Source organism: Bos indicus, chromosome X, assembly GCF_029378745.1.
Source record: "Bos indicus isolate NIAB-ARS_2022 breed Sahiwal x Tharparkar chromosome X, NIAB-ARS_B.indTharparkar_mat_pri_1.0, whole genome shotgun sequence".
Taxonomy (NCBI): Eukaryota; Metazoa; Chordata; class Mammalia; order Artiodactyla; family Bovidae; genus Bos; species Bos indicus.
In genome coordinates, this window is record NC_091789.1 from 15188628 (window position 1) to 15260716 (window position 72089).

Below are 72089 nucleotides of genomic sequence, written 5' to 3' on the forward strand. Positions count from 1 at the left end.
CACCAGATGGTCAACACCAAAATCAGACTGATTATATTCTTTGCAGCCAAAGATGGAGAAGCTCTATACAGTCAGCAAAAACAAGACCGGGAGCTGACTGTGGCTCAGATCATGAACTCCTTATTGCCAAATTCAGACTTAAATTGAAGGAAGTAGGGAAAACCACTAGACCATTCAGATACGACCTAAATCAAATCCCTTATGATTATACAGTGGAAGTGAGAAATAGATTTAAGGGACTTAAATAGATTTAATAGATCTGATAGATAGAGTGCCTGATGAACTATGGATGGAGGTTCGTGACATTGTACAGGAGACAGGAATCAAGACCATCCCCATGGAAAAGAAATGCAAAAAAAGCAAAATTGCTGTCTGGGGAGGCCTTACAAATAGCTGTGAAAAGAAGAGAAGCGAAAAGCAAAGGAGCAAAGGAAAGATATAAGCATCTCCAATAGCAAGGAGAGATAAGAAAGCCTTCCTCAGTGATCAGTGCAAAGAAACAGAGGAAAACAACAGAATGGGAAAGACTAGAGATCTCTTCAAGAAAATTAGAGATACCAAGGAAACATTTCATGCAAAGATGGGCTCGAAAAAGGACAGAAATGGTATGGACCTAACAGAAGCAGAAGATATTAAGAAGAGGTAGCAAGAATACACAGAACTGTACAAAAAGGATCTTCACAACCCAGATAATCACGATGGTGTGATCACTCACCTAGAGCCAGACATCCTGGAATGTGAAGTCAAGTGGGCCTTAGAAAGCATCACTACGAACAAAGCTAGTGGAGGTGATGGAATTCCAGTTGAGCTATTTCAAATCCTGGAAGATGATGCTGTGAAAGTGCTGCACTCAATATGCCATCAAATTTGGAAAACTCAGCAGTGGCCACAGGACTGGAAAAGGTCAGTTTTCATTCCAATCCCAAAGAAAGGCAATGCCAAAGAATGCTCAAACTACCGCACAATTGCACTCATCTCACATGCTAGCAAAGTAATGCTCAAAATTCTCCAAGCCAGGCTTCAACAATACACGAACTGTGAACTTCCAGATGTTCAAGTTTTAGAAAAGGCAGAAGAATCAGAGATCAAATCACCAACATTCAACATCAACATTGCCAACATCAAAAAAACAAGAGAGTTCCAGAAAAACATCTATTTCTGTTTTATTCCCTATGCTGAAGCCTTTGACTGCATGCATCACAATAAACTGTGGAAATTTCTGAAAGAGATGGGCATACCAGACCACCTGACCTGCCTCTTGAGAAATCTGTATGCAGGTCAGGAAGCAACAGTTAGAACTGGACATGGAACAACAGACTGGTTCCAAAGAGGAAAAGGAGTACGTCAAGGCTGTATATTGTCACCCTGATTATTTAACTTATATGCAGAGTACATCATGAGAAATGCTGGACTAGATGAAACACAAGCTGGAATTAAGATTGCTGGGAGAAATATCAATAACCTCAGATATGCAGGATGACACCACCCTTATGGCAGAAAGTGAAGAGGAACTAAAAAGCCTCTTGATGAAAGTGAAAGAGGAGAGTGAAAAAGTTGGCTTAAAGCTCAACATTCAGAAAACGAAGATCATGGAATCTGGTCCCATCACTTCATGGGAAATAGATGGAGGAACAGTGGAAACAGTGTCAGACTTTATTTTTTTGGGCTCCAAAATCACTGCAGATGGTGATTGCAGCCATGAAATTAAAAGACGCTTACTCCTTGGAAGGAAAGTTATGACCAACCTAGATAACATATTCAAAAGCAGAGACATTACTTTGCCAACAAAGGTCCATCTAGTCAAGGCTATGATTTTTCCAGTGGTCATGTATGTATGTGAGAGTTGGACTGTGAAGAAAGCTGAGCACTGAAGAATTGATGCTTTTGAACTGTGGTGTTGGAGAAGACTCTTGAGAGTCCCTTGGACTGCAAGGAGATCCAACCAGTCCATTCTAAAGGAGATCAGTCCTGGGTGTTCATTGGAAGGACTGATGCTGAAGCTGAAACTCCAATACTTTGGCCACCTCATGTGAAGAGTTGACTCATGGGAAAAGACCCTGATGCTGGGAGGGATTGGGGGCAGAAGGAGAAGGGGATGACAGAGGATGAGATGGCTAGATGGCATCACCGACTCGATGGACGTGAGTCTGAGTGAACTCCAGGAGTTGGTGATGGACAGGGAGGCCTGGCATGCTGCAATTCATGGGTTCGCAAAGAGTTGGACACGACTGGGACACTGAACTGAACTGAACTTCTTTGGAGAGAGTCCACAGTTCTCTATTTTGTAATTTCGCAAGTCTGTGACCTTGATCAATTCACTTATCAACACAAAATCTGTTTCTTCATCTCTAAAACTGTAATAATAATATGTATCTCAGAAGACTGTTTATGAGAATTAATTGAGATTTTTCTGGGTAAAACACCCAACACAGTGCCTAACACATAATAAAAGCTAAGTGTTACTGACTAGCATCTATTTCACATAGAAGCACTTCAGTTACACAGAAGATACTGAGTAGAAACTTGAACTAAATTTTTATGACTTCCTCTAATGTATAAGTTCATGGATCTTTCCACTTACCCTAGAAAGGAACTTTGAGTTTCTTTTCAACTTACTTTCTGAGTATCTACAATGTATAAGGCACTTGAACTTGGTACTAGAGATACCAAGATGAATAAGACATTATTCCTGTCATTGAGTTTTCATTGTTTCATGGGGGATAATGGTGGCTAAGTGGGCAGTTACAGTACAAGAAGATAATGTTGTTATCAGTTGATGCAAAACTTTGGGAAAGCACAAATGAGAGACAATTAGTTTAAAGTGGGGATAAAGGGAAAAATTCTCCAAGCCAAGCTTCAATAGTACATAAACTGAGAATTTCCAGATGTTCAAGCTGAATTTAGAAAAGGCAGAGGAACCAGAGATCAAATTGCCAACATCCACTGGATCATTGAAAAAGCAAGTGAAGTGAAGTGAAGTTGCTCAGTCATGTCCGACTGTTTGCGACCCCATGGACTGTAGCCTACCAAGCTTCTCCATCCATGTGATTTTTCAGGCAAGAGTACTGGGGTGAACTGCCATTTCCTTCTCCAGGGGATCTTCCCAACCCAGGGATCGAACCCAAGTCTCCCACATTTCAGGCAGAGGCTTTACTGTCTAAGCCACCAGGAAAAAGCAAGAGAGTTCCAGTAAAACATCTATTTTTGCTTTATTGACTATTGCAAAGCCTTGGACTGTGGGACCACAACAAACTCTGGAAAATTCTAAAAGAGATGGGAATACCAGACCACCTGACCTGCCTCTTGTGAAATCTGTATGCAGGTCAGGAAGCAACAGTTAGAACTGGACATGGAACAACAGACTGGTTCCAAAGAGGAAAAGGAGTATGTCAAGGCTGTATATTGTCACCCTGATTATTTAACTTATATGCAGAGTACATCATGAGAAATGCTGGACTAGATGAAACACAAGCTGGAATTAAGATTGCTGGGAGAAATATCAATAACCTCAGATATGCAGATGACACCACCCTTATGGCAGAAAGCAAAGAAGAACTAAAGAGCCTCTTGATGAAAGTGAAAGAGGAGAGTGAAAAAGTTGGTAAAACTCAACATTCAGAAAGCTAAGATTATGGCATATGGTCCTATCTCTTCATGGCAAATAGAAAAATGGGAAACAGTGGAAACAGTAACAGACTTTATGTTTTTGGGCTCCAAAATCACTGTAGATGCTGACTGCAGCCATGAAATTAAAAGACGCTTACTCCTTGGAAGAAAAGCTATGACCAACCTAGATAGCATATTAAAAAGCAGAGACATTACTTTGCCAACAAAGGTCCACCTAGTCAAAGCTATGGTTTTTCCAGTAGTCATGTATGGATGTGAGATTTGGACTATAAAGAAAGCTGAGCGCAGAAGAATTGATGCTTTTGAATTGTGGTGTTGGAGAAGACTCTTGAGAGTCCCTTGAACTGCAAGGAGAGCCAACCAGTCCATCCTAAAGGAAATCAGTCCTGAATATTCATTGGAAGGACTGATGCTGAAGGTGAAATGCCAATACTTTGGCCTCCTGATGTGAAGAACTGACATTTGAAAAGACCTTGATGCTGGGAAAGATTGAAGGCAGGAAGAGAAGGAGAGACAGAGGATGAGATGGTTGGATGTCATCACCAACTCAATGGACATGATTTTGAACAAACTCTGGGAGTTGGCAACAGACAGGGAGGCCTGGTGTGCTGCAGTCCATGGGGCTGCAAAGAGTCAGAGATGACTGAGTGACTGAACTGAACTGACTGAAAGGGAAAAATTCCTGCATGAGATGTCACCTCAGGTGAGTCTTGTCAGATAAGTGAGAGGGATCTTATTAAGGGGAGAGGTATAAGTTTATAGCTGGGGAGGTTGTGACTAGGAAATCAGTCTAGGCCAAGGTGCTGGAGCAAGTAAAATCCTAGTGTGGAGAGTATCTAAGAACTGAAGCATGAGGAATGAGGCAGGGCATGAAACTAGAGAGTTTGGTTGAGGACAGGTCATGAGAATTCTTAGATACCAGGTTATGCAACTTTTTCTGGAGAGTATAATGGGGAAAAATAATTGGTTGTAAATAGGAAAATGACATAAATATTATATTTGGATATGATATTTAAAAAGACTCAGGTGGGTAAACCAGAGAAGATATTATTGTAGTAGTATAGGTTAGAGATGATGTTGTCCTTCACTAAGAAAGTAGTGGAAGAAACAGTAAGTGTATATCTGATAGAGTATATTTTTAGAAGATAGAATGGACAGGACAGGACTTACTGATGGATTGGATATAAGGGGTGAGGAAAAGAGAGAAATCCAGGGTTACAATAAGGATTTTGGCTTAAGCAATTGGGTAAATGTCGTGGCATTCAGTGAGACTGGGAACATAGAATTTTCCCCCATCCTCTCATTTTGCACATGATAAAACAGAGTCCCTCAGAGGGGAAGTCGTGTGCCTTAGGTTGCACAAAAATTCAGGGACAAATGGGGGAACCCGGACTCATATTTTATTTAGTTTTTGCTCAGTATTTTTTTTTTCTGAACCAAAAAGTTCTTCTGCTCAGCAGTCTTTGTACATTTGTAAGAGATAAATGAATCAAATTAACATCAAAAGCCCAATATCAAAGCAGAGAAGGTAGATGGTTGGGTCATAAATCTACAGTTTTGTTAACACGACCCACATTAAGGAGAATTTATTCACTAGGCATTGATTTTCTTTTCTTTTAGCATTGGACTTGAATGATTTCATATAAAGCAAAACACACTACCCTTGGTGTTTAACAAGAGAAGAATCACAGCCTAGTCGAAAGAGATGTGGCTCCTGACCATTAAAAAAAGAAAGGCCTGGCTGATAAGGGAGAGATAGTTTTTATTCTCTGAGAGGTTTCAGTCATTAGACCTCCAAATCTAGTAAAGGAAATATTCATTCATTCAATATATATCTATTGGGAACTTATATTCTAGGCACTATTCCAGGCACAGTGGAATATGTATGTGTGCTAAGTTGCTTTAGTCATGCCTGACTCTGTGTGACCCCATGGACTGTAGCCCACCAGGCTCCTCTGTCCATGGGATTCTGCAAGCAAGAATACTGGAGTGGGTTGCCATGCCCTCCTCCAGGAGATCTTCCCAAGCCAGGGATTGAACCTGCATCTCCTGCATTGCAGGCAGATTCTTTTACCCATTGAGCCTCCTGGGAAGTCCACAGTGGGATATAGGTCCCCAATAAATATATATTGGATGAATGATTATTTAGTGGGGGAAAAGACAACAAAGAATATATTTAATATGTAAGAAAAATATAGTATGTTTTACTACATATTAACAAATGCTGAGAAAAAAATACAAAGCAGGAGTTACGAATAGAGTTGTGTCACCCCCAAGTTCATATCTTGAAGTCCCAGACCCCAGTGCCTCAGAATGTGACTGTATTTGTATATAGGAGCTTCAATGAGTTAATTAAATTAAACTGTGGTCTTTAAAGTGGGCCCTCATCCAATATGACTCATGTGCTTATAAGAAGAGGGAATTTGGACATCGGCATGTACAGAGGAAAGACTATGTAAAAACAGAAGGAGAAAGCAGCCATCTGTAAGCCATGGAGACAGGCCTGAGAAGAAATAAACCCTGCTTTCTCCCAGATTTGTAGCCTCCATCCATAAGTATGAGAAAATAAATTTCTGTTCTTTAACCCACCCAGTCTATGACACTTTGTTATGGTAGCTCTAGCAGACTGCAGGGAGACTTGCAGACAGCAGGGGAAGTGGATAAGGAATACTGGGGTAGGACTAGGTTTGCGATTTCACCTAGATAAGTAAGGCGAAATTTGAACAAAAAATCTAGAGGAAGTGAAGGAGTATCACACAGAGATATCTGGGGAAGTGTTCCAGGCAGAGGGGACAGCAAGTATGAAGACTTTGAGGTAGGGGTGTGCCTGGTGAGTTTGAGGAACAACAAGAAAAGTCAGGATGGCTAAAGCAGAGAGACTAAGGTCAGAGAGTTAGTAGATCATGGACAAGACCAGACAGGGCCTTTTAGGTTATTGTATGGAATTTTATTCTGAGTGAAAATTACATCTTATCACAGTGGAAAACACTTTGTTGATTTCTTAAGAAGTTAAAGATAGAATTTCCATGTGACCCAGCAATTTTTCTTTCAGGTATATACCCCAATGAATTGAAGACAGAGATGTAAACAGATGCTTGTATATGAATATTCATAGAAGCCTTATTGATAATAACCAAAAATGGAAACAACTCAATGTCCAACAACAGATGACTGGATACACAAAACATGGTATATCCATACAATGGAATATTCAGCTCAGTTCAGTTCAGTTCAGTCACTCAGTCGTGTCCGACTCTTTGAGACCCCATGAATCACAGCACGTCAGGCCTCCCTGTTCATCACCAACTCCTGGAGTTCACCCAAACTCGTGTCCATCGAGTCAGTGATGCCACCCAGCCATCTCATCCTCTGCTGTCCCCTTCTCCTCCGGCCCCCAATCCCTCCCAGCATCAGAGTCTTTTCCAATGAGTCAACTCTTCGCATGAGGTGGCCAAAGTACTGGAGTTTCAGCTTTAGCATCATTCCTTCCAAAGAACACCCAGGGCTGATCTCCTTCAGAATGGACTGGTTGTATCTCCTTGCAGTCCAAGGGACTCTCAAGAGTCTTCTCCAACACCGCAGTTCAAAAGCATCAATTCTTCAGTGCTCAGTTTTCTTCACAGTCCAACTCTCACATCCATACATGACCACAGGAAAAACCATAGCCTTGACTAGACGGACCTTTGTTGGCAAAGTAATGTCTCTGCTTTTCAATATGCTATCTAGGTTGGTCATAACTTTTCTTCCAAGGAGTAAGCATCTTTTAATTTCATGGCTGCAGTCACCATCTGCAGTGATTTTGGAGCCCCAAAAAAGAAAGTCTGACAATGGAATATTATTCAGCTGTAAATAGGAATGTGGTATGGATATGTGCTACAACATGGATGAACACTGACAACATCATGATAGGTGAAAGAAGCCATACACAAAAGGCCACATATTGTATGGTTCCATTTATATGAAATGTTTAAAATAAGCAAATCCATGAAGACACAAAGCAGATTTGTGGTTGCCAAGGGCTGGTTAGAGGGCAGAATGGGGATTGACTGCTTAATGGTTGTACGATTTCCTTTAGGGGTGATCAAATTCTACAACTAAATATTAGTAATGGGAGTTTTACTTCTTTTCCAATTTGGATTCCTTTGATTTCTTTTTCTGCTCTGATTGCTGTGGCCAAAACTTCCAAAACTATGTTGAATAGTAATGGTGAAAGTGCGCACCTTTGTCTTGTTCCTGACTTTAGAGGAAATGCTTTCAATTTTTCACCATTGAGGATAATGTTTGCTGTGGGTTTGTCATATATAGCTTTATTATGTTGAGGTATGTTCCTTCTATTCCTGCTTTCTGGAGAGTTTTTATCATAAATGGATGTTGAATTTTGTCAAAGGCTTTCTCTGCATCTATTGAGATAATCATATGGTTTTTATTTTTCAATTTGTTAATGTGGTGTATTACATTGATTTGCGGATATTGAAGAATCCTTGCATCCCTGGGATAAAGCCCACTTGGTCATGGTGTATGATCTTTTTAATGTGTTGTTGGATTCTGATTGCTAGAATTTTGTTAAGGATTTTTGCATCTATGTTCATCAGTGATATTGGCCTATAGTTTTCTTTTTTTGTGGGATCTTTGTCAGGTTTTGGTATTAGGGTGATGGTGGCTTCATAGAATGAGTTTGGAAGTTTACCTTCCTCTGAAATTTTCTGGAAGAGTTTGAGCAGGATAGGTGTTAGCTCTTCTCTAAATTTTTGGTAGAATTCAGCTGTGAAGCCATCTGGACCGGGGCTTTTGTTTGCTGGAAGATTTTTGATTACAGTTTCAATTTCCGTGCTTGTGATGGGTCTGTTAAGATTTTCTATTTCTTCCTGGTCGAGTTTTGGAAAGTTGTACTTTTCTAAGAATTTGTCCATTTCTTCCACGGTGTCCATTTTATTGGCATATAATTGTTGATAGTAGTCTCTTACGATCCTTTGTATTTCTGTGTTGTCTGTTGTGATCTCTCCATTTTCGTTTCTAATTTTATTGATTTGATTTTTCTCCCTTTGTTTCTTGATGAGTCTGGCTAATGGTTTGTCAATTTTATTTATCCTTTCAAAGAACTAGCTTTTGGTTTTGTTGATTTTTGCTATGGTCTCTTTTTTGTTTCTTTTGCATTTATTTCTGCTCTAATTTTTAAGATTTCTTTCCTTCTACTAACCCTGGGGTTCTTCATTTCTTCCTTTTCTAGTTGCTTTAGGTGTACAGTTAGGTTATTTATTTGACTTTTTTCTTGTTTCTTGATGTGTGCCTGTATTGCTATGAACTTTCCCCTTAACTCTCACTATTTGCAGATGACATGATCCTCTACATAGAAAACCCTAAAGACTCCACCAGAAAATTACTAGAACTAATCAATGACTATAGTAAAGTTTCAGGATATAAAATCAACACACAGAAATCCCTTGCATTCCTATACACTAATAATGAGAAAACAGAAAGAGAAATTAAGGAAACAATTCCATTCACCATTGCAACAGAAAGAATAAAATACTTAAGAATATATCTACCTAAAGAAACTAAAGACCTATATATAGAAAGCTATAAAACACTGGTGAAAGAAATCAAAGAGGACACTAATAGATGGAGAAATATACCATGTTCATGGATTGGAAGAATCAATATAGTGAAAATGAGTATACTACCCAAAGCAATTTATAGATTCAATGCAATCCCTATCAAGCTACCAACAGTATTCTTCACAGAGCTAGAACAAATAATTTCACAATTTGTATGGAAATACAAAAAACCTCGAATAGCCAAAGCGATCTTGAGAAAAAAGAATGGAACTGGAGGAATCAATCTACCTGACTTCAGGCTCTACTACAAAGCCACAGTCATCAAGACAGTATGGTACTGGCACAAAGACAGAAATATTGATCAATGGAACAAAATAGAAAGCCCAGAGATAAATCCACACACATATGGACACCTTATCTTTGATAAAGGAGGCAAGAATATACAATGGTTTAAAGACAATCTCTTTAACAAGTGGTGCTGGGAAATCTCGTCAACCACTTGTAAAAGAATGAAACTAGAACACTTTCTAACACCATACACAAAAAGAAACTCAAAATGGATTAAAGATCTAAATGTAAGACCAGAAACTATAAAACTCCTAGAGGAGAACATAGGCAAAACACTCTCTGACATACATCACAGCAGGATCTTCTATGACCCACCTCCCAGAATATTGGAAATAAAATCAAAAATAAACAAATGGGACCTAATTAACCTTAAAAGCTTCTGCACATCAAAGGAAACTATAAGCAAGGTGAAAAGACAGCCTTCAGAATGGGAGAAAATAATAGCAAATGAAGCAACTGACAAACAACTAATCTCAAAAACATACAAGCAACTTCTACAGCTCAACTCCAGAAAAATAAATGACCCAATCAAAAAATGGGCCAAAGAACTAAATAGACATTTCTCCAAAGAAGACATACAGATGGCTAACAAACATATGAAAAGATGCTCAACATCCCTCATTATCAGAGAAATGCAAATCAAAACCACTATGAGGTACCATTTCACACCAGTCAGAATGGCTGCAATCCAAAAGTCTACAAATAATAAATGCTGGAGAGGGTGTGGAGAAAAAGGAACCCTCTTACACTGTTGGTGGGAATGCAAACTAGTACAGCCACTATGGAGAACAGTGTGGAGATTCCTTAAAAAACTGGAAATAGAACTGCCTTATGATCCAGCAATCCCACTGCTGGGCATACACACTGAGGAAACCAGAAGGGAAAGAGACACGTGTACCCCAATGTTCATCACAGCACTGTTTATAATAGCCAGGTCATGGAAGCAACCTAGATGTCCATCAGCAGATGAATGGATAAGAAAGCTGTGGTACATATACACAATGGAGTATTACTCAGCCATTAAAAAGAATACATTTGAATCAGTCCTAATGAGGTGGATGAAACTGGAGCCTATTATACAGAGTGAAGTAAGCCAGAAAGAAAAACCAATACAGTATACTAACGCATATATATGGAATTTAGAAAGATGGTAACAATAACCCTGTGTACGAGACAGCAAAAGAGACACTGATGTATAGAATATTCTTATGGACTCTGTGGGAGAGGGAGAGGGTGGGAAGATTTGGGAGAATGGCATTGAAACATGTAAAATATCATGTATGAAACGAGATGCCAGTCCAGGTTCGATGCACGATACTGGATGCTTGGGGCTAGTGCACTGGGACGACCCAGAGGGATGGTATGGGGAGAGAGGAGGGAGGAGGGTTCAGGATGGGGAACACATGTATACCTGTGGCAGATTCATTTTGATATTTAGCAAAACTAATACAATTATGTAAAGTTTAAAAATAAAATAAAATTAAAAAAAATTAGTAATGATTGCACAACATTGTGAATGCACTAAAAGTCATTAACAGTAAATTTTATATTATGTGTATTTTACCATGATAAAAAAATACTTAGATCCAAAGAAGTAGTTTGAATAAAGAAGTGGCATAATCTGACTCATATTTTAAAAAGATCACTCTCGCTGCTGTGTTGAGAAGGAATGGTTATGTGGGTGGCAAGAATAGAAGCAGGGATATCAACTAGAAGCTCCTTTAGTAATCAAATAGAGAGACTAGACAGGCGAATAGGAGTCTAGGGCTTAGGGGATGGCCTTAGGAAGGAGATACTAATGTGGACGTCTTCAGCATATAGATGATATTTAAAAAAAGGAGACTGGTTGGGATCACCAAGAGATGGTTCTACCATTTTATATAGACTCTTTGGTCCCTGACATGGTAAAACTTCAATTCCAATAAAGGATATGTAGTTTCTTTACTGTAAGACCACTTCAATTTTTAACCAGAGAAGGACGATCTTCATCCTGAGAGGCTTGTCTGTTGCGATAAACTTGTTACTCTGATGCATCCCCAGTGCACTGGAGAAGCAACGGTCTCTTTACTTGAAAGAGCTCCCTATCTGACTAGGGAGACATTGTCCACTCACTCTAAGTAACCCCCAGCTGAAGAAAAAGGAATTGAACCACACCAGGGCGATTCCCTCCTCAAAGCCTAATGGGAAAGGCATGGCCCCCACTCTGGGTTCCCTAGTGCTTATGCCTGTAGCTTTGAGGAAGGAGTACAGAAAGGCTAGCACTGCTCAAGCAGTGGCATCAACTCACAGAGCTAAAGCTAACAATGAAGAGATCCATACATGGTACAGCCCAAAGCTGAATACCAGTTAATGTCCACGTCTGAGAAGAGCAATTAGAGTTCATTAATTGAGTTGCTGGTAACATTGCGATTCTCAAGGCTAATCATCTTTAATTGGAGTTGTCTACTTTGATAATAAGCATTCAGCCTCCTTCCATTCAATTTAACAATGTTTCAGGCTCTATCCTAAACACTTTGGGGAATAACACACTTTAAGGAGCTCAGTGTTTTGTCATGGGACCATCCTAGTACGTAATAACTAACTCCAGCTTAAGACGGAAACTGATGAGTGCTGTAGAGAGTTATATGCTAGGGTTAGATCAGTACAAAAGTACTTAATGGGAAGATTATTTCTGCCTGAGGAGGGGAGCATTGGATGGAGCTTTATAGAAGAAGCAACATTTGAGCTGAAACTTAGAAGAATGAGTAAAATTTCCACAGGTATTCCAAGAAGATAGGACAGGATAAGCAAGTGACTGGGCACTAAAAATGCAGAGTATATATAGTTACTAATATAACTATTAGTTTATGTCATTTATTCATTAATTTAGCAAATATTTATTGAGTACTTGTTAGGTTCCAGGAACTCTTCTCAGTACTTTGCATACAGTAGTGAGCAAAATAAATTCCCTGTCCTCTTGGAGATTTCATTCTAGAGGGCTGGGATAGATCATAAACAAATGAGCCACTAAGTATGTAATGTATTAGGTAATAATAAGTGTTTTGAAGAAAAAAGCACAATAAAGGGGTAAATAGTGATGGGGACAGGTTGTGCTATTTTATGTAGGTTGGTCAGGGAAGCCATACCTGCTAAGGTGTCATTTGAGTAAGATATAGGTAACGTGAAGGAATGAATTACACATATATTTAGTGAAAGAACATTTCAGATACAGAAAATAGCAAGACTCTGTGTTGAGAGTTTGCTTGCTATATTCTGGGATCAGCATGCCCTGAGCAACAGGAAGAACAAAATCATCATTTACCTAGAAGAAGAAGCCTAAGATAATGAAAAATCTTGGATTATGGAAGATCTGGAGTTTGGTTTAGGGCATTTTAAGTTTAAGATGTTTATTAGCCATCCAAGTGTAGATGTCCAATGGGTAGTTGAATATTAATCTGTATGAACGTTAATCTGTACTTTTGGGGAGATTTTCTTTTGAAGCTAAGAACTAGGGAGTTGGCACATAGATGATACTAAACATGATGTGACTGGCTGATATCGCAAGGGAGGAAATGTAGATGGACACATGGTCTATGGACTGAACTCTGAATTGCTCCAATGTTAGGCAATTGGACTGACGAGGAAGAACCAGTACAAGAGACTTGAAAGAAATGGTGAGTGGTGGGTTTTGTAAAAGTGAACGTAAGAAGTAGTACAGCTTTGAATTACAGTTCTGGCAGTGGGGATGTGGAAATAGGGTCAGAGTTAAGCAAGTCATCATGGGAGTAAAATCATCTGCATTGAGCATGGGGGTGAGGGTGGACAGAGAGAGAGAAGGCCACAGGAAGCCTCCTGGCATAGTTCTGGCTCAGGCAACTTGATAGATGGTGATATCATTAACTGATACAGGGGACATTATCAGGGGAGGAGAGAACTGGTTTGAGCAGAGGGAAATAGAAGAGTCAGGGAAATGTTAAGTTCAATTTGAAACATTTGTGTTTGAGATTCTTGCAAGGAATTCAAGAGGAAATGTCAGGTTGATAATTGTATTAATAAATGCCAAGACCTAAAACTGTATAAATGGTGACATTGTTTCTTCAGTCACTCATCACTATGTATGTATTACTCTCATACTGTGGTGTCCACTGATGGGTGATGGTTGAAAGGAAGAGCTATTTAGTAAAGAGGAGATTCAAATTTCTGATTCTACTCTGTCAGTCGCTCTGGGACGCTGGGCTGGTTATATCATCTCTCTAAGCCTAAGTTTCCTCATTCATAAATGGTGTGTGTTCATATGTGCTCAGTCGCTCAGTCATGTCTGATTTTTTGTGACACTATGGATTTTGGCCTTCCAGGCCCCTCTGTCCATGAGATTTTCCAGGTAAGAATATTGGATGGGTTGCCATTTCCTCCTTCAGAGGATCTTCCAGACTCAGGGCTTGAACCTGGGTCTCCTGCACTGGCAGGTGGATTCTTTACCACTGAGCCACAACCTAATATTCATAAATGGAGACAGTGTTAATTCATCATGGGTTTTCTTTCTGAGGATTAAATGAGTAATTTCATAGAAAAAAAAATCTTGAGAGAAGTAAGTGCTTACAAAATTTTGGTTGAGCAAGGTTATGAATGGATTAGTTTGAGCATTTCCCAGGAACATCAGGGAACTCCAGATGGGGAGCTACAAGTCAGGCAGGCATGCCTGGGGAGTGAGTGAGGAGTATGAGTAAAACAGAACTTTCTGAACTTCCTGGCAGCTCCCTAGAGATCTTAGAAATTTAGGTTGTAACCTTCAGGAAGGGCTCCATGGAGGTCCCATCTCACCTACATGCCTAGTCTGTCTTGCACATAGAGAATATCAGGTGGGACTCCTTTCCTGCAGTATAGGGAATAACTCCCTTTCCAACAGGCCTACTGTTGGGATGTTTGTGCCAATTTCCCCAGGAATGCAGCTGTCTCTAAGGACTAGATAGGGACTGGATGGGGAATAAGGGAACAGGGACTCAGGGTTTGTGGGCAGAGCAACACTAAAGTGGGTTAGTAATGATTGGGAAGGGGCAGATGGAGATAAAGAGGGAAAAGATAAAAGGGTTTATAAAGTTTCAGCAATAATATAAGATATCAAGAGAAAGAGAAAGATTGACAGCCAGCCAGACTGATTGATGGAGACTGGAAATAGAATGAGAAGGTCATTTCCACTCCAGTAGTGCCTGTCAAATCTTAGCAGAAGATCTGAGAGTTGAATGAATGAATGCATGAATGGGACAGAGGGCAAGCTGGGATGAGAGAGAGAGAGAGACAGAGACAGAGAACTGTGTGTGTGGTGGAAGAGTGGATCTGTAACTGAGATCAATTCAACAAACATTTATTGATCTCCTATTGCCTGCCAAGTACTGAGAAAATTAGAGCCTGGAGGCATTGCGCTGAGTCACGAATAACTCTGAGCTCTAGCAGGCTGGCAGCTGTGTTAGAGAGCAGCATTAGAAATTGATGTTATCAGCTGTAGACATTCTGGATATTTCCCAGGAAGTCCTTACTCTGCCTACTTCTGGTATGTTTAGTGTCCCTGTCCCACTCTAGGTCAAATTTTAGGAAACCCAGCAAGCTTGTTTTAGTATGTTATTAATATCACCATATAAAACTGGGAAGAAACCTGAGTTGGAATGTCAGGCACTGTTACCTAGTTTATCTCTTTTGATTATTATTAAAAGAAACATTATTATTTGATTATTTGAACATTATTTGATTATTATTAAAAGACCCTGAAACAAAGGTATCATCATTCCCATTTCAGAGATGAAAAAGGTGAGGCTCATAAATTGAATGTCTTGCTCAAGATCACATGGTAGCAAAGTCAGGGTTCAAACATAGTTCTCCTGTTTGCTGTTCAGTGCTCTATCCCCTCATTCCTGGCTGTCTTCATAAGTTCTGTACACACATAACCCCCATACCACCTTCCAAAGACTGTATAAATGAAAATGAGACATCTAAAGGCAGCACATGTTGAACACAGGTGCATGCTTTACAGAAGAGTCTTGACTTTACATCAGGGACTGTGACATGAGGGAGACCTTACAAATAGCTGTGAAAAGAAGAGAAGCGAAAAGCAAAGAAGAAAAGGAAAGATATTCCCATTTGAATGCAGAGTTCCAAAGAATAGCAAGGAGAGATAAGAAGGCCTTCCTCAGCAATCAATGCAAAGAAATAGAGGAAAACAACAGAATGGGAAAGACTAGAGATCTCTTCAAGAAAATTTAGAGATACCAAGGGAACATTTCATGCAAAGATGGGCTCGATAAAGGACAGAAATGGTATGGACCTAATGAAAGCAGAAAATATTAAGAAGAAGTGGCAAGAATACACAGAAGAACTGTACAAAAAAGATCTTCACGACCCAGATAATCACAATGGTGTGATCACTCACCTAGAGCCAGACATCCTGGAATGTGAAGTCAAGTGGGCCTTAGAAAGCATCACTACGAACAAAGCTAGCGGAGGTGATTGAATTCCAGTGGAGCTATTTCAAATCCTGGAAGATGATGCTGTGAAAGTGCTGCACTCAATATGCCAGCAAATTTGGAAAACTCAGCAGTGGCCACAGGACTGGAAAAGGTCAGTTTTCATTCCAATCCCAAAGGAAGGCAATGCCAAAGAATGTTCCAACTACCGCACAATTGCACTCATCTCACACGCTAGTAAAGTAATGCTCAAAATTCTCCCAGCCAGGCTTCAGCAATATGTGAACCGTGAACTTCCTGATGTTCAAGCTGGTTTTAGAAAAGGCAGAGGAACCAGAGATCAAATTGCCAACATCCCCTGGATCATGGAAAAAGCAAGAGAGTTCCAGAAAAACATCTATTTCTGCTTTATTGACTATGCCAAAGCCTTTGACTGTATGGATCACAATAAACTGTGGACAATTCTAAAAGAGATGGGAATACCAGACCACCTGACCTACCTCTTGAGAAACCTGTATACAGGTCAGGAAGCAACAGTTAGAACTGGACATGGAACAACAGACTGGTTCCAAATAGGAAAAGGAGTACGTCAAGGCTGTATGTATATTGTCACCCTGCTTATTTAACTTCTATTCAGAATACATCATGAGAAACGCTGGGCTGGAAGAAGCACAAGCTGGAATCAAGATTGCTGGGAAAAATATCAATAACCTCAGATATGCAGATGACACCACCCTTATGGCAGAAAGTGAAGAGGAACTAAAAAGCCTCTTAATGAAGGTGAAAGAGGAGAGCGAAAAAGTTGGCTTAAAACTCAACATTCAGAAAAGGAAGATCATGGCATCTTGTCCCATCACTTCATGGCAAATAGATGGGGAAACAATGTCAGACTTTATTTTTGGGTGCTCCAAAATCACTGCAGATGGTGACTGCAGCCATGAAATTAAAAGGTGCTTATTCCTTGGAAGAAAAGTTATGACCAACCTAGATAGCATATTGAAAAGTAGAGACATTGCCAACAAAGGTCCATCTAGTCAAGGCTATGGTTTTTCCAGTGGTCATGTATGGATGTGAGAGTTGGACTGTGGAGAAAGCTGAGCGCAGAAGAATTGATGCTTTTGAACTGTGGTGTTGGAGAAGACTCTTGAGAGTCCCTTGGGCTGCAAGGAGATCCAACCAGTCCATTCTGAAGGAGATCAGCCCTGGGTGTTCTTTGGAAGGAATGATGCTAAAGCTGAAACTCCAGTACTCTGGCCACCTCACGTGAAGAGTTGACTCATTGGAAAAGACCTGATGCTGGGAGGGATTGGGGGCAGGAGGAGAAGGGGACGGCAGAAGATGAGATGGCTGGATGGCATCACTGACTCGATGGACGAGAGTCTGAGTGAACTTTGGGAGTTGGTAATGGGCAGGGAGGCCTGGCATGCTGCGATTCATGGGGTTGCAAAGAGTCGGACACGACTGAGCGACTGAACTGAACTAACTGAACTGAACGTAAGAAGACTTTCAGTGCAATTCAGTTATTATCTCATTATTCACCGCCTCACTCATATATTCAATTGTGCTTCAAATATGGGTTGATCTCCTACTATGTGCCCCCAAAAGAGTTGTGAGTGTAAATAGAAGCAAGACAGAAATGATGAGTATCTGGAGCATATTTCACTTTATTGGGTGATGGGGAAACCAAGGATAACAATGATAATCACTAACTTTTAATAAGTACTGACATTGTTCCAACTGCTTGCCATGGTTTAACTTCTTTTATCCCCAAATAATCCTGTGAGGTGTAGGTACCTTTATTTCCTTGCTTTTATGGTTAATGAATGTTCACAGAGAGAACACACAACTTGCTTAAGGTCACACAGCTGTGTGATAGAAAAAGGATTTGAATCCAGAAAATCTGACTCCAGAGTCTCCAAGGACAACTCCTGGCTGGTGGAGGTGTTAAATTCTCTGTCCTCTTCTCTCACTCATTCTCACATTCCTTTGCTTCCAGTTAAAGAGAATCCCTTTCCCCTTCCTTTATCATTCTCTTTACCATCCCCATGATTTTATTTCTTCTGTTACCTTTGCCTGGGATGCTCTCCACATTGTTTTATCTTTCCCCATAAAAACTCTCCTTATACTGAAAATGGCAGTTCAGTTGTTGCCAACTCCATCATGAACTTTGACATGAACCCACCTAAGCAATGTGAAGTGAGCTCTTGCTCATTCTCTTCAGATTGGATCTTTTGTAGCACTTACTACATCCTCCTTATATTTTTGTTCTTATATTATTGTTACTGTAACTTATCTTTACTCCTCCACTGCCCTGAAATAGATTGCCATTTCCTTAAGAATTAGGACCATGTGTGGAGACCTCAAAATCTCTGGCATAGTGCTTAGGGGACGTAGCTGTCTGTTTGTATGCAACTAAGTTAGCCAATGCTTGTTTCCCCAGACATACATGAGCTTTATGAGCCTTGTGAGGCAGTAAGTCCCAGTTTATGAATATAAGTTACTTCTACCTACCTACTTTCTAAAGGCATTCTTCACATCCTTGCTGTAGGCTAGAGATAATGGTGTGGAGCATGCATAGGTGTGATGATGCAATATAAGATGGCAACAAACTTGTTTTCATCTTGGAATGGCTGTGAATGAGATTTTAGGTACATAGAGGTGACTGTGCCATAGACGATGGCCACCAGAACCAAATGAGAACCAAGGCTGGAAAAGACTTTGAGATGACAAAGTGCGTAGGGGAGGCAAGACAGGAGGGTCCATAGGAGATGAGGATGAACCCAAAGGGTAAAAGCAGGCTCGTGGTACTGCTGGCCAGCAGCAGCAGCAGCAGTTCACTGAGGTTAGCAGCCTAAGAGAATTTCAGATTTAGCACAGTCTGTCTTTTACAAGTGAAACGGTTGAAGACATTGGAGGCACGGTAGAGTGATGACACAGTGAATGTGAGGATTCCACTGAAAGATTATAGAATTGTTTAGAGGCTGTCTGGACCAGTGATCCCTTAGACCCTAGCCATTAGTTAGTACCCTGAAGACAGACTAAGTCCCTAACAGAGGAAGTTTATTCTTATCCAGCAGCTGGCCACCAGGTCTATGTAGACCCTTTCCAAATAAATGGGTAACACAGAATGTTACAGATAGCTATAGCTCAAATTTAGGCCATGGCAGCCAAGCAGAAGAAGGGAGGAGATAGTCTATCTTCTGAGGAAAGTAGTGGGCCAGGAAGAGAGTCAGGGTAGACGTCACATCATTGACCAGTACGTGTGGACTGCTGCCATTGCAGTAGCAGATATCCAGGAAAGAGAGTTTGTTGGGGAAAAGATATGAAATATTGTGCAGTTGGCTAAAACAGATAAGGAGGACATTGCCAATCAGAGAGATAAAAGAGACTAACAGTAAGACACTGAAGAAGCATACTTAGTACTTGTGGATAATTGGACAGGCCCAGGAATAGACATGACTGTAGAATTTTCTTTTCATTTCCTTCCCCACAGTTGACTTTCAGGGAGAAATGATTATAAAATTGTTTAGGAGCTGTCTAGACGAATGATCCCTTAGACATTAGCCATTATACTGAATCCATGAAAATGGTTACAGTATCCTGAACACAGACTAAGTCCCTAACCAAAAGAGTTGTATCCAATCAGAATTGGAAATACTTTTGCTCACATATTGCCAAGTTTTCTTCTCTAACCTTGTCTTCCCCTATACAGATCTGGATATTATTGTAGGAACTCACAGAGGGTGTGTTTCCTCTTATAACTTCTTTCTCCCAGGCCATCAAACTGTCCAAGAAGGGAGCAGTTTCTTGGCAAAATGAATGCATGAAGGAATTAGTGCTGAAACCTCTGAATTTTTTTAGGCCTTGTCTGGGATCAGATAAATTTTGAGTCTAGCCCATTATTATGCAAACTTTATTCCCCTTCTAAAGCCCACCAATTCTCATGTTGTTATTATTTTTGTTTGATTGGTAATTTCCACCTTCTTTTAGGAAAATTAAGATTTCTAAGGAAGCCACTGTGAAAGTGGGGGAAATGGAATGAGGAGGATGAAAAGGTCAACAAACCAAACTGACCAACTCAATCAATTTCATTCAAATAGTTTCATCAAGTAATTGGCAGTTATTTTTGATTATTTAGGATTCTATGGTCATTTTGGGCTTTCCTGGTTAGTCAGGTTTTAAAGAATCTGCCTGCAATGCAGGAGACCTGGGTTCGATCCCTGGATCAGGAAGATCCCCTGGAGAAGGACATGACACCCTACTCCAGTATTCTTGCCTGGAGAATCCCATGGACAGAGGAGCCTGGCTGGCTACAGTCCACGGGGTCACAAAAAGTCGGACACAACTGGGCAACTCACACACACACACACATGGTCACTTTGTTTTCAGCCATTCATTGTTGATATGTAACCCGATAGTCAAGAAATCAAAAGCAAAGTTTTGAAACTAAGTCATACTTAAGGCTAGGTTTGTAGTCACCTAAGTAACTATTTGATTCAATGATAAAAGTGCCATTGAACCCATTGTAGTGGTGGAGTATGGACAGAACTGAAGACTGTGGCTTTCAACTTGTCCTTGAGTGGTGTGGCTGGCATAATTACAATTGACTTGTTCTTTGCTTAAAGTCAGCAGGATAGGTGAAAAATCAGATTTATAAAACAAATGCCTACCAAGTCTTTCCAGTTAGAATTATTGTTCTCCTTTTATTTTATTTTTGAATTTGTTTTTGTTTGTTGAAGTATAGTTGATTCACAATATTATATTTGTTTCAGGTTTACAACATAGTGATTTGATATTTTTATAGATTACACACCATACAAAGTTATTATAAAATATTGATCATATTCCCTATGCTTCACATTACATCCTTGAGACTTATTTATTTTATAACTGGCAGTTTCTACCTTTTAATCCTCTTCATCTGTTTCAGCCCTCCCCCCAGTCCTCTTCCCTCTGGTAATGGTATGTTTGTTCTCTGTATCTGTAAGTTTGTTTCTGTTTTGTTATATTTGTTACTTTGTTCTGGGTTTTTTTTTGGATTTTACATATAAGTGAAAACAGAGTGTTTGTCTTTCTCTATCTGGCATAAGAATGCTATTTCACATAAACACAAGATTTCATTGTTTTTATGACTGAGTAGATTTCCATTCTGTATATGGACCACATTTTCTTTACTCATTCATCTGTCAGTGGATCTTTAGATTGCTTCCGTGTCTTGGCTATTGTGACTGGTTTTGCTATGAACATGGGGGTATATGTATCATTTTGAATTATAATTTGTGTCTGGATATATGCCCAGGAATGGGATTGCTGGACCACCTGGCAACTCTACTTTTAACTCTTTTTTTTTCCTGCCATAATGCATGGCTTGTGGGATCTTAGTTTCCCAACCAGGGATTGAACCTGGGTCTCCTGCAGAGAGTCCTAACCACTGGAACACCAAGGAACTCCCTATTTTTAGCTTTTTTGGGGATAAATTTCCATATTTTTTCCATAGTGACTGTATTAATTTACATTCCACCAACAATTTGCTAAAGTTTCCTTTTCTCCACATCCATGCCACTACTTTTTATTTCCTGTCTTTTTAACTAGAGCCATTTTGTCAAGTATGAGATAGTATCTCATTGTGGCTTTGATTTGCATTTGCCTAATGATAAGTGAGAAGACTCTTGAGAGTCCCTTGGACTGCAAGGAGATCCAACCAGTCCATCCTAAAGGAGATCATTCCTGGGTGTTCATTGGAAGGACTGATGCTGAAGCTGAAACTCCAATACTTTGGCCACCTCATTCGAAGAGTTGACTCATTGGAAAAGACCCTGATGCTGGGAGGGATTAGGGGCAGGAGGAGAAGGGGACGACAGAGGATGAGATGGCTGGATGGCATCACTGACTCGATGGACATGAGTTTGGGTAAACTCAGGGAGTTGGTGATGGACAGGGAGGCCTGGCGTGCTGTGATTCATGGGGTCTCAAAGAGTCGGACACAACTGAGCGACTGAACTGAACTGAACTGAACTGAATGATAAGTGATGTTGAGCATCTTTTCTTGTGTCTGTTAGCCATTTGTATGCTTGCTTTGCAAAGTGCCTATTTAGATTTCCTGCCCATTTTTAATAGGATTTTTTTATATTGAGTTGTATGAGTTCTTTGTATATTTTGGGTATTAACTCCTTATTAAACATATAACTTACAAATATCTTCTCACATTCAGTACATTGCTTTTTTGTTTTGTTGATGATTTCCTTCACTGTGCAAAAGTTTTGAAGTTTAGGCCCCATTTATTGAGTTTTGCTTTTGTTGCCCTTGCCTGAGAAGACAGATTCAAAAAAATTGCTAAGACTGATGTCAAGGAAAGTATTGCCTATGTTTTCTTCCAGAAGTTTTATGGTTTCAGGTCTTACATTTGTCTTTAATCAATTTTGAGTATGTTTTTGTATATGATGTGGGAAGATGTTCTAGTTTCATTGTTTTACATGTAGCTGTCCAGTTTTCCTAATATCACTTATTGAGGAGACTGTCTTTCCCCCATTGTGTATTTTTGCTTCCTTTGTCATAGATTAACTGGCCATATGTGCATGGGTTTATTTCTGGGCTACTCAGTACCATTCATCAATGTGTCTGTTTTTGTGCCAGAACCATACTGTCTTATTTACTATAGCTTTTTAATATAGTTTGAGATCAGGGAGCATGATACCTCCAGCTTTGTTCTTCTTTCTCAAGATCGCTTTCACTACCTGGGGTCTTTTGCGGTTCCATACAAATTTTAGGATTATTTGTTCCAGTTCTGTGAAAAGTGCCATGGGTAATTTTTTAGCAATTGCTTTGAATCTCTAGTTTGCTTTGTGTAGTATTGACATTTGAATAATACTAATTCTTCTGGCCCATAAACATGGAATATCTTTCCATATATCTATGTTACTTTCAATTTCTTTCATCAGTATCTTAGTTTTCTGAGTATAGGTCTTTGGTTAATTTTATTTATCCTTGGTTAATTTTAAGGTATTTTAATCTTTTGGATTCACTAATAAATGGGATTGTTTTCTTGATTTCTCTTTCTGATAGTTATAATTATTAGTATATAGAAACATAATAGATTTCTAAAAAAAAAAAAGAAACATAATAGATTTCTGCAAATTACTTTTATAACCTGCAACTTTACAGAATTAATTCATTTATGTGTAATAATAGCTTTTTTGGTAGAGTCTTTCAGAGTTTCTATATATACTATTATGTCATCTACAAATAGTGACAATTTTACTTCTCCTTTTCCAAGTCATTTGCTTTTTATTTTTTTCTTGTCTGATTGCTGTAGCTAGAACTTCCAATACTGTGTTAAATAGAAGTGGCCTGAGTGGTCATCCTTCTCTTGTTCCTGATGTTAGCTGTGGGTTTGTCATAAATGTCCTTTATTATGTTTATACCAACTTTGTTGAGAGTTTTTAAATCATAAATGGATGTTGAATTTTGTCAAAAGGTTTCTCTGCATCTATCAAGATGATCACTTATGTGATTTTTATCCTTCCTTTTGCTAATATGGTGTATCATATTGATTGATTTGTGAATATTGAACCATCCTTTCACCTATGGAATACTTTCCCCTTGATCATGAAGTATGATCCTTTTAATGTATAGTTATATACGGTTTGATAATATTTTGTTGACCCATTGATTTTCTAGTTGTGTATTGTTTAGTCTCCATGTGTTTGTGTTTTTTCCAGTTTTATTCCTGTAATTGATTTCTAGTTTCATATTGTTGTGGTCAGAAAAGATGCTTGATATTATTTTAATATTCTTTTTTTTTCCTAATTTTATTTTATTTTTAAACTTTACATAATTGTATTAGTTTTGCCAAATATCAGAATGAATCTGCCACAGGTATACATGTGTTCCCCATCCTGAACCCTCCTCCCTCCTCCCTCCCCATACCATCCCTCTGGGTCGTCCCAGTGCACTAGCCCCAAGCATCCAGTATCGTGCATCTTATATTTGTTGAAAATTGTTTAGTGGCTTAAATTGTGATTTATCCTGGATATTATTTCCATATGCACTTCAAAATAATGTGTATTTTGCTGTTTTGGTATGGATTGTTCTTTAGATACCCATTAAGCCATTGGTCTGATGTATCATTTAAGGCCTGTTTTCTTATTCATCCTGATTTTCTGTCTGGATGGATCATCCAGACAAAAAAATCTCAGTGAGGTATTAAAGTCCCTTACTCTTATTATTTTACCATCGATTTATCCCATTCAAATATTCAGATGTTCCTATGTTAGGTGCATATATGCTTATGAATGCTATATCTTCTTCTTGGATTGATGCCTTTATCATTATATAATTCTCTTTATCTTTTGATATAGACTTTGTTTTAAAGTCTATTTCGTCTGATATAACAAATCAGCTTTCCTTTCACTTCAAGTCCATTGCCTTAACCACTCAGCCATGACTACCAACTTTCCTTTTCATTTTCAAAGGATTTGGTTTTTAAAAATAAACAATCTGTGTACTACTTTCCAGGGTTGGGGGTGGGGGAGGAATGTCTGTTGCATGAAGTAGGGGGTACTATCACCTAGGGAATATTGTCCATAACCCACATTCCCTTATTATTCCAGTTCTCAATAGTCAAAACTAAATACCCCAAAACTAAAATACAACTTTGGGTCAGCACCAACCTTACTTAATAGATTGTGAAAGAATCTGGGGAAGGAAAGCAGATATCTGAAATCAGTTACCTCAGCTGAAATCTTATGGTTTCAGCATTTTTGGAAGAGTACATAATATGGAGCTGGCCAAAAGGTTTGTTCATTTTTTTTTCCCACATGGTGTCTCTAGTAGAGCTCAGTTGTCTTTAACTTCATTCAAAGAAATTTTGCTAGGTTGTATTGTGACAGCTGTCATATAAGTGTACATTAAAAAACTTACCCAAATTGGTTAATTTTTTTGTAGACATTTTAATGTTGAAAATGAAAAACTCAATATTTTGGGTATATTATGTTTTATTATTTCAAGAAAGGTAAAAACACAACTGAAATGCGAAAAAAAAAACAAAACAAAACTGTGCAGTGTATGGAGAAGGTGCTGTGACTGATCAAACATGTCAAAAGTGGTTTGTGAAGTTCCATGCTATATATTTCTTGCTGTAATATACTCCACAGCTCAGTAGGTCGGTTGATGTTGATAGTGATCAAATCAAGACATTAATTGAGGGCAGTCAAAATTATACCACGTGGGAGATAGCCAACACATTCAAAATGTCCAAATCAAGCATTAAAGATCATTTGTACCAGCTTAGTTATGTTAATCACTTTGATGTTTGAGTACATGAATTAAGCAGAAAAAACCTTCTTGACCATAGTTCCTCGTGTGATTCTCTACTTATGTGTAACGGAAATGCTCCATTTCTAAAACAAATTGTGATGTGCAATGAAAAGTGGATACTCTACAATAATGTGGAATGAAAGAGATCACGGAGTAAGCGAAATGACCCACCACCAACCACTGAAGGCCAGTCGTCATCCAAAGAAGATGATGTTGTGTATATAGTGGAATTGGAAGGGAGTCCTCTATTATGAGCCCCTTCTGTAAAACCAAACAATCCCAACAAGTACAGCTCCCAAATGAAAGCAGTGCTCAACAAAAACTGTCCAGAATTAGTCAACAGAAAGTGCATAATCTTCAATCAGGACAATGCAAGATGGCATGTTTCTTTGATAATCAGGAAAAAACTGCTACAGCTTGGCTGGGAAGTTCTGATCATCCATCATGTTCATCAGATATTGCACTTTGGGGTGTCCATTTATTTTGGTTTTTATAAAATTCTCTTAATGGAAAAAGTTTCAAATCCCTGGAAGACTGTAAAACGCACCTGTAATAGTTCTTTGCTCAAAGAGATAAAAAGTTTTGGGAAGATATAATTATGAAATTGCCTGAAAAATGGCAGAAGGTAGTGGAACAAAGTAGTAAATATGTTATTCAATAAAATTCTTGCTCAAAATGAAAAATGTATCTTTTATTTTTACTTAAAAAAACCAAAGGAACTTTTTGGTCACCCTAATACTTTCAGAGAGAGATGGAATGTTTATGCTGGGAGAGATCTAATGCCTTTATTGTTTCATAACTGTCTGGATATTAAATTTATAATGTCACCTGACATTCTCCACAGGGTTGCGATGAGGCAAGGCACATATCCTGGTCTCCAGAAATATCTGATAGGTAGAAGACAGGGCATCCTCACTTCCGAACACTGATGGAATAACCTATTGCAGATCATTTTAAAAATGCAAGCATAGGAGGTGAGAAACTTTCCTCCCAAGCTTTCAGGAAAAGAGAAAAATAACTTCTTTAGAAAACTGGGTACTACTTGAAAAAAGGAAGTACTTCCCCATGTCTGCCCCTGAAAAACTTCCACTAGCCAAAGTTAGACTTGAGAAATCACAGTTCCAGCTGCATGAAAAATACAGGATGTAGAGATAATGTTGTCCTGCATTGAACCATTGTAAAATCACACCTTGGTTATGCTGCTGCTGCTGCTGCTAAGTTGCTTCAGTCGTGTCCGACTCTGTGTGACCCCACATACGGCAGCCCACCAGGCTCCCCTGTCCCTGGGATTCTCCAGGCAAGAACACTGGAGTGGGTTGCCATTTCCTTCTCCAATGCATGAAAGTGAAAAGTGAAAGTGAAGTTGCTCAGTCGTGTCCGACTCTTCGCGACCCCATGGACTGCAGCCCACCAGGCTCCTCTGTCCATGGGATTTTCCAGGCAAGGGTACTGGAGTGGGGTGCCATCGCCTTCTCCAGTTGGTTATGCTACAGGACTCTAAATCAAATCATGCATGCTACAGGCTCTACCCATTGAAGCAGATTAAATCAACTGCTTAGAGCCCACCTTGAGCTGTTATCTGCCAGATTCCTGAATTTTTGATGGGGGAGGGAATACTGCTGCCTGAGTTTGTCTTAAGCTCTTAAGAGCAAAGATTGTTGAATAGAGACTAATGTCTTCAAATTTTCTGGACTATCTGAGTCTGGGTTATCTGTGAGTCTGGCTTCCAAAGGAAAAATTGGAGTAGAATGGGAATAGCAGAAGAAAATACGTGGATGCATATTTTCACTAGGAGCAGCCAAAATAAAGTTTAAAAATTCTTCTCTTTTCCTCTTCCTCTGCCATTCAACCCCCTTGCAGCCTTGTGAATATTCAGTTTACTTATTTTTCATAATGGTGAGCTCACTGACATATAGACATATTACATTTCAGAAAAGCTCTAGTTATTTCTAGTTATCCTCTGGAACTATAGGGAAAAAGTTTAAACTTGGTTAAAAAAGGCAAATTTTCAAATATTTCAAGGTAACTGTTGTTGTCCCTCATTATTTAATATCTGTTCAGTTCAGCTCAGTCACTCAGTCATGTCCAACTCTTTGTGACCCCATGGACGGCAGCATGCCAGGCTTCTCTGTCCATCACAAGCTCCTGGAGCTTGCTCAAACTCATGGCCATCAAGTCAGTGATGCCATACAACCTCTGTCGTCCCCTTATCCTCCCACCTTCAATCTTTCCCAGAATCAGGGTCCTTTCAATGAGTCAGTTCTTCGCATCAGGTGGCCAAAGTATTGCAGCTTCAGCTTTAACATCAGTCCTTCCAATGAATATTCAGGACTGGTTTCCTTTACGATTGACTGGTTTGCTCTCCTTGCAGTCCAAGGGACTCTCAAGAGTCTTCTCCAACATCACAGTTCAAAAGCATCAATTTTTCAGTATTCAGCTTTCTTTATGGTCCGACTCTCACATCCATATATGACTACTGGAAAAACCATAGCTTTAACTATACGGACCTTTGTTGGCAAAGTAATGTCTCTGCTTTTTAGTATGCTGTCTAGGTTGGTCATAGCTTTTCTTCCAAGGAGCAAGCGTCTTTTAATTTCATCGCTACAGTCACCATCTGCAGTGATTTTGGAGCCCAAGAAAATAAAGTCTGTCACTGTTTCCATTCTTTCCCCATCTATTTGCCATGAAGTGATCTTAGTTTTTTGAATGTTGAGTTTTAAGCCAGTGTTTTCACTCTCCTCTTATACCTGAATTATCCAATATTCCAAAACTGGTCTATCAAATCTCCACTCTTTCTAATTGATCCTGAAAAAATCTAATTTCTAAAATAGAATTAGATTTAAAAATCCTTTTTGTTCATCACTTTCCTGCTTAAGGACCTAAAATTCATTCCCACTGTTTACTTTTTGTTGCCCATTTAAAAAAGATATGTCTGTTGATGTATTATACAGTAAAGTTTACCTTTCTAAGTATATAGTTCTGAATTTCGACAAATATAGTCTTTTAGCCATCACCACATCAATATATAGAATATTTTCATTACCCTCCAAAGTCTACTTGTTCTGTTGCAGTCAACGTCTTTCACTCACCCCTGTGACCACTGATCTGATTTCTCTCCTTTATAGGTTTGCCTCTTCTGGAAAATTATATAACTGGAATCATAGAGTATACAGCCTTTTGTGTCTGTCTTCTTTCCCAAAGCAAAATGCTTTTGAGATTTATTCACGTTGTGGCATGAGGATCAGTAGTTCTTTCCTTTTACTGCTAAATTGTGTTCCATTAGATAAATGCACCATGGTTTGATCATTCATTAGTTGATGAGAATTTGAGTTTATCCTGTTTTGTTATTGCTTTTCAGAAAAACTGCTATGAGAATTTTTTGTAGGTCTCTGTGGATATGTGTTTCCATTTCTTTTGATTAAATACACAGGAATGAAGTGGTTGGGTCATAAGTTATATATTTAAAATTACAAGAACCTGCCAAACTGTTTTCCAAAGAGGCTATACTGTTTTGCTTTTCCAACAGCAATGTATATAAGCTCCAGTTGCTCTGCAACTTCACCAGGTATAGTTGGGTTATCTGTTTTTGCCATTTAGAAGGTATGTATTGTTACTTTATTGTGATTTATTTAATTTGGATTTCCCTAAAGAAAAATTAGGCTTCCCAGGTGGCACTAGTGGTAAAGAACCTGCCTGCCAATGCAGGAGACATAGAGACAGGAGTTCGATCCCTTGGAGGAGGGCATGACAACCCACTCCAGTATTCAAGCCTGGAGAATCCCATGGACAGAGGAGCCTGGTGGGCTACTGTCCAAGGGGTTGCAAAGAGTTGGACACAATTGAAGTGATTTAGGACCTGCATGCACGCAAAGAAAAATTATTTTGGGTAACTTCCTTAGAGTGACTGTTCAAAACTGCTCAAATTTTCATTGGATTGTTTTACCATGATTGAGTTGTGAGAGCTTTTTTATATGTTATGGATATAAGTCTTTATCAAGCATGTGTTCTGAGATATTATCTCCTTGCTTGTGGCTTGCCTTCGTCCTTAACAGCATCATTTGAATAGCAGAGGTTTTAAATTATGATAAAGTCAAATTATCAAACTTTCTTTTGTTGTCTATGCTTTATGCGTCCTGTGTAAGAAATCTTAGCCTAACCCAAGTCACATTGACTTTCTCTAGAAGTGTTTTGGTTTTACATTTAGAACAGTGATGCATTTAGAGCTGATTTTACAATACGGATTAAAGGTCATTTTTATTCTTGCAGTGATCTATTTTTTGCAGCATTATTTGTTGAAAATACTATTTTTTTCTCCATTGAATACCTTGTCACCTTTGTTGAAAATCAATTGATCGTAAGTATTTTGTGTCTTTCTATGCTCTCTTCTGTTTTATTCTATTCATCTATATGTTATCCTTTCGCAAATACTACACTTTCTTGATTACTCTGGCTTCATAGTAAGTCTTAAAAGCAAGTAGTGTATATGGTTATGCTTAAAAAAGGAGCCCTTGTCTTTTCTGAAATATGAAATATAACTCTGATCTGTATCAGGATAACTGGTAGGGGAGATTTGGGTAAAGATGCAGAGGAAACAAAACAGCTGAGTTGAACGTTATTGAAGCTAGGTGATGAGTAGACAGAGGCACAGTCTCTCCACTTTGGTATGTGATTTTTCCATTAAAAAAAGAAAGCAAGTAATGTAAGTCTTCCAATGTTGCTCTTGTGAAAATTGTATTGGCTATTCTAGTCAGTTTGGCCCAACATAAAACAAGACCCTTAAGGACTGAAACTCATTATACAAGACCTATTTAATAATTTTCACTGCTTTTCCAAATTTGGCATGTTAGCAGCCAAATTAAGCCTGTTCTTAATTTCAAAAGAGTGAGTGGCACCTCTTGATGGATTGTTGTTGTTTTATTGTTCAGTCGCTAAATTGTGTCTGACTCTTTTGTGATCCCATGGACTGTAGCCTGCCAGACTTCTTTGTCCATGGGATTTCCCAGGAAAGAATACTGGAGTGGATAACATTTCCTTCTCCAGGAGATCTTCCTGACCCAGGGATTGAATCTGTGTCTCCTGCATTGGCAGATGGATTCTTTACTACTGAGCGAGCAGGCAAACTCCTTGATTGATTGCCTCAACCTGAATGGATGATCCCACCCATTAAGGCCCCTGTACTACTTTCATATTGCTGCTGTGACAAATCACCACAAATTTAGTGGCTTAACACAACTTTGGAAACATAATGGGCAACAGGCACATGAAAAATGCTCAGCATCACTAATCATCAGAAAAAAAGAAATCAAAACCACAATGAGATATCACCTTACATCAGAATGGCTTTCATCAAAAAGCGTACAAGGAACAAATGTTGGCAAGGATGTAGGTAAAAGGGAACCCCCATACACTTTGATGGGAATGTTAATTGGTGCAACCACTATGGATAGTAGTATGGAGGTTCCTCAAAAAACCAGAAGTAGAACTACCATATAGTCTAGCAATTCCACTCCTGGTTGTATACCAGAAGAAAATTAAAACACTAATTAAAAAAAGATACGTGTACCTCAATGTTCATAGCAGCATTATTTACAAAAGCTAAGAGATGAAAGCAACCTAAGTGTACATCAACAGATAAATTGATAAAGATGTAACACACACATGCACGCACGCCCCGTAATATTGCTTAGCCATAGGAAAGAATGAAATTCTGACATTTGCAACAACATAGGTGGCCCTAGAGGGCATTATGTTAAGTGAAATAAGTCAGAGAAAGATAAATATTGTGCAATCTCACTTAGAAGTGAAATCTAAAAAAATAAAATAAACTAGTTAATATAACAGAAAAAACAGACTCACAGATACAAAGAACAAACTAGTGGTTACCAGTGCGGAGAGGGAAGGGGGGAGGGACAAGATAGGGGGAGGGGACTAAGGTACAAAGTACTATGTATTAAATAAATAAATTACAAAGATACATTGTACCATACAGGAAATATATAGCCACTATTTTACAACTATAAATGGAGTATAACTTCTACAAATTGTGAATCACTATGTTGTACACCTGAAACTTATATTGTACATCAACTGTAGTTCAATTTAAAACATTTTAATAAAACATTTAAAAAATGGACAAGGAACCTATATAGACATTTTTCAAAGAAGACAAACAGCCAACAGGTACATGAAAAGTTGCTCAACTTTGCTAATTAATCATCAGAGAAATGCAAATCAAAACCACCATGAAATATCATCTCACACCTTTCAGGATGGCAATTAAAAAAAATAGGAGATAACAAGTGCTGGTAAGGGTGGGGAGGAAAGGGGGCCCTCTTACTCTGTTGATGTGAACATGAATTGGGACAATCATGACAGAAAAAAAGTGTTGAGGATTCTCAAAAAATTAAAAATGGAGCAATCATATGATCCAGCAATCCCACTTCTGGGTATACATCTAAAGGAAATAGAATCAGCATTTTGAAGAGATATCTGCCCTCACATGTTTGTGGCATTATTCACAATAGCCAAGATATGGAAGCTAAGTATCCATTGACGGATAAATGGGTAAAGAAAATGTCTCACACTCATACACACACACACAATTAAATACCATTTACCCATAAAAAGAAAGAAATCATGTCATTTTGACAACATGGATGAACATGAAAAAAGTTATGCTAAGTGAAATAAGCCAGACTCAAACACAAATATGGTCTGATTGATGAAAATGAAAGAGGAGAGTGAAAAAGCTGGCTTAAAACTCAACATTCAAAAAATGAAGATCATGGCATCTGGTCCCATCACTTCATGGCAAACAGATGGGAAACAATGGAAACAGTGACAGACTATTTCCTTGGGCTCCAAAATCACTGCAGATAGTGACTGTAGCCATGAAATTAAAAGACGCTTGCTCCTTGGAAGAAAAGCTAGACAGCATATTAAAAAGCAGAGACATACATATATATGGAATTTAGAAAAATGGTAACGATAACCCTGTATGCAAGACAGCAAAAGAGGCACAGATGTACTGAACAGTCTTTTGGACTCTGTGGGAGAGGGTGAGGGCAGGACGATATGGGAGAAGGACATTGAAACATGTAAATTATCATATGTGAAACAAATCGCCAGTCCAGGTGCGATGCATGATACAGGGTGCTTGGGGCTGGTGCACTGGGATGACCCAGAAGGATGGGATGGAGAGGGAGGTGGGAGGGGGTTTCAGGATGGGGAACACATGTACACCCATGGTGGATTCAAGTCAATTTATGGCAAAAGCAATACAATATTTAAAGTAAAATAAATAAACAGAAAAATAAATAAATAAAAAGCAGAGACATCACTTTGCCGACAAAGGTCCATCTAGTCAAAGCTATGGTTTTTCCAGTAGTCATATATGGATATGAGAGTTGGACCATAAAGAAAGCTGAATGCCAAAGAATTGATGTTTTTGAACTGTGATGGAGAAGACTTTTGAGAGTCCCTTGGACTGCAAGGAGAGCAAACCAGTCAATAGTAAAGGAAATCAGTCCTGAATATTCATTGGAAGGACCGATGGTGAAGCTGAAACTCCAATACTTTGGCCACCTGATGTGAAGAATTGACTCATTGGAAAAGACCCTGATGCTGGGAAAGATTCAAGGTGGGAGGATAAGGGGACGACAGAGGATGGATGAGATGGTTGGATGGCATCACCAGCTCGATGGACATGAGTTTGAGCAAGCTCCAGGAGTTGGTGATGGACAAGGAAGCCTGGCATGCTGCAGTCCATGGGGTCACAGAGTTGGACACAACTGAGCAACTGAACTGAACTCACTTACATGTAGAACATAAAAAGTTTAACTTACAGAACCAGGGTAGGATGGTATCTGTCAGGCACTGGGAGGTAAGGGAAATGGGGAGATGTTGATCAAAGAGTACAAAATTTCAGTTATAAGATGAATAAGTTCTGGGGAACTAATGTACAGCATTGGTGAGAAATTAGAACTCTTGTACACTGTTGGTGAGAATGTCAGATGGTGTGACTGTTGCAGAAAACAGTATGGAGGTCCGTCAAAACATTAAAAAGAGAATTATCATATAATCCAGCAATCCCACTGACTTCTGGGTACATATCAAATTGGTATCTCAAGGAGATGTTTGTATACAAATGTTCATAGTAACCTTATTCACAATATCCTAAAAGAAGATACTCAAGTGTCCATCAACAAATGAATCAATGAACAAAATGTGGTATATGCATACAATAGGATATTATTAAGCCTTGAAAAAGAAGGAAATCCTACATTTCCCATGCTACAATATGAATGAAACTTGAGAACGTTATGCTAAGTGAAATAAACTAGTCATAAAAGACAAATATTGTATGATTTAACTTACATGAGGTACCCAGAGTAGTCAAATTCAGAGAATAGAGTATTACTCAGCCATTAAAAAGAATACATTTGAATCAGTTCTAATGAGATGGATGAAACTGGAGCCTATTATACAGAGTGAAGTAAGCCAGAAGGAAAAACACCAATACAGTATACTAACGCATATATATGGAATTTAGAAAGATGGTAACAATAACCCTGTGTACGAGACAGCAAAAGAGACACTGATGTGTAGATCAGTCTTATGGACTCTGTGGGAGAGGGAGAGGGAGAGGGAGAGGGAGAGGGTGGGGAGATTTGGGAGAATGACATTGAAACATGTAAAATATCATGTATGAAACGAGTCGCCAGTCCAGGTTCGATGCACGATACTGGATGCTTGGGGCTGGTGCACTGGGACGACCCAGAGGGATGGTATGGGGAGGGAGGAGGGTTCAGGATGGGGAACACATGTATACCTGTGGTGGATTCATTTTGATATTTGGCAAAACTAATACAATTATGTAAAGTTTAAAAATAAAATAAAATTAAAAAAAAAAGAAAAAAAAATTCAGAGACAGATAATGGAATGACGTTTGCCAGGGGTTGTGGGAAGAAGGAAATGAAGAGTGGTTGTTTAATGGGTATATATAGTTTCAGTTTTTCAAGATGAAAAGAGTTCTGGAGTTGGTTGCATAATGATGTGAATGTAACACTGGTGGACTGTACACATAAAATGATTAAAATGATAAATCTAAAAAAATTAAAGCAAACTAGTGAATATAACAAAATAGATACAGAGTCACAGATAGAGAAAACAAACTAGTGGTTACCAATAAAGAAGTGGGAAGGGAAGAGGAACAAGATAGGGGTATGGCATTAAGAGATACAAACTATTATGTGTAAAATAAATAAGCAAAAATGATATGTCCTATACCATAGGAAATATAGTCATTGTCTTATAATAACTTTAAATGGAGTATAATCTATAAAAAATATCAAATTGCTATATTGCATCCTTGAACCTAATATAATGTAAATTAACTACACTTCAATTAACTATAAGTAAGTAAATAAACAAACAAAACAACTCAATTTTATTATGTTATAGCTTTGTAGATTAGAAATTTGACTCAGGTCTCTCTGGGCTGAAATGAGAGTGTTGGTAGGCTTCTTATCCTTTTTGGAGGCTCAAGGGGGGTGGTTTTTATCTCTTTGTTTTTTTGGCCGCACCACAAGACATGCAGGATATTGGTTCTGCGGGATCTTGATTCAGGAGAGGGAGGGAATCCATGCCCCCTGCAGTGGGCTCTGGGAGGTTTAGCCACTGGACTGCCAGAGAAGGCTCTGGAATTTGTTTTTTTGCCTTTTTCAGCTTTTAGAGGCTGCCCACATTCCATCTTCAAAGCTAACAATGGACAGTTGAGTCTTATGTTGAATCATTCTGATACCACTGACTCTTGCTCTTCCCCTTTCTATTTTTAAGGATTCTTGGGTTTCCATTTGGGCATACTGACTAATACAGAAGAATCTCCCTATTTTAAGGTCACCTGATTAGGAACTTAAACTCCATCTGAACTTTATTTCTCTGTTGCCTTATAACATAATATATTCCCAGGTTCTGAGGTTTAGGACACGGACATCTTTTAAGGACTATTATGCTTCCCTGGGGGCTCAGACAGGAAAGAATCCACCTACAATGCAGGAGACCCCAGTTCGATCCCTGAGTCAGGAAGATCCCCTGGAGAAGGGAATAGTACTCTTGCCTGGAGAATGCCATGGAGAGAGGAGCCTGGCGGGATATAGTCCATGGGGTCTCAGAGAGTTGAACATGACTGAGTGACTAACACTAACTCTGCTGCCTGCAGGGCTTCTCAGGTGATGCTGGTGGTAAAGAATCTGCCAGTGTAGGAGACATAGGAGACGTGGGTTCAATCCCTGGGGCAGGAAGATCCCCTGGAGAAGGGCATGGCAACCCACTCCAGTATTCTTGCCTGGAGAAGCCCTATGGACAGAGGAGCCTGGTGGGCTACAGTCCATAGGATTGCAAAGAGTCAGACATGACTGAATCAGCTTTTAGCACACACACATGCATGCTGCCTGCAATCATGATGCATTTTCCTTTGTGTATAGTGCTGGATTTAATTTACTGATATTTTGTTAAGACTTTCTGCATCTATGTACCTGAGGGATATTTGTCTGTGCTTTTCTTTACTTGTGATGCCCTTGTTCAGTTTTGATATCAGAGTAACAATGGTGAAATAATATATGTTGGACAGTGTTTATTATACTTGTATTTTCTGAAAGAGTTTGTTTATAAATTATGGTATGTCTGCTTGCTTTGTGATTTCTAACTATGAATTGAATATAGTAGACATAGGACTGTTTTGGTTGTTTATTTTTCTTGAGTGAACAATGGTGGTATCAAAGAATTTGTCAATTTCATCTTAACTGATCAGATTTATTGGCAAAATTGTTCAAAATAGTCTTTTATTATGCTTTTTAAGTTCTGTAAGTTCTGTAGTGATGTCTCTCCTTCTTTTGTAACATTGGTAATTTATGTCTTTTTTTCTTTCTTCTTGATCCATCTGTCTTGAGGTTTATAAATTTTATTGTTCTTGTCTCAGAACCAGGCTTTGGTTTCATTGATTTTTGCTGTTTTTCTGCTGTTTTCTCTGGCAATGATTTGTACTCTCTATATTTTCTTCTCCTTTTGGCCTTGGGGTTTATTATAATTTGTTCTTTTTCCTGGTTTCTTAATCTGGAAGTTGAGATTATTGTTTCAAAAGTTTCTGCCTGTTCTAACATAATCTTTTACTGCTATAAATTCCCCTCTAAGCATGTTTTGTTTCTGTCCCACATATTTTGATATGATGTATTTTCATTTTTATTATACTCAAAATATTTTATGATTTCTTTGGTGATGTCATTGACCTATAGAGTTTTTAGAATTGTGTTGTTTAATTTCCAAATAATTAGATATTTTCCAGAATATTGATTTCCAGTTTAATTTTGTTGGTCAGAAAATACTTTATAGAACTTCAATTATTTTAATTGTTGTTTTTCTTTTATGCACCAGAAAATAAGCCATTTTTGTGAATGCATCATATGTACCTGAAACCAATACATATTCTTCTGTTGTTGAGTGAAGTGTTCTATAACATTTCAGGTCAAGTTTGTTGACTACATTATAAATACATTCAATATCTTTATTTTCTGCCTACTTGTTATATTGATAAATGAGAGAGACGTGTTAAAGTATCCAACTGTAACAGCATATTTATCTTTTTTCTCCTTTCAGTTCTGACAATTTTTGCTTTGTGTATTTTGAAATTCTGTTGATAGATACACACACATTTAAGGTTATGTTGTTGTCTTGATGAACTGAATTCCTCATCATTATGTTATATCCTTTTTTATCTTCAGAGGTAATATTACTTGTTTTGAAGTATACTTGGTCTGTTATTCATTCATATAGCCATTCCAGCTTTCTTTTGGTTAAAGGTTTCATGGTACATCTTATTTTCCTTTTCAGCTACAAATTATTTTCTATTTCTAGTGAATGTCTTGTAAAAAGCATATGATTGAGTCTTGCTTTTGTAGACTATATGACAATATCTACCTTTTTGTGGTGGGTGTTCAGACCATTTACATCTAATGGAATTGTTGATATGGTTACATTTATATATATATATTGCTGGTTGTTTTCTGTACATCTCATCTGTTCTTTATTAATTTGTCCTCTTGTTTTGTTTGAATAGATTGGGTAATATTTGTGATGCCATTTTATCTCCTCTCTTGACTTACTCAGTATCTTTTCAAAATTTTGTTATTGATCTCACTATACTTTATAATATACATCTTTAATTAGTCAGAGTCCAATTACAAATAATATTCCATTAACACAACTCACATGTAGTATAAAAACCTTACACCAAACGTTACCAATTACCCCCTCATATCTGTTGTGCCATTCATTGTTGCCATGCGTTTTGCTTATATATGTTATAAGCTCAAAAGTATGTTGTTACTACTTTTTCTTGATATTGCCTATTTAATTTTAAAGAGACTAAAATACTCACAGAATGCCTTTTATATTTAGGCTTATTTTTATCATTACTGGCACTCTTCATTTTTTTCTATAGAGCCAGGTTTCCATCTGGTATCTTGTTCTTTCTGCCCAAATAACTTCCGTTAACATGTCTTGTAGCACATGTTTACTAGAAGTAAATTCTCTCAGCTTTTGTTTGTCTGAGAAAGTCTTTATCTTCTCTTCATTATTGAAAACTATTTTCAGTAAGTAAGATTTCTAGATGGACATATATTTCTGTCAATACTTTGAATATGTCACCCAATTATCTTCTGGCTTGCATAGTTTCTGATGAGAAGTCTATTGTGATTTCATTTGTTCCTCTGAATGTAATTCCCTGTGGGCTTCCCTGTAGTTCAGATGGTGAAGAATCTGCCTGCAATGCAGGAGACCTGAGTTTGATCCTTGGGTTGGGAAGATCCCCTGGAGAAGGCAATGGCAATCTACTCCAGTATTCTTGCCTGGAGAATTCCGTGGACAGAAGAGCCTGGCAGGCTGCAATCCATGGGGTAGCGGACAGTCAGACATGACTGAGCCACTAACACATTCATTCTGAATGTACTACATCTTTTTACCATCAATATTTTTGTTTTGTAGTTGGTTTTCAGAAGTTTGATTATGAACTATTTTGAAGTATATATTTATATTTATCCACATCTGAGTGTCTTGGATATGTGGCTTTCTTGGATATATGTCTTTCATTGCTTTTGGACTATTCTCAGTCATGTTTTCAAATGATTCTTCTGTACCATTTTTTTGCCTTCTTTTCTGAAATTCAAATTACTTGAATATTAGTCAATGACATGTTGACCCACAACTTTTGGATACTGTGTTCTTTTTTTTTTTCACTTTTATCTTTTCGACTTATAGTTTGTACAACTTAGACTAACCTATCCTCAAGTTTACTAATCCTTTCTTTGGTGTATTCATCTATTAATGAACCCATCAAAGGCATTCTTCAGCTATGTAAATGCATTAATGTATTACTTTGTTACTGTAAGTTTTTAAAGAAAATTATAGTATTTAATATTTCCATTTTACTCATTCATATAGTTTGCTGTGCTGAAATCCCCCATCTGTTCATATATATACACCCATCTTTTTCACTAAAACATTTATCATAATAATTAATTATAGTTATTTTAAAGTCTTTCTCTAATCATTCCAATAACTGCAACATCTCTGAATTTGGTTTGGTTAGTTGCTTAATTTCTTGAAAATAGATTATTTTTTCTTTGCTTTTGCATTTGTTTCTAATTTTTTCCTATATTATAGCTTTATTTTTAAAAATTTTTATTGGAGTATAGGTAATTTACAATTAGTTTCAGGTGTTCAGCAAAGTGAATCAGTTATACATACACATATATGTACTTTATTTAATGCCAGACATTGTGTTTAGAAGAATAGTAAGAACTATGGTAATTAGTTACGCCTGGATATGAAACCTGCCTCTTCTTGCATAAGGCCGTTTAATTGTGAAACTGAGTCAATTCATTCCGTAGTTGAGCAGGCTTTGTTACTTATGCTCTCATTATCATCAGTGCACCACTGACTTTGAATTCTGGCAGTGGTAAGCTGCTAAATATCACATCCTTATAGTGTGAATTGTGTTGCTAGAGAGTTTTTCTCAGTGTTTCTGCTTCCCCCTCAGTTTTCAGTTGCCCTTGCATGCCTGGACCACAGAGGGGAGTTCTTTCTATGTTCCTGCCCCTCGTTCAGTAGAAAAATACTGTTGGCTTGTTATTTTGCTCTGGGATCCTCATGGGGGCATAGCATGTTCTCTGTTGACTTGGTCCATTGTCAGTCTCAGGCAGGCGCTGTATACCTGAGCTTCAGGAATGAAGTTTCCTAGTACTTCTGGCCATCCTTACAGTGATAATGAAACTCTGTCCTGTATCTGTCTTTGGTCTTGGGCAGGAGATTCCTGTCCCTTTCCCAGAAGTAGCTGTGCTATGCTTGGTATGTTTATATGATCCTGGGCCTCAAAACATTTTCTGCCCCTATTCCAGAGACAGATGGATTTGCTTATGTTCTTCCCCAAGGAGCAAAGTATTTTTCCTGAGTTCTGGGTGAAAGACTCCTTATCCTTTCCTCAGTGACAGAAAGGTTTGCTTCAATTTCCCCTACCTCATCCAAAGCAATAGATCTTTGCCCATGTCATGGAACTGAGAGGATTTTCCTTCCCATCCCTAGCATCTTAAGGCTTTTACTTCATAGGAAAGAAGAGTTTGAGGAAGCTTACAGGGAAGTCTTTCTCCCATCTTTTTCATAAATACCCAGTGTTGATGTATGAAAATCAGCATGTGTGTGAAGCAAACTTCTCTTGTATTGGGGACAACCAGCTGTTTCAGATAACACACTATTTTGAACTCCTCCCCAAACTGTCTCTTTTGTGGAAATGAACTCAGTCTATTCATTGTTCACATACATGGTATATTCAAACCTGCCTTTATGTGTTTGCTTATGCTATTCCTCTTATATAGAAAGCTGTCTTTTCTATAAATTCTCAGATCTTTCCTAGTCAAGCACAACTTTTATTTCCTTATTGATAATTCCAGCCAACTTTAACTGCTTCCTTGTTGATCACCCTTATAACTTATTTTAATCTATCATTGCCTCAAATTTACAAGTGGACATTTAAATGTGTGCCATTTAGTGCTTTAGGACACCGTATCGTATTGTCTCCTAACTGTGTCACAGGGTCTAGCCAGGAATACAATAGGTGTTCAATATCCTGACATCCTGACAATAGAATTTAGTTAGCAAAAATGTATTGAACTGCTCTTGTATCACATTGACTGTGATAATAAAACAAATACAACTATTCCAACTTCCTTTTGATTAATGTTTGTATGATATTAGCCCATTAGCAGATTAGTTTAGCAAATTAGCTCTGAAAAAGAGTAGAATATCACAGGCAAAAACATAGGCACTAAAGTTCAATGACTCTGAATTGCAGTCTTCAAAAGTTTTTGGCAGTGTGACTATTGCCAAGTTACTTAATGCTTTGTAAAGATTAAATGAACTAATACTATCTACCTAGATATAGAGAAGATGATCCAGGGTGAAAAGTTGTAAAATAGGTTGTTTGCTGGGAGCAAGAGATGTTAAAATATTGGGGTATTGCTTCAAAAAGGTGAAACTAGAGTAAAGCCTTACTGTGTGTGTCTGTGGTGTGGGAGAATTGACAGCAAGAAATGCAGTATTGTAGTTTTTCAAGTATTGGCAGCAGAACCATAAAAAACAAGTATCAAGACCTAGCTCTGACAGTACTTAACTTAGTGAATCTTAGGCATTGCCACATCCTCTTGGACTTTGGTTGCTTCATCGGTAAAGTGGATACAGTATTTAAATTTGCTTGAATAACTTCAGAGCTATCTCAAGGACCAACAAAGGAACAATATGAACAATGGACAAAAGAACAATAAGGAAACAATACACAGTAAACTATAAAGAGCTCCACAGAAAACTGTGGGGTTTATAATCATAGTGATCCAGAGGGTAAAACAAACAAGTTCCCAGTCTTCCCACTCTTGGCAAAATCAGAATTAGTCAAGTTGCTGCCAACTCAATTCACACCCCCAAAGAGACTTGGCACAGTGAGCAAAGACATGATATTTCGGTTCTAAATTTCTATTCTTCCCTTAATATCTGTCTCAAATATAGTGTTGCTTAAGGGAACCTAGATGTGAAGTTGCCTCAACAGGAGCCAGACTGGGGCAAGAATTTGGAAAATGTCTATTCAAAAGTGAAACAGAGTTCAGAAAAATTTGAATTGGCCAAGATAAAGTGTGGACAGGGAGGTTTAAGCAGGATGATTTGCCATTTAATAATGTAATGAAAGGGAAAAACCTGGTTTGTGGAAGTATTTTCCTATTTCCATCTCTGAGTTTTACTTTACTCAAGAGAAAAGTGTCTCTCAAGTGAACGCCCTAGAAGTCCTCAAATACCAACTGCCAAGGAAAGGTGATAAATTGCACTGGGAGTTGTTCCAACTTTAAAAATTGAACAAGTTGGGAAAAACTTTAAATGCTGGAGCAGGTAAAGAAAGGGCTGGGAGCAGTTAGCAAGCTACCATTTTAGGAGCATTTAGTTTGTCCAGTTAGCCAAGAAAATATGACTAGTCTGTGTCTGAGTGTGTGTGTGTGGTGTCATTTGTATGTTTTTATATGTGCATGTTTAAGGATTTGTATCTGTGTGATAGTATGTATTGACTTTGTTGTTTTTGTTATTTTGTGTGTGTTTGAATCTGCATGTGGATCCTGTGATCATTTGCATTTATGTATGTATATATGTACACATCCAGGGGTCTAGGATTCTTTTAAGGCTCTCTTAAACTATGAACTCTTTAGTTTATATGGTAAGATTGTGAGTAAATAGGGGTAGTTGTTCATTCTGAGAATGTTATAGACTAGGCTGAAATTTTCTCTAATACTTCAAGATAGTTCTTTTGATCAATGCCTCCTCTTCTTACCGAATCCAAGCTCGCTTTGCTCCCCGCGCTACAGGCCAATAAATCTGAGAGATGAGATGTTGAGGCAAGGAATACGACTTTGTTCAGAAAACTGGCTGACCCAGAAGGTGGCAGGCTAATGTCTCAAAATAAGCATCTTGTAGGGGCTTGGATGCCAGGTTCTTTTATGGGTCAGAGATGGGGTGGGGGGAGGTGAGGAAAACAAAGTAAAAAGACCTTTTAATTCTTGCAAATATCGCCTAAATGGCAAGCTTCAGGCAGGGGGATGTGTTAGTTTCTTTTTCTTACAGTCATTTCACAAGGTGATGTGAGATGGAATATCTCCTGCCATATCAACAAACAAGGATGTCACAGATATCTGTGTTTCTGGCCTTCCAGACAAGAATTTCTGAGCCATGCTGACATCACTTCCCACACAAGGAACTCAAGGACCTCACTGTCGTTCACAGGTGGGCAGGGTCAGGTTATCTCCCTGTGAGCTAAAAACAAAGGCACTTTAAGGGTCTGGCAGAGGGGGGCAGGGTTCCCCGAGGTGGGTTTATAATAACAAAAGCAGCAAAACAAAGGTTAAAGCCAGAGAAACAAGATTCAGCTAGGAGTTAAAATTAACTCTTCCTGGTTACACTCGCCATCCCTACCCCACAGCCCTTGTAGCTCTCTTATTGCTCCCACTCCCACTCAGGCCAGACTGATGAAGAATGGAGTTATTTCATACCTTTCCTTTAAGTGAGCGGCAAGTGAGGTGTCACCAGAGAAAAGGGCTTTGTTCCCCACGTCTTCTCCCCTTAGATCAGCGGGGAATTATAGTTCTGGCCTGGAGGTCTGCTTACTATCCTTTTCGGAAAAATTTCAAGTTGAAGCACAGGGATGGGACTGCTTTGCTTTGGAGAAAGGCTTTGCCTCTTCCAGAGAAGGCCCATTCTCCAGTTCTAGGCTAGGACGAGAGAAACTAAACTAACCAACAGTGCCAATGGGCTGCTTTAGGAGCTCAGCCCTACTTCTGTGTTCCATGAGAGAACAGAAATAATTCCCCAAACAGGCCTTGATTTATTAATTCATTCAGTAGATATTTCTGGAGTACTTTCTATGCATAGCTCCAGTTTCAATAACAGAATTCTTGCCCACATATTCTTTTTGACAAAGGTTGTTGGGAAACAATAGCTAAAAGTGACTCACGGTGGCAATTACAAACTAGTCCATGGGACAGGGCAGAGGACTTCATGATCCCATGGGGAAAACGGATGCTTGTGCCATTTCCTCGTCTCCAAATATGGGGCTATTGAGAGACCATGCTTCAGCTTTTGTTTCTGCCTTTGTTTCCAAATTGGCTTGCCCATCATGGTAATCCTGTGGAATCTGGCTTCTCTCCCCTCCCTCCCATGGCCCCAACCATTTCCTGAAACTCTTGTGGAGCAGTAGCTCTTGAACCCCAAGCAGCTTCTACGTCCTGCAGACAGCCAGAGTCTGAATGAGGAGTGGCTTTTTCTGAGCCGACTGTTGAAAGTCATAGGATCACCCACACTTGGGAGGGAGGGCACCTTGGTTATGGTGTGGTCCTTGCTGCAGAATCAGTAACAAGTAAATATCTCCCCGTCCTATTCATTGAGAAGTCAGACATCAACAATCTCTAAGGTTTCTTCCATTCTGACATTCTGTGATTACTTCTAAAAACGATTTCTTCAAAGCCTCTTCAAACTGCAAACTTCTAAAGCACTAGGGAGAACACTGAATAGATGTATTTTCTGAGAACTGGGATTCTTGTCATTTTCCTATAGATTTGAAAAGGAAGGGATCTGACATTTATTAAGTGTACTATGAGCCAGCCACTGTCTTATATTGTACCTTATTATTTCAACAATAATTTGTGACTTGAAGAACTTTGGGGCCGATGAAGTGAGTGTGTCTGTGAATTACTGAGTACAATGCCTAGAAAAAGTACGCACTCAGTAAATGTGATGCCCTGCCTCGTACTTCAGCCCCTCTCTACCGAGCTCTACCTTTAAAAGGAAGAAACAGAAACTCAGATTAAGTAGCTGCCCAAGTCCCCCAGATTTCTAGCTCCAAAGGCCTTGTGTATCTTCCAATGTTACGCTGCCTCTGGAGCGTGAAGTCTGCAGTTGTTTTCCCTGTGGACCTGCTCCATTAGCATGTAAAGTTTGAAGAGTTTGCTGGAAGACCTCCTACTCTCTGGCACTGTTCCCCATTGTGATCCCCGGCCTGCATTTGGGAGGTGGCTGTGCAGAGGTTTCGGGTATAACACAGATTTCCCTGTGCAGGATTATAACTGGTTCACAGAGCTTGAAGCCTCCATTTAGGCCTCATTAACATCAGAATCTCATTCTGGGCCTACCATCCCCTAGGGCAGTCCTCGGGTCACCTGGCAAGGATTCCTGGGAGCCTCTGTTCCACTGATGCAGATATGGGAAAATAGCCTTGGGAGCCACCTTTAAATAAAAAGGAAGGTAAATGTGTTTACTCAGGATTTATTTCAGGAAAATCATTTCCTTGGCTGGCACAATATTGAGAACAGTTACAAGCTGAGAATGTGGGGGTAGCTACAACCCGAGATGAGAATGAGGAGGAAGAAGGTAGAATGAGGCTTGCCTACCAGAGGTATGGTCTTTGGCCCATTTCCTAGTAGAGTTAAAAGGGATGCTGCTGGGATGAATAACAGAAGACTGATTTTGGAGGCAACTTCATAACTTAAAAATAGTCTTCTTATGAGATCTGTCAAGCCCTTTCATTCTGTAGTAGACTTTCCTGTGTTGCTCTTTATTTAGTAGAAGGGGCCATAACATTCTACATCTGGTGGTGGAGATGGATTTGCCTGGTGCATGTCACACTCTGGTCTTTTACCTACCATGTGCGCAGAAAAAACCTGAATTTTGGTTGGCATCAATCCATCTTTAGTAAAAGAATAGACAGGTAGTTCAGAAATGCTATTTCACAAAGCAGATGGCTAGACCTGATGTTTCTTATAGTCCCTTCCATCTCCAGGGTGACCAGTATAATTGAGTACTTCTCTCTCTCTTTCTCTTTCTCTATTTCTCTCTTTCTCTCTTTTTCTCTGCCTCTGTGTCTCTCTCTCCCAGGCTACAGAGGTCAGGTCAGCCCTAGGACAGGAAACCAGCAATCTGAGCTTCCTAATAATGTCTGAGGTAATTTGAAATATCTTTTTTTGTATACAGGGGGCATAATTTGCCTTCTAAAAGTAGCACAATATTCTGGAAACATTAAAACCTTTGAAGACAAACTAACTTTGGATCCAGATTCTCCCATGTCTTAGCTCTATGATGCTGAGCAAGCCGATTGAACTTCCTTGAGCCCCATTTTCCTCACCTGTGAAATTAGGGTAATCCTGGTACCTGTCTCCTAAGTGTGCTGTGAAGATTTACTGAGGTAATTTAGCTCAGTGCCTGGCACTGTGCTGAAAGCACATGTGTTGAATGAATAAATGAATGAATGGCTGTTGGCATCTTTCTTTCCCTTCCTCCCTTTGATCAAGTGATGTTAAAAAGGCTTTTGCTATAGATTGATTAAGTGGCAAGATCATGGATATATAATTCAGTCAATTCGAGGTCTGCCCATCTACTATCTGTGTGACCTTAGTAGTTAAAAATTTGTCTGAGATTTGGTATCCCTATGCATCTGGATAGCAAGGTCAAGTGTGCAGGGCTGTTGTGAAGATTAAAGGGAATAATGTGTGTGACAGCAGACATCGCAGGATCTGGAACATAAGATGTGATCTCTAATATCAGGCCCCTTTCTCTGCCTCCCCTGGGCACTATTGTGTGTGGACTCATTTAATCTTCAGAGCAACCATGTGAGATATGTATTATCATAATAACAGGATAATGTATGTGGAGGCACCTAGTACAATATGATGCAGGTGGTCAATAAATTCTTGTTTCCTTCCCCTCCCTTTCCTTAATTAAGCCAATTATTATCCTGCCAACAATCATGCTTTTGCATAAACTATGTGAATATTTCAAAGAATGAGGTTCTAATCCTATATTGCTATCAATTTAGAAGGCAGTCTGGACACCTGGCCTATAATCAGAATTATGTTGATTTTAATAAGATGACAAAAGTTCACAGGGTTGATAGATATAAAGTGCTTGCCTAATTTTTCCTTATTATAGTGAGTTACAAATTGATTAATTTTGTTTCTAAGTGTAACAATCATTAGGAAATCATTTTCATATAAATTATAGCTTTACATATTAATATCATGCTTTCCTTAGCATCCTAAAAATGCTATTCTTTACTCATTATGAGGAGAAAGTTTTTTAATATTTATTTTTATTTTATTTTATTTACTTGGCTGCTCTGGGCCTTGGTTGTGGCACATGAGATCTTCAGTCTTCGCTTCAGCATGTGGGATCTTTAGTTGTGGCATGTGAGTTCTTAGTTGCAACATGTAGGATCTAATTCCCTGACCAGGGGTCAAACCCAGGGCCCCTGCAGTGTGAGCACAGAGTCTTAGCCACTGGAACACCAGGGAAGTCCCGAAAGTTTTTATTTATGTATACAGAGATGGGGATTGGTTGGCACTGAGTTCCTCTAATTTTAACCTTGCTTCTTACCTGATTTTAAACCCACCACCTAATCTCTACTACTTTGTATGTTAGAGTGTGACTTGAAGGTGGCCAAAGAGTCGAGTGCATTTGTAGTTGGGACAGAGAGCTTCATGCCAAAATAAAATCTGAATTACCCTGTTAGTTACCATGAACAAGTTGCTTAACCTCTTTTTTCCTTAGTTTCATCATCTGCAAAGTAAATATTAGTGTTTACCTGATATGGTTCTTTGGAGGATTAAAAAGGTAATTTATGAATAAATAAGTTAATCCATCTGAATACTTTAGCATAGAGTTCACCATGTAGTAAAGGGTCAATAAATGTTAACAGCTGCCACTACTATGACCACTGCAACTACCACTTCTACCAGTACAATGAAGAGGTGACAAAACCATTGCAGAATGGATAAAGAATTAGGTGTTCTGTCCATAAACTACTCTGAATCTCTGAAGGGTCATGTCACACTTTCCTTAGCATCTAAAGAATTTTTTAAAATTCCAATCTCCATTTTTGAAATTTTTCCAAGGGACCTGTGTCCACTTGCTTGAATTAATATAAAATATCTGAGATCATCACTGAATCCTGATTCACCGAGACTCTTTCAGGGCCATAGGGGGATCATTTATACCCTTTGTTACCATTGTCCAAAGCCTCAGCTGTAGAAGGTATAGGAAACTGGGCTGAATGTGATTTCAATGCAGGAGAGCCCTTGAAAATTTTTGTAATTTAATTGTGATGGTTTCTATTCTAATTTTTCTTTCTCCCCTAAAAGCAAAGTCTATTAAACTTTCTTGGTTTTGTTGAGTCTCGACTAATCATAACTTGACAAGAACCTTTTCCCTGTCTCTAAATAAACCAGAAAGCTTATATAGAGAGATTTATCTATACATATTCAAGGAAGTAGGGAGAAGGGAATAGATCTAGGTTGATTGAATTCTTTTTCTTTTGAAAACTAACCAGTTGTTTAGTTGCTCTGGAGACTAAACTAATACAGGTAAATTTCCTAAGTAGCACATTGATAGCTCAAGTGGGAATAGTGAACCTGGATGTGTAGTCTGGAAATTTTCAATAAGTTACAGACCAGTGTGTGAGCATGACTTTACTGGCAATAAAAATGGGAGGCAAAGAGAGCCATGGAAACTTTTGTCTTATTAATTCTTAAAAATAGAATGATGAATGGTTCAGATAGTCTCCTGTGTGAAGGTGAAAGGCTGAATACCAGTTGTCTCTTATGGGCCCTTCTACCTTCAGAAATACAGAATGCCTTATTCCAGAACCATTCCATCTTTAGATATTTGCTTAGAAACTTCCTTCATCCTTCTTTTCCTTACATTCCTTATATTCTTCCTTAAAATATTTGCTGAGTGCATACTAAAAGCCTAGGTACTGTGCTAGAGACTGGGGTATGGCATAAACGAGATGGACCCTGCTCCTAGTTGACAATTTGTGATGTTCTAGGATGTACTTGTGAAAGAGAAGGAAATGGCAACCCACTCCAGTGTTCTTGCCTGGAGAATCCCAGGGACAGGGGAGCCTGGAAGGCTGCCGTCTATGGGGTCGCGCAGAGTCGGACACGACTGAAGTGACTTAGCTTAGCTTAGCTTTAGGATGTACTTGAGTTGATCGTTGGAGAAAGATAGCTCCTCATTCATGTTTGGGCCTTGTGTTATAGAATATATAAGTTTTCTCTCTTTTCTTTAACTTGTACCACCTAAGGTCTTAGAAAAAAAGATGATTTTTATTTTTATGCTTGTTATTGAAATATAGTAGATGTACAATATTAAGTTAGTTACAGATATACTACATAATGATTTGACATTTGTATGCGTTAAAAATGATCACTAGGAGAAGTCTAGTAACCATCTGTCTGATTATTTATCATATAACTGGTTTGTACCTCTTAATCCCCTTCATGTATGGAACAGATGGTTGAGGTGGCAGAGAACTAGGACTAGAGTGGGGTCAGGAGGTGCTGACATGTAGCCTTGTAACTTAAATAGCTCAGGAAATCTAGAGAGCTGAGGTGTGTCTAATTTTAAAAAAAATAAGCAACAAAATACCAAAACAAAACAAAAAACATAATGAAAATAAACAGAAAATTCTTTTTTCCAGTTGGTCCCACGGGAGTTTTCTTTCTTTGGCTTTGAAGGGCTCAGTCTATTTTTTGTTTTTCTCGTCATCTGATCTACAGTTAAGGCTGCAGCATTAATACCTAATAAGCAAAAAAAGACAGTCAATCCACCTGCTTTGTCTAAAAGAGAACTTAGGACCAGGTTGCTGGCTCCCCATCTCCCTCTTACGAAAGAAAGAATGGTTTATCTTGGCATCAGTTACTGACGCCTGCCTCAGATGGCCTCAGGGAGCCATCAGTCTCCCCAAAGTCTGTGAAATACCCTCTTGAAAGAAGAGAGAGGCAAAGCCAGGTTTTCTGTGAGTATGGGATGGAATCAAGGCTCAAGATTGTGGGGTTCATCATGCTGGAGTCATGCAGGAGGACTTAGAAGCTCCAGGCCATGCTACTCAGGAAAAATAAAATCGATAACAGATTTTCATCCACTTATTCATGAGTACATCAAAAGGGTATTAAGTGCTGACTAGTATTGGGAATAAAAGAGCAAACTGAAACATCTTCGTTCACTTTTCCAGACTCAGAAAACATCATTTCCATGTGTTAACAACCTCCAAAGAGGATAGTAGCCATCAGTCAAGTAAACAATAATGTTGAGAACAGAAGTGTGAGTCCACTGATATTGTACTTTTTCTTTAAAAAAAAAAAAATCTTCCCAATTGATTAGTTTTCTTTTTAGCCCAGAGCAAAGAAAATTTAGGTATGGGAGTAGAATGGGACCACAATATCTCTGTTCAATTGTCTGAAGATCAAGATATAGATCAAGATAGTATCTATTACATTAGAAAAAGAGTTAGATCTATGTTGTATAGAACCAGTGAGCACACCACGGATGATTTTAAAAGGATTTTGCTTATGGTTTATTTCTAATACCTATAGCTTGTGGAATATATGGTCTTGGGAGCTACTAATAACAATTATTATAATATTAATAATTACTATTTTAATGTATATAGTACTTTAAATACTTCTTGAAAATAGTGGGTCTCATTTAATCCTAAGCACTCATTGTGTGTTTCAGTCAAGGTGTACAGCATTATCCCTATTTTATAGATGAAGAAACTGAGGCTCAGAGTTGTTAAGAGTATTACTCAAGGTCACACAACAAATACGGGATAAGCTGGTATGCAAATCCACACCTGTTGATTGGTCTTAAGGGAGTGTATAAGGAAGGATTTTTTTTCCCCCTTGGCTTCTTTTAGAGTGCAAAGAAGCTGTCTTCAGACAGGGAAAAATCAACTGGCAGCTCAGACTTTCAGGGAGGCAAGAGACATTTACAGACCAGAGTCCAGGGTAGAACTTTGCTCTGCAAACCAACCCAGATGAAAATGAGCTATTTTGTGTATTGTCATTTTTATTTTGAGATTGTGTTCTCTGATTTCAATATGAAAATGTAGATCTGAGCTGTTGGATGGCAAAAAACACACCCTTTCTTGCTCACTACAGCTGCAATCACACCATTCCCAATGCGCACAGATGTATGCTTGTGTGTGCATATGAAATTACTTTCTTAAGCCTGTGAACACACACTGGCACACCGGTTTCACAACTTGCCTGAAACAACAAAGATTGCAATCCAAGAAAAGACCAGACTTTGCCGTCTTCTTCATAAAAACAAATAACTGAGTTGATTCCTTTCATTAACGTGTCCATTTTTCCAGTGGTTTTCTTGGCATGGGGAAGCAAAGTTTACTGTGAGTGCAGCCTGCATGTGTGCTGTTTGAAGACCACCTTACACCACTGTTTAAAACTTTTCCTTTTCTGTTAATGTGTTTTTCAAAGTTCTGTCTGATAATTGTGGATTGTATCTAGAGGCCCACTCGCTAAAAGCATGTTGAGTCATAGGCAGGTTACAAGAGTCCAGGAGACCTGCAGCGATGACTAAGAGAGTCATTATTTGATAAAAAAGGAAAAAAAATAGGTATTGGTTTGAAAGAAAGGCTGGGAGAGCATGAAGAACTTCTTGAACAGGAGAAAAAAACACTTGGAAGCTAGCTGGCAGGGTGAGTGGGGACCGGAGAAAACCAGTCTTGTACAGCCGGACTTGCTGCTGCATTTTAATCACATCTCTATGTGACTGGTTTTTTTCCTCTTTCTGTTTTTTCATCAAGCAAGAAAGGATGCAGAGGGGATTCAGCAGGAGCCTAGCTCTTTAAACTTTGTACTATACTCTGCCCCTTACACATTTTCAAATTGACATCTAGAAGCTTTTCATTGTGAGTTCAAATGGATGTGAACACTATAATTTTTGTCACCTTGTAAATACTGGCAATTTAAAATTAAACTCTTGCCTCATTCTTTTAACTTTTTCAAGGGATTCTAAATACTGTGGTATTTTGATGTCCACTTTCACCCAGTAAAATATAGATGGACAAGTTCTCTAACAGTCAGGCACTTAACATCTTTACCTTTTCTACTTGAACTCACATTTCCAGTCACTTTCCCCACTGAAATTTATTCTAATGTGATATTTTTATACTTGAAAGTCTTCTCTTGATCATCCTATTATACATTCAACAAAATATATATGTACCATGAAATTTTAAACTAACAAAAAAGCCCCATTACCAGAACTCTGCAAAGTGTTAAAATAAACAAGCAAGTAAGTCACAGAGTGAGTAACAGAGAATTAATTAGAACCTGGACTGTGCTCTAACTTTCAAGATCTTATCCACTCAGCTCTGCTGTATTCTGGGAACTCACAGAAGAAAGCGACTGCAACAATGGTAAGATTCAAGATGCCTAATGAGTAGACCTTTCTCATAAAGAGGGAGAAGGGTAATTGTGAAAGGGAAGGTGAGAAAAGAAGACCAGAATAATTCTTCAACCTCAGGCACATTCACATTAGATCAGTTTTAGAGAATAATCCACATATACATTGGAAATTAATTTTCTTAAAACTGTCCCTCTCTGCATACCTCTTTGGGAAGTCGTTATGCACCTCTCTGGTAGGGTTCCTCAAGAGCAGCACCATTAACATTTGGGGTTAGATAATTATTTTTCTGTAAGAGGCTGTCTGTGCATTATAAGGTGATTAGGAGCACTCCTGGTCTCTAACCACTAAACACCCCTCTCCAATTTTGACAACCAGAGATGTCTGCAGATATAGCCAAATATCTAGTGGGGAATGTGTGCAAAACCTCCCCCACTTAAGCACCATTGATCTTGGGTTCTGTGTACCCCAGTATGAAGACTGATTATTTAGCTTGTTAGGAATATGAACCAGGCCCAAATCAGCCAAATGTATTTGTGCTGTTTTTAGGAAAAGGGCAAAATCTGGTTGTTTGTGTTGAAAGTCCCTTCCTGCACAAGTGGGGAGTTTTTGAGCCCATGGAAATAGGAAATTTTAAAATCCATATCAAAGGTTGTTGGGCCTGACCAGGCATTGGGTCTCAAGGGAACCAAAATTAGGTTAGGATAAGGTATTTAAAGATGCCAGAGAAGGGAGAGAATGGACATGAGGAATGACGTCACTAACAACAGAAACCATGGTAGCTACTATTTGCTATTTGCCAACCACTGTTCTAGGTGTTTTCTATGGACTCTTGTTGAATAATCACAATAACCCAGCAGATAGCTAGAATCATTTGTTAGGGTACAGGTTAAGCTGTTGTAACAAAATGATTAAAGCCTTTGATGACTTAGACAAAATAGAAATGTGCTTATCTCCACAAAAGGGCCAGGTAGGCTGTTGAGGATTACTCTAGCTCACCACGCTGAGGGTTCAGGCCATTTCGTGTTGTTGCTGTGTTATTTTCAATACCCAGTCTCCATCTCAGTCCCAGATGGCACCTGCTGATTTTGCTCTCAGGTCTGTATTCCAGCCAGTGGAAATACTAAAAAGGGGAGGATGAGGATAGGTACTTTTCTTTTAAGAGCACAATCTAAAAATTATATACATCATTCCCTTCATATCCAGTTGGCCTGATCCAGCTGCAAAAGAAATGTGGATTTTAGCTAGGCAGCTAAGTATTCAACAACAGAGGTTGGCACTATAGCCTGAGGCTCAAAGACTATTTTTTTTGGTAAATGAAGTTTTATTGGAACAGTCACTCCCATTTATGTATGTACTGATAATGTCTATGCTGCTTTCTCGCTACAATAGCATTGCTCAATAGTTTCGACAAGGACCGGATGGGCTGCAAAGCCTAAAATCTCTGGCCTTTAAGAAAAATTTTGCCAACCCCTGCTCTAGAAGAAGGAGAGAAGGGCTATTTGGGGACCCCAACAGGCTCTATTAAATTTGTATTTAACACATGAGGAAGGGAAAGCTCATAGAGTTCATACGAATGTCCAAATGTGACATACTGATAAAGTGGCTGAGCTAAGATCTGAAAATGGCTCTGTTTGGCTCCAAAGACAAAAATGTTCACTCTATCATAGTGCCTCATTAATTCATTTAGCAAATATTTATTGTGTCTACTTTGTGTCAGGCCATGTTCTAGGTTCTGGAGATTGAGTAGTGAGTAAAAGAGAGGAAATCTATGCTCTTGTGAAAACTGTAATAAAAGAGACAGATAATTAGAAGGAAATTAAGTTAAATGTATATTAGAGATGATAGGTGCTATAAATAAAAAATAAATCAGAAAAGAAAGAAAGGCAGTCACAAAGTTGGGGTAGGGATTCATTTTCTAAAGAACTGGTTAAGGATGGTCTCAATATTGGGGAAACCAGGGAGAATGAATCTGAGCCATAGCTCTTGAGAAAGAGGTGGGAGTCTGTGCTGAGAATACCCAATAAAAACCCCAAGTTCCTTCTCAAAGGAGGCAGAACCAAGGGTCACAAGCTGGGAAGGAATTGAAGAAGAGTGTGATTGCCTATGGCTTGTGTATGGTGGGTATCTGGTGCAAAGTAGACATACAGGAAGAAGGCTGGGTTAAAGCTACATGATTGTAAGTCTGCCTTTAATCCTTTAGACAGAATTCTGAAAGTTCTTTGCATATAAACAAAGGTGAACATATACATGTAAATAAAACAGGCACTGCGTCAGTTTGTGTAGTGGAAAGATCATGAATGTTGGAGTCACACAAAACTGAAATTAAGTGATAATAAGGAACAGTAAAGAAGTAATGTACTCAGTTGCTCAGTCTTGTCTGACTTTTTCTGACCTTATGGGCTGTAGTCCACCAGGCTTCTCTGTTCATGGGATTCTCCAGGCAAGAATACTGGAGTGAGTTGCCATTTCCTATTCCAGGAGATCTTCCCAACCCAGGGATTGAACCTGTGTCTCCTGTGTGCCCTGTATTGGCAGGTGGACTCTTTACCACTAGCGCCACCTTGGAAGCCCAAAAGAAGTAATGAGAGATGTACAATTTTTCTCGTGTGCATTTATATTGCATATTCTTATTCAAGTATAGTGACTAATGATGTTGGTCAATGCTTCTGTGGGGCTGAAAACATTTTTTTATTTTGTAAAGAAAAATATTTAATGTTTATTTAGTGCTAACTGTGTGTCAGGCATTATTTTAATTACTTTACATGTACTTACTACTCAAAACCACACTTTAAGAAAATACAATGATAATTTTTCTGGCTGAAACCTCTCATGCCTAGAGGTCTGTTATGCATCCAATATTGCTCGTGGACTTGTTGAGAGAGAACAGAGTGATCTCCAAGGTAGGTTGTATTATTCAGTAACTTACCCAAGGTCACATAGTTAATAAATAGAGAGGCTGGGAGTTGATTCTGGGCAGTGTGGCAGAGGAGTTCAAGTGTTTAATAATTATACTATATTGCCTCACAAAAACCAATAGAAAAGTTAAATGAGAAAACACACTAGTTTCTTTTCCACTGCTGATGATGTATATGAAAAGCCTGGTGATTTGGACCTTGTGATCTTATCAATGGCCACTACTTCCCTCATGTCAGTATTTTGGATGTGCAGGCAACATCCCATGTAGCAAGTATTTCACTTCTAGAACACTATTCCTGGAAAAACAAATTTAAAAAGTGATGGCAAAGATGGTAGCACATGTGGATCTCCTCTTGACTGTGTAGATCCAGATATATGTGTGTGTCTGTATGTGTCTTTCTGTTCAGGTGTATACACATGAGTTTAAGCCCCAGCTTCCAATGTCAGCTCTTAGGTTTTCTCCCCAGAAGCCTAAAGTCCAGCTGCTTATGGGGAAGAATTTAAAAACAAGAAATCTGTATTCTGTTTTAGGATGCACACCTGGTTTTCCAGAATCTACTATCTCTCCAGCAACTACTGTTATGCTGTCTCAGAGCTGTCACTACCAAACAAGCGTGGATGGCCAGTAACATCAATGGAATGATTCTTTGCTTCAGTCCTGACATTTCAGCTTCTATTTCCTGCTGTGATAAAGAAGATAATGAATATGATTTGCTATCTGGCCTGCCATTTCTTTGAATTGTCAACATTTAGTAAGAATTTTCGGAGAAGGCAATGGCACCCCAGTCCAGTACTCTTGCCTGGAAAATCCCATGGATGGAGGAGCCTGGTGGGCTGCAGTCCATGGGGTCACTAAGAGTTGGACATGACTGAGCGACTTCCCTTTCACTTTTTACTTTCATGCATTGGAGAAAGAAATGGCAACCCACTCCAGTGTTCTTGCCTGGAGAATCCCAGGGACGGGGGAGCCTGGTGGGCTGCCGTCTATGGGGTCACACAGAGTCGGACACGACTGAAGCGACTTAGCAGTAGCAGCAGTAAGAATTTTCCTTGGGAATTTCTTCTACCCAAAATGGGACAAAGGATGCCAGGTGTGGACTAAACATGTTTCCTTAGGGATGGAGATAGAGTTTCACTGAGCCATTCCTTCCTCCATTTGGTCTCCTCATCCCTATTCCACACCCTGGCTAGATGACAAGTTCAGCTAATTTCCATACAAGTTTTTCTGAGGGCAAATTTAACTGGCTACAATTGAAGGCCAATCCCCGCCAAATGCCCTAATCAGTGCAGAGCTCCAACCACTGATAGAATTTTATGTAGGAAATCTATGGTAATCGGAAGTAATAGTATGAAGAAACTGATACATCCCCTGGAACTTATGACTTCTGTGGGGCCAGAAAATACCACTATAATGGTGACTGAGTTTATAATACTAGGGTTTGGAGACCTCAAAGCATTGGCTCCCCTGCTCTTCTTGGTGTTTGGCATTGTCTACCTAGCCACCATTTCTGGGAATCTCCTCGTCATGATCCTGGTGAGCACGCAGCAGGGTCTCCAGACACCAATGTACTTTTTTCTGGCAAACGTCTCATGCCTAGAGGTCTGTTATACATCCAATATCATGCCCAGTTTGCTCGTGGACTTGTTGAGAGAAGACAGTGATCTCCATGGTAGGTTGTATTATTCAGCTGTACTTCACTGAATGTTATCTTCTGGCAGTGATGTCATACGACCAATACCTGGCTGTCTGCCGGCCTTTGCAGTATCCAGCACTAATGCATGGAACTATATGTTTGAGGCTAGTAATTGGCTCATGGGTTAGTGGCTTCACAGTGGCAGCTGCAGTCCAGGCTGCTATGGTATCCAGCTTGACCTTCTATGATGGCAATGAGATTGACCACTTCTTCTGTGAAGCCTCTGGAGAAGCTCTCCTGCTCAGATCCCCAGCTAGTCACTCTGGTCTGCATGAATCTAACAGCACTGGTGACTCTAGCCCCATTTGGAATAACCTTAGCCTCCTACTGGAAGATTCTCTTCACAGTCTTGCGTATACCTTCCGTGACTTGTAGGCAGAAGGCCTCCATTTGTTCTTCTCATCTAGTGCTTGTGACCCTGTTTTATGGGACCTTGATCCTAGTCTGTGCGCTGCCCTTCTCTGGCCAGGTGCCAATTCTCAACAAAACTGTCTCCTTGCTCTATACTGTTGTCATTCCAGTGTGTAACCCCCTTATCTATAGCCTCAAAAACAAAGATGTCAAGGAGTCCCCGAGGAAGCTGAGGGTTTGATCCTACAATGATGAGCTCCATTCAATCAACAAAAATTATGACAGTCTGAAGGCCTGATTAGGAAAGCACAGGGTAAATGATAATCTTCATAACCTGAAATATTGATTAATCTCTGAATCATCTATTTAGCTGATTTGGGGGAAAAGTTAGTATATTTGTCTTGGTTGCCCTGAAAAGAAATCAAACCAGTCCATCCTAAAGGAGATCAACTCTGAATATTCATCAGAAGGACTGTTGTTGAAGCTGATGTGAAGAGCTGACTCATCGGAAAAGCCCCCGATGCTGGGAAAGATTGAAGGCAAAAGGAGAAGGGGGTGGCAGGGGATGAGATGGTTACATAGCATCACTGACTCAAGAGACATGAATTTGAGCAAACTCCGGGAGATACTGAAGGACAGGGGAGCCTGACATGCTACAGTCCATAGGGTTGCAAAGAGTCAGACACAACTTAGTGACTGAACAACCTTGAGGTGATCTAGTTTTCCTTGAGTGAACTGATACTGTGAAATGGGAGGAGTACTTCCTAGGTGGTGGGAGGGGAGCCATTCTAGGACAGACAATGAATAATGCTGCATACAATCCCCTCAGAACCTCAATCCTGGAGGTAAGGATTGGCAGGTGTGCTTTAGTTGTGTTCAGTTTCTTCTCTCTGTGTGTATGCGTGTGTGTGTGCCTTATAAATTAGACTGGGAGACCTCGAGGTTGGAGGAGGAGTGGTAACTGTGCTACCGCAGGAGGAACTGAGAGTTTCCTAAACGAAGAGAGCATATTTATTTGCTTAGCACTCAGGCTAGAGTTCTGGTGGTGAGACTGACTGTGGTAAATGGCTAATAGTAATACTGCACCCATATTTGGCCTAGGACTAAGAAAGATGAAAGTAGAATCTAATAAAATATACAGAAACACACTAGAAGGATAGTTTTGGAGGAATGTGCATTAAGCACTTAGAGCAATTTGTTAGACGCGTAGATTGCCTCAAGGCTCTCTTTTCTAGTTGAATTTTCTTTAGCATTCACAGCTACTCACTGTGTTTTTCTTTCTTTATGCACCCCTCCCAGATCTGCCTTCTGCTGTGTAACTAAGTTACCCTTGATGGCCTCACTTGTGCTTTTGTTCCTTATTGTTGTATCAGTTACCAGCTACCAAACATCAACTGACATATTCAAGCTACATTTGAAGAGAGAAGGGAAGCAAAAAGACTCTGCTAAAGGAACAATCAAAAATATGTGTTGAGACTAATATTATCCAGGTATCATGCTAGGTGCTAGGAATAGAACAGTGAACAATGTAGATAACAGCTTCTGACCTCAAAAATTTCATAATCTGATGGCCTTGGTTTTCAAATTACTCAGAGCTGATATTTTTACATTGCTTATCGACTGTAGTTTTGAAAGCACTGTCTATAAAGAATATCCCTGCACATAAAGTCACAATATTTTTATTTACCTTAAAGAATAATTTTATAATTAATTCGAAACACATTACAAACAAAAATTAATGTAAAGACCTAATGAAGCTTTCAGTATAACATATGAACAAACACAAATGTTCAGAATGTCCCTTGCTTAGTTAAATATACCCCTTTTTTTCCTTTAAGACCCAACTCAATCACTACCTTCTTTCAGAACTCTCCCTGCTGTTTTGCTCATGTAATTTCTCCCGCGTCAGAAGTACTCTATTCCCCTTTATTTGACAAGTAAGCATGCACTGCTCTTCACAGTTCTGTGTACATGCCTTATCTTTCCAGTGAGATTATGAACCCTTTAAAGACAGAGATAGAAGGTCATTTCTAGCTGAACTCTCAAGTATCCAGCATAGTACACTTCACACAGTAAACATTTGATACTTGTCCTCACATGATCAAATCCAAGCTCCTCAGCATGAGAGTCAAGTCTTCTATGACCCTGTTCCTGCTTCCTTCCCCAGTCTCATCTCCCACCATTTCACAATTTACCCATATCACACAGGTGCATCCTTACTCTTGCCTTTTGTCTGAAAACTCCTGCCCATATTTGTTTTTCACCTGGTTGATGTCCCATTGATTTTAATACTTGGATTCATCATAATCCTTACCAGGTAATCTTACCTGATTGTTTTTCCCATCCAACACATTAGGTAAAGTGATACTCTCCTGTATCCCCAGGGGATTCATTGTGGACCTACGTTCAAGGAGTAATCACATTATCTGGTGTGTTACCACTGCATTTTCAGTGCCTAGAGCTATAGGCATAGCTCTTATTGACATAGGAGACAGACAATGACTACTAGTTGAAAGAAGAGTTGAATGGTTATATGTCTTCCTCACTTACTAGATTATTATTATTTCACTGACTTCAAGTACTACCGTTATACTGACAATTCTCCATAATTTAATACTGTGATACATGCTATAAGGGAAAAACATAGGCTGCTAGGAAGGCATATAACAAGCATACATAATTTGAATTGTGTGGGAGATATGACAATTTATCTGATAAAGCAGGGGAGAATTTCAACAGAGGGACTAGCTAGCAGCAGGGTCTTGCAGTAGTAAAGACTTTAGAGTGTTTGGGGAACAGAAAAAAGCCTAGTGTGGTTACAACGAAGTGATCAAAGGGGAGAACATCATAGATGGGTCTGGAAAAATCAGCAGCAACCAGATAATACAAGACCTCACTTCATCTCATTGTAACTGAGATTAGAACTCTTTGAATCACTTTTAGTAGAGTGACAGAATTCGTATTGTGTTTTAAGATCACTCTGGCTGCTATGTGGAAAATGACTTTTAATGGAACTGGAGGGCTAATAGACATTGAAAAACCAATTAGGACACCGTTACAATGTTAGCAGTGAGAAACAATGGTGGTAAGGACTAGAAGAGTAGTGGCAGAGATGGGGAAAAATGAATTGAACTCAATATATTCAAAGGTAGAATCTGTAGAGTTTGATGAGGGATCAAAAATAACTTAGGTTACAGGTTTGTGAATTGAATATGTGCTTGTGCCACTCACTGGGATGAAAGAACCCTGGAACAGGACTAGATATGAAGAGAAATGTGTGAGAATATACTGATATAGCAGTGGATGTTAAGTATGTAGTAAATATACTATTCTCAACTCAGAAGAGCTATCTGGGCAAGAAATATGAATTTAGAAGCCGTCAGCATGTAGATGGCAGTTAAAATCATGGAAATGGGGGGAATCATGTTGAGAAACAGTTTAGAGAAAGAAGAGAAAAGAGCCAAGAACAGGCCCTTGTGAATGATAGAGAATCTGCCTGCAGTGTGGGAGATATGGGTTCGATCCCTGGTTCGGGAAGATCCCCTGGAGAAGAGAATGCCAACCCACTCCAGTATTCTTGGGCTTCCTTGGTGGCTCAGATGGTAAAGAATCTGCCTGCAATGTGGAAAACCTGGGTTCAATCCCTGGATCAGGAAGATCCCCTAGAGAAGAGAGAATGGCAACCCACTCCAGTATTCTTGCCTGGAGAATCCCATGGACAGAGGAGCCCAGTGGGCTACAGTCCATAGGGCCACCAAGAGTCAGGCACAATGAGTGACGAACATGTTTACTTTCACTTCAGAGGAAGAATAAGGGTGAGGATGATACAGAGAGGTAGCAGGAAAACCATGTGTGTAGGCTCATGCAAGTAGAGAGAAAGGAGTGTTATAAAGAAGAAAGCCTGGTAAGCTATACCAAAGGCTGCTTAGAGGAGGGGTAATCTGAGGACAGAGAAGAGTCCATTGCCTCTGGTGACATGGAGGACATTGATGACCTCACTAAAAGGACATTTCATAGAGTGATGACTGCAAAAGTCATCCTGGAGTGAGATACAGAAATGAATAAAAGGTGAAGGAAAGAAGACACTGTGTGTAGATAATGTTTTGGAGAAACATGGTTCTAAAGGGAAATTGATTTGGTGAGAACAAGTTGCTTAAAGAAAGATGTTTGTTTTTACAATGTGAAGCAATAGAAAATATTTTAATACTATTAGGAAGAAGAACTTATTAGAAAGAGAGAAGTTGAAGATGTAGGAGATCAGAGGGTTATAGTATTTCATGGTCCCTGCAAAGACTAGAAGGTCCAGGGTCCAGTGTATATGTGAAGGGATTGGCCTCTGATCAAAGGAATGACACTTATATTGTGACAAATATGTACTGAATACTTACTATGTGCTTGGTTTTGTGTCAGGTACTATTACAACAATGCATAAAGCACACTCCCTGCCATCACATAGCTCACAGTTTCAGTTCAGTTCAGTTCAGTTGCTCAGTCATGTCCAACTCTTTGTGACCCCATGGACTGCAGCACACTAGTCTTTCCTGTCCATCACCAACTCATGGAGCTTGCTCGAACTCATATCCATCGAGTTCGTGATGCCATCCAGCCATCTTATCCTCTGCCGTCCCCTTCTCCTCCTTCCCTCAATCTTTCCCAGCATCTTTTCCAATGAGTCAGTTCCTTGCATCAGCCAAAGTATTGGAGCGTCAGCTTCACCATCAGTCCTTCCAGTGAATATTCAGGACTGATTTCTTTTAGGATAGACTGGTTTCATCTCCTTGCTGTCCAAGGAACTTTCAACAGTCTCATCCAACACTATAGTTCAAAAGCATCAATTCTTTGGCACTTAACTTTCTTTATGGTCCAACACTCACATCCATGCATGACTACTGGAAAAACCATAGCTTCGACTAGACGGACCTTTGCTGGCAAAGTAATGTCTCTGCTTTTTAATATGCTGTCTAGTTTGCTCATAGCTTTTCTTCCAAGGAGAAAAAATGTCTTTTAATTTCATGGCTTCAGTCACCATCTGCACTGATTTTGGAGCCCCCCAAAATAAAGTCTGTCACTGTTTCCATTGTTTCCCCATCTATTTGCCATGAAGTAATGGGACCGGATGCCATGGTCTTAGTTTTTTGAATGTTGAGCTTTAAGCCATCTTTTTCACTCTCTTCTTTCACTTTCATCAAAATGCTCTTTAGTTCCTCTTCGTTTTCTGCCATAAGGGTGGTGTCATCTGCATATATGAGGTTACTGATATTTCTCCTGGCAATCTTGATTCCAGCTAGTGCTTCATACAGCCTGGCATTTCACATGATGTACTCTGCGTATAAGTTAAATAAGCAGGGTGACAATATACAGCCTTGACATATTCTTTTTCCAATTTGGAACCAGCCTGTTGTTCCATGTCCAGTTCTAACTGTTGCTCCTTGACCTGCATACAGATTTCTCAGGAGGCAGGTAAGGTGGTCTGGTATTTCCATCTGTTTAAGAATTTTCCACAGATTTTTGTGATCCACACAGTCAAAGGCTTTGGCATAGTCAATAAAGCAGAAGTAGATGTTTTTCTGGAACTCTCTTGCTTTTTCTATGATCCAATGGATGTTGGCAATTTTATCTCTGGTTGCTCTGCCTTTTCTAAACCAAGTTGAACATCTGGAAGTTCTCATTTCACGTACTTTTGAAGCCTCACTTGGAGAATTTTGAGCATTACTTTGCTAGCGTGTGAGATGAGTACAATCGTGCAGTAGGTTGAGCATTCTTTGGCATTGCCTTTCTCTGGGATTGGAATGAAAACTGACCTTTTTCAGTCCTGTGGCCACTGCTGAGTTTTCCAAATTTGCTGGCATATTGAGTGCAGCACTTTCACAGCATCATCTTTTAGGATTTGAAATAGCTCAACTGGAATTCCATCACTTCCACTAGCTTTGTTCGTGGTGATGCTTCTTAAAGCCCACTTGACTTCACATTCCAAAATGTCTGGCTCTAGGTAAGTGATCACACTCTTGTGGTTATCTGGGTCATTAAGATCTTTTTTGTGTAGTTCTTCTGTGTATTCTTGCTACCTCTTCTTAATATCTTCTGCTTCTGTTAGGTCCATACTGTTTTTGTCCTTTATTGTGCCCATCTTTGCATGAAATGTTCCCTTGATATCTCTAATTTCTTGAAGAGATCTCTAGTCTTTCCCATTCTATTGCATTCCTCTGTTTCTTTGTATTGATCACTGAGGAAAGCTTTCTTATCTCTCCTTGCTTTTCTTTGGAACTCTGCGTTCAGATGGGTATATCTTTCCTTTTCTCCTTTGCCTTTTGCTTCTCTTATTTTCTCAGCTATTTGTAAGACCTCCTCAGACAACCATTTTGCTTTTTTACATTTCTTGGGAATGGTCTTGATTACTGCCTCCTGTACAATGTCACCGGAGAAGGCAATGGCACCCCACTCTAGTACTCTTGCCTGGAAAATCCCATGGACGGAGGAACCTAGAGGGCTGCAGTCCATGGGATCGCTGAGGGTCGGACACGACTGAGCGACTTCACTTTCACTTTTTACTTTCATGCATTGGAGAAGGAAATGGCAACTCACTCCAGTGTTCTTGCCTGGAGAATCCGAGGGACAGGGTAGCCTGGTGGGCTGCTGTCTATGGGGTTGCACAGAGTCGGACACGACTGAAGCGACTTAGCAGCAGCAGCAGCAGCAGTACAATGTCACGAACCTCCATCCATAGTTGTTCAGGCACTCTATCTATCAGATCTAATCCCTAAGTAAACATAAAGTTATAATTATATTGATTGATGCTATAAGTATAGCTTCCTATGTCAGTGCTGGGGAAAGAAAGAGAGAATCATTGTTATGAGATGAATTTTGTTCCCCAAAGAAAGATATGTTGAAATCCTAATTCGCACTGTCTTAGAATGTGACCTTATTTGGAGATATGGTCTTTACAGAGGTAATTAAGTTAAAATTAAGTCTTCTGGAATATGACTGGTGCTCTTATAAAAAGAGGAACTTCAGACAGAAACACACACACACACAGTAAGACACCACATAAAGATGAAGGCAGAGACTGCAGTGATATGTCTAGAAGCTAAGAAGCACCAAAGATTGCCAGCAAACCACCAGAAACTAGGAGAGAGACATGGGTTAGATATTTCCTGCCCTCAGAAGGAATCAATGCTGCCTTAATCTGGGACTTCTGGCCTCTAGAACTAGAAGAAAAAAAATTCTGTTGTTTAGTACACTCAATTTATGGTACTTGTTATGGCCACTCTAGCAAACTAATACAGGCACCCAAACTAATCCGAGGCAAGGGGTTGGTCAGGTTAAGGGAAGACTTCGAAGTAGAGGTGTTATCTGAGCTGAGTCAAATAAGTAGGGTTGCATGGGTGGGGCCTGGGGAGCCATTCCATATAAAGTGATCATCTGCAGTGGTTTGGATGTGAAAGAGAGTGTGCATGTCCAAGCTACTGCAAGTAATCCGACATGGCTGGATCTAGCGAGTGTGGGCAACGGTGGTGACAACTGAGAACTGAGAAGCTGGAGCCGGTTCATGAAGGGCCTTCTATTCCAAGCCAAGGAATTTGGACTTTATCCTGAAGCCAAAGGGTAGCCTTTAAATATTCATTCTCCGCCCCACTATTCACCTGCCTAACTCCATTTTTCCAGGAAAAGTTTTCTCACATCTATTGTGGAACTTCTCACAGAGAAATATGAAAAACAACTTGCTTCTTGACCTCAAATACAAAGCTTACTCCTTGAAAGAAGGGACTATGTTCTGTTTCCTGAAATACATCCAGTGCCTGGCAAGTGCTTGACATGTAATAGTTGTTGTTGTTTAGTGGCTCAGTCGTGCCCAACTCTTTGGGACCTCATGGAATGTAGCCCACCAGGCTCCTCTGTCCATGGGATTTCCCAAGCAAGAATACTGGGGTGTGCTGCCATTTCCTTCTCCAGGGAATCTTCCAACCTGGGATTGAACCTGAGTCTTCTGCATTGCAGGTGGATTCTTTACCGCTGAGCCACCTGGGAAGCCCTTAACACGTAGTAGTCTCTCAATGAATAGTTGTCCCGTGTGTTCCTAGGGACAGCATTGGGACTTCTTAGCTCTCTTTGGAATGATATTCCAAGACTTTCATATTTTCTTTCATTCTTCTCTCCTCTTCTTCCTTCCTGCCACTGATTACCTTCCACCAACCTTCCACAGTTGGCTCTCATTTCATTTCACTTGGTTTTCTCTTTGGATCAAGGATCCTGGGAGCTTCTGGTCTGCTTTCCCCCACCCCGAATCAGTACTCCCCACATCAGGCAGCCTCTCATGCATCCAGGTTCCTACTGTCCTCAGGGGAGCCTGGTTCACACCACGCTGAGACCTGCAGCCCAACCTTGTCACCTTACTTCTGCCCTTTAGTTCTGCCCAGACTAGTGCTTAACTTAGCCTAAGCAGGGTCATTAGGTCAGTTTCAAGGAAGTAGCTCTGGCCAGAATCGACCAAAGAACAGGTGTCAGCTTTGGCAAGAGGATGCAGTTGAGGCTACAGGGTGGGTAATGGCATTGCTAGGCTCAACAGGTGGGCAGGGTCAGGTAATCCGGACAATCTCTAACTGAGCCAAATTTGATCTGTGCGCCCGCCATTGAAAAAGGCAAAATAGAGATCCAGAATGGGAAACTAGGAACAATGATAATCAAAGTAAGATGCTAGCGGAAACCAGGTGTTCAAGTCAGATTGAATTCATTAAAAAATGTACCTCTCCTCACATCTGCCCATTTCTACGTGCATAAACACACCCTAACTGGGGCAATCACACACAAACACACATATGCATCCATGCACACACCACACACAGAGACCCATACCCACAGTGACAGAATCTAGTGTGACCTGCTTTGGTTGGCAGATACTATAACACTTAATCTGTCTGCAACTGGCTGGGAAAGAAGCTCTTTATACATGCATGTCTGAAATAATAGAAGCACCACTTAAAATAAAAATGTCCTTTATAATTTGCTTCAAACAGATAGCTTTTGGTTTTCTTATACCAAAATGAGCCTGATACAACTTTTTCTGAATGATTTCAAGCCATCTTTAAGGGCACTCATTATTGGGGGCTGGGCTTAGACGTAGGCTGTTGTTAGGAGCCATGTCGAAATATATTAAACTCTTTATCCCTCCACTAAACGGCCCCAGTGTAAACATTCTATTTACATAAACAGTCAGATTATCCATATATGTGCAGATACATATGGGTATGAATATATACACACACACCATCTTTCACATAAATGTCTCCCTACAAAATGCACAAAAATCATTCTGTGTCGATACACACACAGTGCATTTACTTACAAGCAACCTGTGCACTCCCTGAAGTTAAGTTTGTAAGTGGCTCCCTTTCTTTCGTCATTTTCCTTCCTTCCTTTGCAGACTAATTTTTAGGATTAAGGAGTTAGTGCAGTATTCACTGCAGAATTTGGTGGTTTTAATTGGTCGCACATGACTTAGTTAAAGGAGGCATTTTAACTACAAAGAACTTTACTAGGAGATGTGCTCAGGGGGAGTTATTAAAAGCAAGTCCATAACAGCTCCTTGGGAGGCTATTATTTTGCACTTCTCCACGCCCCCCCAAGAGGGTATGTGTACTATCGGTAACAAGGTGAGAGGAAATTCCCTGACTTCATTAGAAACCTGGAAAAATAACTTTTCCTCCCCAATATCTTCCTTTTTTGCTGGAACACATTTCCTCTGAAAAGTGGTATGGCAAAATGACCAGCCCCAAGTATCCTTTTTGTCTAATAAACTCTCTGGAGGTTTAGGATTTATCCCTAGAGAATAACCCCCTCCCCCACCACACACAGATGCAGCAAAACAGCTACCTCATTAACTCGAAGTTGTTAATAACTGGGATACCACCTACACTGCTAATATTCCCATGTGTGCCGCTTCAGGGAGGGGAGAAAAAAAGTTTCATGAATATTTCACCATCATTTGCTTTATTTACATGTAAATAATGTGCTCATTACAAGCCCTTATCTGTTCATTGAAGCCAGCCTGGCAGAGCCTAGTGTGACACGCTTGGTTGGCAGATACCTTAACACCTGATCTGTTTGGCATTGGCTGGCAAGGAAATGTTTGCAAGTACATGTCTCAGATAATAGAAGTGTGCTTGCGGTGGCCAAGTCCTTTTCATTGTAATTGTTTCAAATAGATGTCTCTATGGTCTTAAAAGTTATTTATAGTTAACATATAATATTAGATTAGTTTTAACTGTACAACACAGCAATTTGATATTTTTATGGATTATGAAATGACCGTCTCAATGAAACCAGTTACCATCCATCATCATACAAAACTGTTACATTACTGACTATATACCCTATGTGTACATTACATCCCCCTGACGTATTTAAGCTGAAAGTTTGTATCTGTTAATCTCCTTATCTATTTTGTCCATCCCTCTCTTTTCATGCCAACTGGACCTGACACAATTTGCCCTGTTCAAGTTGACTCCAGGTCATTTCTAAGGACACTAATCATTGAGTTGGGCTGGAATATAAGGTATGTCCTTAGTATATCAGACTGTTTAATCATCGAATAAATGGCCACAGGCTATCTTATTTTTAAAGACATATCCTGTCTTCTTTCTAAAGTTTTTGCTTGCTGATTATATTGTTTATGCCTCCAGTAGCCCTTTGATGTCTTCTATTCTATCCTAGGCTCACAAACCATGCTGAGTTACAGTTTTGTATAAAGTAAGACTGAGAGCCTTAGGAGTTTTTCTGTAAGTACTCTGCATGAGTTTTGATGTGTGGATTTTATATAATCTACCCACTCCAGTACTCTCGCCTGGAAAATCCCATGGATGGAGGAGCCTGGTAGGCTGCAGTCCATAGGGTCGCTAGGAGTCGGACACGACTGAGCGACTTCACTTTCACTTTTCACTTTCATGCACTGGAGAAGGAAATGGCAACCCACTCCAGTGTTCTTGCCTGGAGAATCCCAGGGATGGGGGAGCCTGGTGGGCTGCCATCTATGGGGTTGCACAGAGTCAGACATGACTGAAGCGACTTAGCAGCAGCAGCATACAAGATTTTGCTGCTCTCAGGTTTATAAAGGTTAATTTTTAGAGTTTAGCTTTGAAAGTATTAGACAATTATAGTTTCTAGGAAGGGAACTTTCAGATAAGTGATATATCATTATAGTTAGGGTTAATATAGACAAACTAAACCTCATTAATTTGGATTCCCCTATTTTATAATCTGAAACTGTCTTATTTATAAACTAGGTTAGGAGTTTATTATTTCACCAGCTACAAAAAGAAAGGAGATAGTTGGTGGTAAATTAATATCTTAGAATCACATGGGTAATGTGTTTCATTTACACAGGAAGCCAGTATTTGTTGCTGCTGTTCAGTCACTAAGTCGTGTCTGACTCTTTGTGATGCCATGGACTGTAGCATGCCAGGCTTCTCTGTTCTCCCCTGTCTTCTGGAGTTTGCTCAAATTCATGTCCATTGAGTCAGTGATGCTATCTAACTATCTCATCTTCTGCCGCCCCCTTCTCCTACTGTCTTCAATCTTTCCCAGATCAGGGTATTTTTCCGTGAGTTGGTTCTTCACATCAGGTAGCCAAAGTATTCATCAGCTTCATCAACAGTCTTTTCAACGAATATTCAGAGTTGGAAACTTGACTATATTTATCTATTTATTAGTATGGATCCCATTAAGCCATCTACTTGGTAAAACAATTCACTGTATTTATTTGGAAATAACAATAACAAACAATGAGACCTCAGTTAATCAATCCGCTGAGAAAGAAGTTCATCTGCATAAAGTCAGCCTGGTATACAGAGACATCAAGAACTAATGGAAGCCCTCAGTCCTTAGCTAGTGGTAGTGACAGTTAAGAAAAGAGAGAGCCAAGGCCATTTTAGTGGGGAAGTTAAAGGTCAGCAGTGTCTTTAGCTCAGGAATAACGGGTGTGGGGTCATGTCCCAAGGAAGCAGGAATATACCCCACAAGCCTGAGAGAGTCTCAGCCTCCCCTTGGAGCACAGCTGGAATGGAATATGTTTCTGACATTTCTCTGTGAAGCGAGTTCCTGAAAAAGAAGAGTCAGTATTAGCGGTATTCCCTTATAGCTTTGAAAGAAATTCTGACTTTTCATTAAGTCAGACTGGCCTTCCCACCAATTAATAGTGGACAGCTCAACATGTGCTAGGCATCATTCAAGCCTTGTGAACTTTGCGGGTAGATATCATCTCACTGTATAAATGAGGAAACTGTAATTCGGTTAAAGTGATCCACCTAACCAAGGTAGTGAATGGTGAAATTAGGTTTCAAACCCAGTTCTAACTCCACAGCCTGCTATCTTAACCATTACCATGTACTGTAGTTCCTCAAGAGATAGGATAAGACAAATATTCTTGGGTGCTATAACAGGTACATGTCAGTAACTAAGCTGAGACTCAGGGGTTCTTCAAAGCCCTCCTTACCTATATTCAAGCCCATGGAGCAATGACCTTCAGCTAGTCCTGGCCTGGGATGATGACTACAAAATGCACAAAAGAGAAAGGACAACATAGGTGTCCTAATTTCTAAAATAATCATCCTTGAGTCTTCCTCTATGCAATCCAAATGGACATTATTGCTCAATGTTTGAAACTGTGACCAAGGCCAACCTGGAAACATGCTTTAACTTTCAGGAACAAAATTGTCAACATCAGGCAATCAGTCATGCGCTAGCTAGCACTGGGGGTGAAATTCATGCTATTTTCATGTCATCGAAAAAATAAGTGGCTATTGTTTAGAGCAAAAGATCAATATCAACACTGTGTGAAATGAATTCGCAAGTGTTAAGAGATACTTATGAGAGGGTGAATAGCAAGAATTGCTCTTGTGAAGAGCAAGAATTGGTTCAGGAAAGATGTCCATGATGATGTACGAATTATCTTCTAATCATTGATAGGACCCCGATAGAAATAATGAAAAGGTCAAAGATTTGCTTTGTTAAATGTCTATGCCTTACAATAGGAAGAACGTTGGCTGGAAATCCAATTCGGATGAAGAAGCTAACTTATTTTGGAAGAAACCCTAAACACAAGCAAGTTTCTGAAAAGATATTAGTGCATTTTGAGTAATGAATGAAAACAGGAAGGACTCGACATTTGTACTGAACTTTCAAGGGAAGTTGGATAAAACAAAGTATTCTCAAGCAGAATAGTAACCAGGGTGGCAGATGGCTTTTCTAGTATATCGAAGAAGTGAAAGCTCTAGAAACCTCAGAGTCAAATTCAGTGTGCCAAAGATCCCAAAATGGGTGCAGGACCCAACTACACATAAGGATAACTATTCTTCCAACAATGACACTATTCTGCTAACAATGATTATGCTATATATGTAGAATTCAATTCTCAAAGACAGGCAAGCAGGCTAATAGGTAGTCATTCTATAGTACTATTAGACTTATATGCCTGGCTTTTTCACCACAACAGTGCTGAGGTTGGCAATTTTTCAATTTTAGTTGTGGCTAAGGGCATTAAAAAAATCCCTGTGGGTTCAGCTCTGTCCTTGGCTCTTGGAATAATTATAGTCTTGCACATGAGAAATAGTAGAGATTCAGTCTTACTCTGACTTTTGCATCCCATAAATTTATTGGAGTCCTGCTTAATTTCCTATAACTTCTTCTAGAATCCAAATCTCTTATTTGGTTCCCCAATTGACAATCCATTTCCCCTGAGAGTAGCATTCTGATTTGCTTCTCTTCATGCCTTTCTAATCCTTGTGTGTGTGTTAGTCACTCAGTCATGTCTGACTTTATGTCACCCCATGGACTGTAGCCTGCCAGGCTCCTCTGTCCATGGAATTCTTCAGGCAAGAATACTGGAGTGGGTAGCCATTCCCTTCTCTAGATGATCTTCCCTACCCAGGGATCGAACTCAGGTCTCCTGTATCTCCAGCATTGCAGATTGATTCTTTACTTCTGAGCCACTGAGGGAGCTCCTTACTCAGGACTCTGTCCCTTACTTTAGAATTATACTTCTATCAGCTCTGAGAACCTCCTGGATTCCTTCTGCTTATTTCTTGTGTTGACTTCTACTATTGCCACTTCCAGGTGTCCCTGACATTTTGGTCACCTCTTTGAGTTCGTTCCATAATACTTAAGCCCTTTTTAGAGTTAATCTAAGCCCTGATGGCCTATCTGATCTTCAGATTGTGGCCATCTCTGATTTGACCCATAAGCCTGGACAACATTTAATGACTCATAATGTTAAGAATAATAGAGATAATAACAATAATAATAATAATCATTCTTTGAATGATACCCTCGATCTCCAAAGTTACTTTACTTATCAGACTAAACTCAAAGGGACTTTTGGCCATTTGTAGAATGTAAATCCATCCTCAGAAGATGAAAGTTAATCTCAGCTGAGGAAATTCAATAGAATGTATCTAAGGAGCTAAAGAAAATACTCAAAAATAAGTTCCATTGATTTTGTTTTTAGAATCAGTCGAATAATTATATAGTTTCCCAGTGGACTTCAATGAAAGGGACAACTCTCATTTGTATATGTAAATTTTGATGTCTTTGTCACATAATCCCTCCAATTACTTTAGTAGTACTGTGAAACACCATTTGATATCAGTTTTGTTAAACACTAATCTTGACCAGCTAGAATAGTAGTGATATCAGACATCATGTCCCCACACTTTGCTTTTGTCTTCATTCATGTTTTTGCCAGGAATGATCTTGCACTACAGATGAAGTTGGGCATAGAAGATAAATTTGAAGAGTCTATAGAACTTGAAAAGCAGAAGAAACACTAAAGCTTAGAAACAGTGGAGCCCCCTGCCAGAAAGCCCTAAATATTGTTTGCCTCTATTCTTGGTTTGTACTAAAATTAATCTGTGAATCCCACTCAGACCCCAATTCATTTGCTTGGGTTCCTGATGATACTTGTCTAACTCTTGGCAGTACTCTACTCTTAAGGTACTGACATCTGTCTCTAGGTCCTCTCTCTGGAGTTCTAGTTCCAGATATGATACTCTGGAACACAATTATAACCTTTCAAAATTAGTGCCATTGCCTTGAGAGCCATGCAGCCTCCCCTACATCCTAGCCTAGCCATCTCGTAAAAAAAAAATCTAACATGGATGTGTTCTTAATTTTGAGGCAAGTACTGTTGGCAAACTTCTTTTAAGGCAAGACTGAAGTCTGTGTTGCTTCTTCATTACCTTAACTTGCTCATTCCAGATTTCTTCTCCCTCTTTCCTGAGTGAGGAAAGTACCAGCAAAGTAGCAGCATGGAGGTACCAGCAAGCCATCTGGCCAAAACAGCGAGGGTTAAGGTATAAATTGAAGCTGGAGCTCTTCTAATCTAGTATGACAGTTTGTACTGATCAGGTTAATGAGGATAATTTCTCTTTGGCTTGTACAGAGACATGAGAATATAATCTGACCTGCTATTAATTACTCTGTCCAATCATTAACATAATGTTTCACTGAATAGAGAAAGACTATTC